The sequence below is a fragment of the Helianthus annuus genome, chromosome 2 (assembly GCF_002127325.2).
Source record: "Helianthus annuus cultivar XRQ/B chromosome 2, HanXRQr2.0-SUNRISE, whole genome shotgun sequence".
Classification (NCBI taxonomy): Eukaryota; Viridiplantae; Streptophyta; class Magnoliopsida; order Asterales; family Asteraceae; genus Helianthus; species Helianthus annuus.
The window spans coordinates 61,416,520-61,481,644 of NC_035434.2; the positions used below are offsets into that span (position 1 = coordinate 61,416,520).

General features: G+C 37.6%; 1 protein-coding gene across 1 annotated transcript; it reads left to right on the forward strand.

The window, feature by feature from the left end:
* The first annotated feature begins 48,308 nt into the window (after nt 1-48,308).
* LOC110918666 lies at nt 48,309-52,394 on the forward strand. Its single transcript, XM_022162944.2, has 3 exons — nt 48,309-48,522; nt 50,203-50,373; nt 52,016-52,394. The coding sequence occupies exons 1-3, from the start codon at nt 48,427-48,429 to the stop codon at nt 52,097-52,099; spliced, it is 351 nt and encodes a 116-aa protein (XP_022018636.1). The 5' UTR covers nt 48,309-48,426; the 3' UTR covers nt 52,100-52,394.
* The last annotated feature ends 12,731 nt before the right edge of the window (nt 52,395-65,125 follow it).

Sequence of the window (65,125 nt, forward strand, 5' to 3'; positions counted from 1 at the left end):
TTTGTTTTTCGGAAGTAAACTTCGCCATAAGTTTTGTTACAATATTTCAAAGTGTCGGAGGTGGGTTTTCGCAAATAAAAGCGGATAAATATATATTTAGAGTATATATTTTATACTAAAACGCTTGTGTGAATATGTGTTCGATTTGCGAATTAGTTATATTATTTTAGGAAAATAATATAGCTTATTAAAACCCCATCACAATTACAACTCCAAAATAATACCAAAAATCACAAGGGATGAAATATAAGTTACACATTTAACATTGTGAATTCGAACTATAAAACATAACTTATGAAATATTCCGGAAGACACCGTTACAATATATTTTCGGTAAGTACTATTTTGGAAACGAAAGAAGTGAAAATATGATTTTTGTACATATTACCAAGTATATCATATTTTCGACAAAGAGAAAATATATTATTTTTGGGGAAGTTAAAATATATTTTCTTAGCATATTAGAAGACATATGATTTTGGGAAGATATATATATTTTCTGGACGATACAGTATTTTTGGGACAAAATAAGTTATTATATATTTTCTAAAGTGGGACTTGAAAATATAAGTGTTTTGGAAAAATATATTGGGAATATATTGACGTATTTTTTTTTATTTGGAATAACACACCGGAATACAATGCCAATACATGGCAAGATATACCAATGCAAGAATACGAATATACATGTATAAATACCCCCATCCTTGGGAAGGAGATACGCATATAAATACATGAGAAGTATTACTACAAAAACATTGTTTAACAAATTATTCCAAAAGTCCAAGTTAAAATATTCATTATTTTAACAACTAATTATACAATTTGGAACAATATCGGGAACACGAGAAACGTAACTCAAAAACCTTCATACTAAGCAAAGGCACTGCCCGTTCATCTAATAGACGTTAGTACACTGTAGGTAGTCGTGTTTGCGGAGGAGACTTTGGTTACACATACTGAAGACGCAATACTGTGAGTTCATGTCCCCCTTTTCTCTTAACTGTTTTCAGTTTTATACTTCGGGGGTGAGATACATGTTACAACTATACAGACATTTTATACATGGTATGGTTAGCTTAAGGAGGGCATACTACTTAGATCATGTGAGTGGGTAGGCGGAAACTTAAGGCCATTAATCCTCGTCGTAGGACCGAGGGACATGAGTGATAGATCTATTTGGGTGTAGCGAGCCCCACTTCTGAGTCCGCTGAATGGACCATGTGGTGACTATGTCTTACAGCCGGAAGCCCGATGCGAAATCTGCTAGGTTTGAGTCTTCCTGCATAACTTTACACATATCAATGGCCTTGCAAACCATTGGTGATCTCTTTTTCCTTAATGCTACATACCAGGGACTTACATACATATTTACAATGTTTCAAAGGTTTATACATACACACAAATGAACACATGAACTCGCTCAACTTTTGTTGATTTTTCAAAACTACATGTATTTCAGGGAACTAAACGGATCTGGCAGGTGTATGCATGTGTCTACAAGCTGCGTGTCAAATAAAGGATGTCATCCGTGGTCGTAGAGTTTAAAAGATGTATCCTATTCCTGGACGGGATACATGTTTCTAAACTCAGGATTATTTAAAGTCTTTTGTTGAGTCCATGGGAACTCATTTGAACATGTTATGGTTTGTAAGTAATTGGCGTCAATGTTTTCAGGACAATGGTACTGGGTATTTTCTAAACTTTATCAGTGGATGAAAATGTTTTGGTTTTATCATATAGCATTGTTATGATTGATTGCTACGGTATTAAGAAGTCACATCAAATAACCATGCTTCCGCAAAAGTCAGGGTGTGACAGTTTGGTATTAGAGCTTCGGTCGTAGCGAACTAGGATTCCTTCTCGAGTCTAGACTACGATCAATAGGGCTCTCACGAAAATGCTTTTACAAACATGTTTTCATTGCATACACAAAACGCCCAGATCCAGGGAGTAAACATTTTTACGAACAAAGGCACAAATACACATTCCAAAATTTATGTTTATAATTCAGCCTTAGAGGCTGAAGGAGGATCAGTCTTAGAGACTGAGGGATTCAATCTTAGAGATTGAGGGAGGTTCAGCCTTAGAGGCTGAGGGAGGATCAGTCTTAGAGACTGAGGGATTCATTCTTAGAGATTGAGGGAGGTTCAGCCTTAGAGGCTGAGGGAGGATCAGTCTTAGAGACTGAGGGATTCAATCTTAGAGATTGAGGGAGGTTCAGTCTTAGAGGCTGGGGAGGTTCAGTCTTAGAGACTGAGGGGTTCAATCTTAGAGATTGCGGAGGTTCGGTCTTAGAGGCTGGGGAAAAATTTAGTCTTGGAGACTGGGAAGTTTGGTCTTAGAGACCAGGGATTTAGTCTTGGAAACTGGGGAAGTTGGTCTTAGAGACCAGGGAGTTAGTCTGAGAGACTAGGGAGTTCAGTCTAAGAGACTGGGTAGGATAGTCTGGGGAAGACTAGGATGATTACTTGCTTACAATGTTATCACATACATGCTTAATTGCTGATTATTGATAAACGTGCATATGTGGAAACTGTTTGTATACGCTAACTGATAGTGATTACTATGGAAATACATACTATGACTACCATGTACCGATACACATGTCGCCTTGATCAAAAAGCGGGTTGTCAAACCTTGATGACCCTACGGCTGCCGCCACAAATGATGAGACTGTACTTGAGCCGGAGATATTTACGTCAAACACTGAGAGTGATCCTGATATGCCGACCCAGGGCAAGGACGACTTACAACAGTCTGCGCTACCAGATTTTGAGATAATCTATCCATGCTGAAGGCTTCTCTGACAAGAATCCTCATGTCACTCTTGTTTCAGTCCATGACCACTTCATCACTGGTCATCCCGATGGTGAACACACCATGGCTCCGATCCTCGACAACGCGCCTCCTGTAGACATTCCTTCCGAAGGTTGGTTACTCAACGAATAATTGATAATGACGTTGACATATTATTAATGGTCCTTCTGATAACACCCATGATGATGGAAAGTTAGACGAGAACGTTGCTACTAATGTCACTTCTTGAGACCCCTGTTAGCAAGCTATCCCCTGATTCTAGTATGCACTCGATTTTAGACTCCTTTGAGTCTGTAACATCTGCAGCCTTACAGACGGCCAGATTACAGCTTTCTACTGCTGACGCAGACGACGACGATATGACTACTGCACTATCACCTGTTCAAGGCACCACACTGTTACACGACCCAGAGCCTGCTCCTGAGCCAGCTCCTGTTCCTTTTAGGTCAGCTGGATGTTGCACCTACTGATCCTGCACCCTTGATTGATCATGACCCTGTTTCTTTTGGGTTTACCAGACATTACACCCTTTATATCTGACCCAGTACTTGCACCTGACAATCTCCTTAATGGTTGAGACGTTTGTTTTTGCACCCGCAACCGTTGATGTAGCTCCTTCTCTCCTATGGAGACTGACGTCCATTGCACTGGCATGCCTATCGCTTTCTCTTAGGACTTACCCGCACCCCGGAAGGGTACTCCAGGTCAGCACCCGCGTGACGATCCCTATTGCTGCTTGATGTGAGTAAAATGCAACATATAAATTACATCAAATGAGGCATAAAACTAACCCTTTTTAAGTACTAATGTTGGAAAAAGTGTACTTTTGTCTTCCTTTTGTATTTTCAGGGTTAAAAGTGCTTAAATGAACAAAAGAAGCAAAAATGCAGCCAAATCCAACATAAATACAAAGAAAAGGAAGAAACGTGGCATGCCCGACTCCTCGACAGCATCTCCCAAAGCAAAAACAAGAAGAAAGCTGAGTATGGGGCTGTGCCCAGCTGAGCATGGGGCTGTGCCCAGCTGAACACGGGGCTGTGTCCAGCGGACACGGGGCGTGTCCAGCTCAACACGGGGCCGTGCTCAGCGAGCACGGGGCAGTGTCCAGGATGGTCAGCCCTGGCACAAAAGACAAAGTGGTAGAAGCTTCTATTGCCCACCACGGGGCCGTGCCCAGCGGACACGGGGGCGTGGTCAGAGTGCTGCAGGTGCATTTATTGTAATTGTGAATTACAATTAATGAAGAGAGAGAGTGTCAGACGGGCACGGGGCCGTGTCCAGCAGACACGGGGCCATGCCCAGGCTTCTGTTCAACCTATAAATAGGAGTGCTTGGCTTCATTTCAACTCATCCCTTGGCACACCACCTCTCTCACACTTCATCCACCACCCACCACCACCATAACACCATCATCCACCACCATCATCCATTGTCCATCGTAGAGTGTGTGAGTCGTCTCGGGATCCAAGATTGATCGTAAGAGTTCTTGACAATCAAGGCCATGTTTGCCTAAGTCTCTTACATCACTTGGTGAAGACAAGTGTTTAGTATAATACTTTTTATTTTTAATCTTTTACACTTTTTATTTGGTTTTGTATTAATGACTTTAATAACTAGTTGCTTATGTTGAAGGTGATCTTTCCTTATCGTTTGTCCGTGGTGTCTTGGCATTATTTTACTGTCTATATAAAATAAAAGATTTTCACCATTCATATCTCCACGGTCTATATGGAGGTATGTTGGCTACCTGGTCGGGGGTTAAGGGAACGGTTTGGTAAAGGTCTTGCCCTTGTTCAGCGTTTAGAGGTCCTGCTTGGGACCTGGGTCAAATTTAGTAGGATCTCCTTCAATGCCCATAGGTATTGGATGGCGGGGATCCAAACTCTTTGACCCCCTCATAAGTTAACTACTATTAATACTATAACCCGGCTATTTAGGACTGTATCCCTGCTGACTCAGACTACTTAGCCGAGGGTAACGTCACCGCCGAAAGCGGGGCCTACCACAATTTGCATTAATAACTTAATTCATTATCTTTCAATAATCCGACCCTTTAGGATTGTATCCTTGCTGACTCAAACTACTGGGTTGAGGGTAACGTCGCCTTCAAAAGAGGGGCCTACTACAATAACTAAGATAATCTCTTAAACAAGTGCAAAAGTGCGAAAATAATCAAAGGTTATACTAATACACGTGTCGGATCCAAGTGATTCATCTTGTCTATCTGTTTTATTTTATTTTTATTTTTCAGCATTTAGTTAGTTTTTATTTTCTTAGCTTAAAAAAACATTTTTCTCACTTTTTGATTTGATTAGACGTTGAGGATAAACCGGTATTAAAAGCTCTTGTGTCCTTGGACGACCTCGGTATCTTACCAACACTATACTACGTCCACGATGGGTGCACTTGCCCATATGTGTGTTTAGTGTTAGTAAATATCGTGTTTTATAAATTTAAAACTTGGCTAAAAGTGTAAAAGGGGCTTAAATATACATAAAAAATATAACACACTTCACGCACATCACTGCTGCAGCATTTTCTATGACCTCACAGGCCGCACCAACTACTACTTTCACCTCTGCAACACTGGATGAGCCATTTCGATGGTTCTTATCATACGCTACGCTAATATTAGACCCTTACACTATGGAGGCTACACAATATATGAGTACACCTGTCACATCAACTATAGTCTGAAGTTATAAGTCGTAGAGTTTTGGAGCTTGAGCTGACACCACGTCCTCCACCCTGTCTATTGCCAGCATACTTTGATCCTCCACATATATCAAGGATCCTTTTGCGCTCTCACCCATTGCTATTACACCTTTCCCAAGTTCCTGATGCTCATTTCTTTACTGTCAAGCGGCAGAACCGATAATTACTTCGACGTGTACACAAGCCCGAGGAGGAAGTCCACGCATGTTAACAGTTTACTTTTCTTTCCTCCTCCACCTCAGTCACCAGTATAGTTGGTTTCTGGATTATGCGGATTGCATTACATTTGGGTAAAGACACTAATGATAAGCCGGGATTGTGGAGACTTTTAAAGACCACTTCAGACTATGTGATTTTGAGGCACTGATATACATGTTGGGCAAGGGTAGGGTGACCCTGTGTCCCTCTTGATGTGATACATTTTGAAAGACGATACAATTGTGGTCGGAGAATAATGAGGGTCCAATCATCATTAAACATGCGACGATACTTTGTGGCTAATAAACAATGAAGGCTCAGTCGCTATGTCCTCGTTAAGCGCGTTGTTGATCTATATGTGTGTGCTATAATTATAACGCCACGTGCTTACTTGCTATGCTCCCATTAAACATAATTATCAAATTGCTTGGTTATGCTATGGTTATGCTATTGCTTGACTAATTGGTATGATAACCTATTATGTATGTACATATGACCACTAAACAACTAAATGCACTCCTGAACAAATAAGACTTGACCTAACCAATCTTCTTCTTAGAAGATGTCGATACAAGGGAACATCGCTACCAACAACCCTCCGCCAACAACAGCGGCAGAACTACAAGAGCGCATCTCACAGGCCATTGCACAGCTCGAAGACCTTCGCTCCGAACACAGCGAAGGTTGCACCTACAAGCAGTTCTTAGACCACAAACCCCGAGAATTCGACGGCACCGGGGGTGCCTTAGCCTTCATGATCTGGGTTGAGAAAACGGATTCTGTCTTACGATTGAGCAAATGTGCCCCAGAACATCAGGTCACGTACATAGCTGGACTATTTGTAGATGGGGCTCTGTCATGGTGGAACCTTCAGGTTCAGACAATGGGTGAGACTACTTCGTATGCTTTGACGTGGGACGAACTGAAGGAACTAATGCACAAAAGATATTGCTCTAGGGCAGAAGTCCAGAAGTTGGAAACTGAATTGTGGAACTTGAAAATGGAAGGTCCAAAGATAGCTGAGTATGTGCAGAGATTTAATGATTTATCACAAGTTGCTATGCTCCTGGTGGGACCAGAGTTTAAGAAAATTGAACGTTTCATAGGGGGATTGGCACCTCAGATTCTAAGTTTGGTAACAACATCTAAACCTTCAACGATCACCGAGGCTATCGACACAAGCGTGGCGCTCACTGAAGAAGCAGTTAGACTAGGAAAATTCTCCACTACGGATGAGAAAAAGGAGACTCATGTAGAGTGATCTGGGGATAACAAGCGAAAGCTCGCAAGTTTCAAGATGGTTACTCGGGCGAGTAGCAAAACGAAGGCCAAAAAGGGAAAAGACTACATGGGTATCCTACCTAAGTGCGACAGTTGTCTACGCTATCATGTCGGGCGATGTAAATATGGAAAATGTGATAACTATGGCAAGAGAGGGCATCCTAAGGAAACTTGTAGGCAAGATACTGAACATAGAAATGGAGGCCAAGATAGTGGCGAGAATCACAGAGGGAACGGCGACAGTGACGATTATCCAGGCAGGACAAGTGGCAGACAGAAGCGTGCTCGAGGTTGTTTTAACTGTGGAAGCAAAAAGCATTTCAGAAGGTATTGCCCTAAAAACGATCAGGCACAAGAATGAAAGCTCAACACCGGAGCTAGGGAGACATGCCAGGAATTCAAGAATGGAGATCGGTACGTCCCATATTACTCAACGTTATGCATCTATGTTGCCAGATACTGTTGCAAATTTTAAGTTTCGCATCGCTAGAGTTTAAGAGTATACTTGGTTTAGTAGCAAGTAAGTTAGATAACTCGCACTCGAGAGAACTAGCTAATGGGAAGCTAGCGGAGGCCAACGAAGTAATTGAAAACGACAAGATAGAACCCGGAGAACGTGAGTTTACGCTTAATCTACTGCCAAATGAATTGGGAAGCTTCGACAAGGTAATTGGATGGATTGGTTGTAAAATGATCAAGAGGAGATTGATATCCGCATCCCGATGCCGAACGAAGAAGCAATCACGACTCATGAAGCGGGATACGCCTCTACGGATTACTAAATGCTGGGAGGCACGAAAGTTGTTGCGTAAAGGATGTGTTGTTTTCTTGGCTCATGTCGGGGACAAGGGAGCCGAAGAACCAAAACACGAACATATTCCTGTGATAAGGAAATATCCTGAAGTTTTCCCCGAAGACTCACCAGAATCATCTCTTCAACAATTAATCGAATTGCGCATCGATTTGATTCCGGACGCCGCGCCTGCTATTAACGCACCTTGGCAACTTACACCTTCGGAGATGCAAGAATTAACAGTATAACTTCAGAAGTTGATAAAGAAGGAAGATAACAGACCAAGATTCCCTTTTGGGTAACCCCAGCTCTGCTCGTCAATAAGGAGGACGATATCTTTCGCCCAAAAATCAACTACCAGGAGCCGAACGAGCTAACCAACAAGAGTCGGTGACTCTTGCTAAGGATTAACGAATTACTTATTTGACTAACTAAGGGAATCCAACTACTACTTCACGACTGGTCAATGAACGAGTGTCCTTAGCTGTGAATTCAGGAAGAAGGTATACCGGGGAAATTATGAGACAATAACTTGTTTTAACGTACATGAGAATGGTGTTTCCTACACAATGCACAAAACAATTCTACACCAAATACGAAACTCTGAGAATCTAGAAAACATGTGCTTAGGACCATCGGGAACCCAGGTCCAAATTCACAAAGGTTGTACTTAGGAACCATATCTGTTAACCCAATCAAACACCATTAACCTGACATATATGCCATTTCAGTTAACAAAACAGAAAGTACTTAAACTTCTTTTGTTGAAACCTTCACTTTTGCTTCTAGCGAGTAGATGTTTGTATCTCTACTCCCCTTAATGGTAGTTGCATCGCAATGATTCTCTTCGCTGAGAGCGAACACACATTTGCATCGATATTTGGTCATTACCTCATACTCATTGTGTCATTACTTGAAAACTCATATGTTACGCATGCACTATTTGCTATGCATGCGGTTTCATTTCAAACGCTTCATTGAAGTTCGAATATTATGTTGCTAAATCTAATCACTGGTTTGTGATCCGAATGACCTACATTATTGTAATTATTGGCTCTGTTGTTATCAAGTCAACACACTCTCTCGAAACTCCTTTTTATTTCTAGTTACATTCATGGTTTATCTTTACAACCATGCCGAGATTCCTTTGTTGATACATACGTTTATTGTCGAGTTACGCTAAAAACAAGTTCAACTGCTTGAACTTCTTCATCTCGCATGTTCGGTTTAAGACATCATATGATGTATTGTGAGCATCATATTCAAATAATTGGCAAAGATTCTTTTGTTTCGAGTCGTAGTGGACTTGTTTGGTCTACGACTCCACTAAATCATTTGTTGGTTACGACCCCTTGTGGAGATACTTTCACAAAATTGAAGCTTGCGCTAAGTTGGTTACGCACCTCATACACGGATTTAATTGTTTATTTATTGACTTGCTCTAAATCCGTTTTGGTTATCACAATCAAAGCAGTCTCAACATAGTTATGTGTTAGGACAATGGTACATAGATTCACTTCATAACACAATGTACCTCCTAACGATTCTTTCAGTGTCTATCGAATACCTTGCGGTACTTAATACTTTTTCACCTTCGATCAAAAACAGTGGCTCTTTGATGTTCCGTATTTAACTGGAAACTTTATGACATTATGTAAATCAAATCTTCTGTCTTGTTTCGGTACATGTTCATTTAATTTCCAACACGGTGAACTTGTTCAGTCACCGCTTGTCACGGCCCCCGACCCGGTTTGACCCGTTTCAGGAGCCGCGGGACAGAAATCCCATGATATATATTTAATTGATTTTAGCAGCGGAAGTTTAATTATCAGGATCTTTTTAAGCTAAAAAATTTTCCCGATTATTTTATTTCACAATTCGGGATAAAACCCCTGTAATTTACAATAACATGATTTCACTGAGAAATCTTTATTTTTACAAAACATATTTCTTTATTTTATAATGAGCCACTTTCTTAAGCTTGAAATGCTTCCCAGCACTTTTCCTGAATTACAATAAATCACCTGAAACATGTTTGAAAAAGGTTTTGTCAGCGGGAAATACTGAGTGAATCATTCTATTTATTTAAAATGACTCGTTTATTATAATTTACAGTATTAAGAGTTTTTACATATGTTTCTGATATCTACCAATTACCCAATGTATTTGTCACTCGACCGGATCTGTGACTATGGTCATATCACCATTGGCTGCCCCAATGAATGACGTATATCACTTAATTTTAGGTTCGCCCACCTAAAGTGATAGAAACAGTAGTAATGTGCACAATACCCCACATACTGGCTGTAATTTGGTGATTACATAAACTTAATCACTGTAATTATAATTCTGAAAATAATTTGGAGTATTGTAAAACATTTGATAAAAAGAGAATAACTCACATTGCAGATTTAATACGGACAGAATATGGATTAGCCTTGTTAACCTAATTTAAATAACAATGCCCACAAAACCGGGTTAGTAATCAATACAGCATTTACGATAACTCACGAGATCAAATTCTCACAACGAACGACAAAGTGCGATACTTAAACATCCATCGAATTAACGACGAACGACAAAGTATAACCCTAATGTGGGCTGCACTTAAACATCCATTGCATATATTGATCGGTCGGAAAATGAATCGTAATAGCGATCGAGTTATTACCCTGAATTGTGGTAGCACTTCGTGATCAGTGTGTGTTTTGGGACTGTTTATGCTATAACTCAATGTACAATTCGAATTTGAACGTCGAACGAACACTCAATTGCATGAAACAGACTGTTCTATTTATACTTGAAAATGGGTTCCCCCGCGTGTCGCGGAAGATGTCCCTGGTTCTGTCGCGACTCGCCTGAGATGTCAAAGTAGACTAGGCATGCTTCGTTACCTATCTAGCCCTGATGAGTCGACGTTGCATGAAATTTCATTTTTGACAGCATTTTATGTAGATAATTATAACTAGGGTTTACCCCCCCCCCCCCTTAGTTTTAGGGGCCCTAATCCTGATTCCAAATGTTCTGAAAATTTTAGGGTTAATTCAGAATCACTTGGGTTTCTCAATTAGGGTTTCCTATTGGACAATTAAAGTAATAATTAGAACTTTTTAATGAGAGTTGTTACATTCTCCCTACCTTAATAAAAATCTCGTCCTCGAGATTTACTGGAATAAGTGAGGATATTTTCGTTTCATTTCTGATTCTAGCTCCCAAGTATATTCAGCTCCTCTCTTTGAATCCCATCTGACTTTGACTAAAACTAGTCGTTTGTGTTTGAGAAACTTGATCTTTCGATCCTCAATTTGAAGAGGTTTCTCAACAAATTTCAGCTTTTCGTTTACCTCTATATCTCGAAGAGGTACTACCAGTGATTCGTCTGATAAACATTTCTTGAGATTGGATACATGAAATACATCATGTACTCCAGCTAATTCTTCTGGTAGTTGTAAACGATAAGCAACTGGTCCTATACGTTGGATCACTGGAAATGGTCCTACGTATCTTGGACTTAGTTTTCCTTTCTTACCGAATCGTACTACTCCTTTCCAAGGAGAGACTTTCAAAAGTACTTTGTCTCCTATCTGGAATTCTAGTGGCTTGCGGCGATTGTCTACATAGCTTTTCTGGCGATCTCTGGTTGTCTTTAATCTTTCCTTGATTTGTGTTATCTTATCTGTGGTTTCTTGCACGATTTCTGGACCTGATAATTGACTTTCTCCTATTTCTGCCCAACATACGGGAGTTCTGCACTTGCGTCCATACAGTGCTTCGAATGGAGCAGCTTCGATGCTTGAGTGATAACTATTATTATAGGAGAATTCGATTAAGGGTAAGTGGTTTTCCCAATTACCACCAAAGTCAATTACACATGCTCGGAGCATGTCTTCTAGAGTTTGGATCGTCCTTTCACTTTGTCCGTCTGTTTGTGGATGATATGCAGTACTTAGATTGAGTCGGGTTCCCATTGCTTCTTGGAAGCTTGTCCAGAAACGGGAAGTGAAACAACTATCTCTATCCGATACAATGGAGAGTGGAACTCCATGTAAGGATACTATTTCATCTACGTACAACTTGGCTAACCTTTCCATGCTAAAGGTTTCCTTTATTGGTAGAAAATGAGCGGATTTGGTTAACCGATCCACAATTACCCAAATAGCATCATTACCTTTTCTGGTTTTGGGTAACTTAGTAACAAAGTCCATTGTTATGAGTTCCCATTTCCATACAGGCATTTCTAACTGTTGTAGTAGACCTGAAGGTTTCTGATGTTCGGCTTTAACTTGTGAACAGGTTAGACACTTAGATACGTATTCGGCTATATCCTTTTTCATTCCTATCCACCAGAAATTCTTTCTTAAATCTTGGTACATCTTATTGTTTCCTGGGTGTATAGTATACCTAGATTTATGAGCTTCCTCTAAAATCTTTGATCTTAAATTTCCCTGCTTAGGTACCCAAATTCTTCTTTTGTGGAATTTCCAAATTCCATCATTTCCTTGTTTCAATTCTTTGAGGTAACCTTTCATTCCTTCACTATCATCCTTGATTGCTGTTTCCTGAATTTCCTTCAATTGTTCCATTAAACCTACTTGTAGATTTATTCTAAGAGCACGGACTCGCCTTTGCTTCTCATGATACTTACGACTTAAGGCATCTGCGACTACGTTTGCCTTTCCTTCGTGATATTGAATATCACAGTCGTAATCACTCAGGATTTCCATCCATCTTCTTTGCCTCATATTTAACTCTTTTTGCCCAAATATATACCTTAAACTTTTATGATATGTATAAACAGTAAACTTACTTCCATACAGATAATGTCTCCATATCTTAAGGGCAAAAACTATAGCTCCTAAGTCTAAGTCATGAGTCGTATAGTTTTCCTCGTGCTTTTTCAATTGTCTGGAAGCATACGCAATTACCTTCTTGCGTTGCATTAACACACATCCGAATCCTAATTTTGAAGCATCACAATATACTTCAAAATCTTCTGTTCCTTCTGGTAAGGCTAAGATTGGAGCATTGGTTAATTTCTGCTTTAAGATTCTGAAGGCTTCTTCTTGTTTTGGTCCCCATTCAAACTTAATGGCTTTCCAGGTTAGCTTAGTTAATGGTATTGCTATCTTGGAAAAATCCTTAATAAACCGTCTATAATACCCGGCTAAACCTATAAAACTTCTAATTTCCATTGCGGTTTGCGGAACCTTCCAATTGGTAATTGCTTCTATCTTAGCAGGATCTACGTAAATACCTTCATGATTTACCATGTGTCCTAAGAATTGCACTTCTTGTAGCCAAAATTCACACTTCGAAAATTTGGCGTACAACTTTTCTTTTCTTAACAAAGTTAAGAGTGCATGCAAGTGCTGACAATGTTCGTCCTGACTTTTTGAATAAATAAGTACATTGTCTATGAAAACAATTACAAATTTATCCAAATATGGTTTACAGATCCTGTTCATCATGTCCATAAATGTTGCAGGTGCATTAGTTAACCCGAAGGGCATGACTGTAAACTCATAATGTCCATACCTAGTTCTAAAAGCAGTTTTAGGTATGTCTTCTTCTTGAACCTTTAATTGATGATATCCGGAGCGCAAGTCTATCTTAGAAAAGTACTTAGCGCCTTGTAATTGATCAAAAAGATCATCAATCCTAGGTAATGGGTATCGATTCTTAATTGTAACCTTATTTAGCTCTCTATAATCGATACACATTCTCATTGATCCATCTTTCTTTTTCACAAACAACACTGGTGCACCCCAAGGGGATGAACTAGGTTGTATAAATCCTTTGCTTAGTAATTCATCTAATTGCTTCTTCAATTCTAGCATTTCGGTAGGAGCTAATCGATAAGGTGCCTTGGCTATCGGTGTAGTTCCTGGAATTAGATGAATCCTAAATTCTACCTCCCTATCTGGTGGTAATCCAGGTAAATCTTCTGGGAATATATCTGGGTATTCTGAGACTACAGGAATTTCCTTAAGTTCTTTACCTTTAGTACTAATGATTACTGAAATCATATATACTATTCCTTGTTTTCGTTCATAATTAGCAACTTTCATTACTGATATGAACTTCAGTGGCTTTCGAGGTTTATCTCCTGTAATCATGATTACTTCTCCAGTAGGTGATTGAATTTCTGTAGAGTTTTTATCACAAATGATTTGAGCATGGTTGGCTATTAACCAATCCATTCCTAACACAACATCAAATTCAGCTAATTTCATAGGTAATAGGTTTGCAGCAAATTTATGACCTGAAAGTTCTATTTCTACTTTTTGCAAAACCTGATTGATTTTTACTGAATTCCCATCTGCGGTTTCGACTGTAAAAATCTGCCTAATGGTAGTTAAGGGTAACTCAAGAGCTTGGCAGAATGAAGTATTTATAAAACTTTGGTTTGCACCAGAGTCAAACAATACTTTTGCATAAACGTCGTGAACTAAAAACGTACCGGCTATGACGTCAGGAATCAGTTCAGCTTCCTGAGTAGTTAATTGAAAGGCTCTGGCATTCTTCTTAGTAGCTCCTTCGGTCGCATTAGGTTTGTTGTCTACTGGTTTGAGTAACTTAGGACATTCTGTTTTGAAATGTCCGGCTTCTCCACAATTGTAACAAATTATGGATTTCTTTCTGCAGTTTTCTTCACGATGTCCTATCGTTTTGCAAAAATTGCAAATTTTATTACATTTTCCAAAATGTTTCTTTTTGCAAGTTTTGCAGAATGGCAAAGTTGAAGATTGCCCTGCTCCTCTTTTCTTGAAACTACTATTACCCACCCTAAATCCTTGGGTAATTTTCTGAGCTAGTTCCTTCTTCCTGTCTTCATCTCTTGTGCGTATCAGTTCATCAGTTAGGGTGTTAGCTAATTCTACTGCATCGTCAATAGTGCGAGGTCTCGCAGCCTTAACGATATTGCGAATTTCGCTAATTAATCCCCAAATATAGCGAGAAATGAGTACCGGTTCTGGCGAAGCCAGTGTTGGTACCGCGCTAGCATATTCAAAGAATGTCGAAGTATAACCACGACAATCCACACCTATCATCCGATGATTTAGGAACTTATTTGCCATTTGTTCCTTTTCATACTCAGGACAGAATTTTCTTTCTACAAAATTCTTAAATTCTTCCCAAGTCATAGCATAAGCCCTATTTCTTCCTTTAGCTTGTAACACAGTGTTCCACCATTCGAGTGCTCCTTCTTTAAACAGATTTGATGCGTACATGACCTGATCATCTTTGGCACACTTACTTATTGCTATTACTGCTTCGGTTTTCTCTAACCAACGCAGTGATGCAGTTGTGTCACACCCCCAAAATCCACCTGCGGAGTATCACCGCTTGGGAGCGTGACTGACCAGGATCAAGCCACCAATCATATAGAACATTGTATAAAGTAAAGATAATTGTAATTAAACCAAACCAAATCCATATGAAAGGTGTTCTAAAACATAAGTAAGTTATCACTGTTTAGCGGAAGCGTATAATAAAAACCCAACATAATTGAGTACGAAAAGTCATAAGTGTTTAATAAGACAATCACGATCCAAGTCCACAACGACCAGCTCCTCCCGGTGCAAGCTCCATGTATCTAACGACCTGCAAGGCATGTAACAGAGGATCAACAACAAGTTGAGCGAGTTCACAGAAAGTAAGTGCGTAATAGTAAGTTCGTTGGTAACATGTGGCTCTACTAGGCTGATAGTACGTTCTATAAGTGGGGGCTTCCCATGTTGTATAACCACTAGACTATTCGTAACCATAAGTGTTCTACATATCCCGAGAACAGTAATACGTACAAGTTTACGTAGGTTTTACGTAAGTAATCCTTCACAACCGAGGATAGGGGTACGCGGGGGTTTACGTAGGTTTTACGTAAGTGCCTGACACAACCGAGGCAGTAGTGAGTATAATTTCACGTAGGTTTTACGTGAGTATCCTTCACAACCGAGGATAGCGAGTAGCATAAGTATACGTAGGCTTTACGTATGTGTCCTGCACAACCGAGGACGATGGTATGGTAGTCTAGTAACAGTGTAAGTACGATTCTATTCAATCTCATTCCTTCAATCCCAATTCCCGTGCCCTGGGAATCCCATGCCTTAGTAAAAGTGTGAACTCACCTTGGTTTGCTCGGTATGCTAAACTATGCTCACAAGTAATCAATCAAGTCCTATATCAGGCACGTATTCTCAGTCAGTACAAGTTTGTGATGTTTCGCATGCGATGTATGTCATATAGTGTACTGGATGGTTAATATCACGTAACGCGTAACAGTTAATCAAGTTTACATAATTCACGCTTCTCATAGTAGATTTCTCAGTCTACTCTAACGAGATTATTCATTATCAGTCATGGCAAGCTTAACAGTGTTAACAGCGTTAATCAGGGTTAATAGATTTAACATACACAATAAAGTTACACACTTAACGTAGTTAATATACTTAACATGGTTAACTCACTTATCACAGTAGACAGTTAACATGATTAATCATTAACAGAGTCAAACTTAACAGAGTTAACCAAGTAACAGTTTAACATACAAGATACAAAATTACAGATCACTAGGCGAAATCACTTAGTGGGCGAAAACCCCTTTGGGCCGAAAATACTAGGTGGGCCGAAAACAACATTAAGCCGAAATCCGTTGGGCCGAAAACACTTGGAGCCAAAATCACATTTGGGCCGAAAACCCCTTTGGTTTTCGTTGGCTTGGAGTATTACGAAAACACTTGAGTGTTTTCGTCCAGTTTGTGTTTTCGCCTGGTTGTTTTCGTCGAGGTGAGGAATCATCATCAAACAACAGTTACGCAACAGCAATCTAATCCTCATCATCGTCATCAACAACAGCAGGTTACGTCGCACAACAACCCTAATCCCAACTAACGGTTTCAACACCAATATCATACAATCATTCGATCATTACTCAATACAGCATATTGTTATCATCATTCAGTTGTCAACATACAAAAGAACTCTAATCTGTTAAGTGTCTAACATCCCATTATCATAATAGGTCATCAATATCACTAAGATTATAAGGACCCCTTGCATACCAAATCTATTCGATCTAAACAATACATGAAATCATATGAACTATCACATCATTATGCAATCAACATCACATACATCATCAGATCGTTCGTGGCAGCATATCAATATCACGTAACATATAGACATGTAATCAAATCAGGTTTGACTCGAATGACAGTATAACGAACCGATATAAAGGTCACTAACCGAAAAGAAAAGCTTGAAAACCGATAGTTGCCGTCACACAGAAACAAGGACTCTAGGGTTTGGCAATTCAGCTTCTACGTAGGGTGGAGAATAAGGTTTTAAAACAGATTGCTATGGGCCAAGGCCCATTTGTGGTTTTGTTGGCTGGTTAGTGGACGAAAACACTTCATGTGTTTTCGGCCATGGGGTGTTTGGCATGTGATCCATTTGTTCATTAATTACACAATACGTATTATCCATACAAAATATATACATAACATTCATGCACATATCAGGTATATCATCATTTACACAACACATGCATCAACATATAATAAAACCCACTATACACACCAAATATAACTATAGACAACCCTTAGTGAAAAATAATCAAATCGAGTAGAGACCTTGAAACTCGGGTTGTCACATTATCCCCAACTTAAAAGAAATTTCGTCCCGAAATTTAGCATGCGGTTACTGAGGAAGCTAGGTAAGTTGCATCGTTTACTGGTTTTCCTGGGGTGTCACATCATCCCCCCGTTGATTTGGAATTTCGTCCCGAAATTCTGTAGTAGTAGCTTCAACCCCAGTAGTGGTTGCATTAGTTTCGAATACCTGGGGATACTTTTCTGTCATCTGGTCTTCGCGTTCCCAGGTGTACTCTGGGCCACGACGAGAGTTCCAATGAACTCGAACAAGAGGGATTCTCTTGTTTTTAAGGACCTTAACATCCCGGTCTGTGATTTCAACTGGCTCCTCGACGAACTGCAACCGCTCATCGATAGTGAGTTCCTTAAAAGGAACTATGAGAGTCTCATCTGACAGACATTTCTTCAGATTCGACACGTGGAATACGTTGTGAACTGCACCGAGTTCAGCTGGTAAGTTTAGCTTGTAGGCCACCTTGCCTATTTTCTCAATGATCTCGAACGGTCCGACATATCGCGGATTCAGTTTGCCCCTTTTGCCAAAACGAACCACACCCTTCCAGGGTGAGACTTTTAGTAAAACCCGGTCCCTGACCTGAAATTCCAACGGTTTCTTACGCTTATCCGCGTATGCTTTCTGACGGTCGCGTGCTGCCGCCATGCGTTGTCGTATCTGTGCAATCTTTTCCGTGGCGTCCACCACAATTTCTGGACCCGTGATCTGACTATCCCCCACCTCTGCCCAACAGAGAGGTGACCGGCATTTACGCCCGTACAATGCCTCGAACGGAGCGGCTTGTATGCTAGTGTGATAACTGTTATTGTATGAGAACTCCACCAAAGGGAGATGCTTTTCCCAGCCGTTGCCGAAGTCTATAACACATGCCCGAAGCATGTCTTCAAGAGTTTGGATCGTTCGCTCAGACTGCCCATCCGTCTGAGGGTGATACGCTGTGCTCATGTCTAACCGTGAGCCGAAAGATTTATGCATCGCTTGCCATAGCTCTGACGTGAATCGTGCATCCCGATCCGAAATGATGGAGGTGGGCACCCCGTGCCTTGAAACAACTTCTTTAAGATAAACGTCTGCGAGGGTGGAGAACTTATCCGTTTCCTTTATAGCCAGGAAGTGTGCAGACTTTGTGAGTCGATCCACGATCACCCATATAGTGTCATTCCCACGCTGGGATCTGGGTAGGCCTGTAACAAAATCCATGGAAATTTCTTCCCATTTCCATTGCGGTATCTTGGGTTGTTGAAGTAGGCCTGCTGGTTTCTGATACTCCACTTTGACTTTTGCACATGTCAAACACTTGCCGACGTAAGTAGCGATGTGGGCTTTCATGCTAGGCCACCAGTATGTAGTTCTGATGTCGTGGTACATTTTATCCGAACCTGGATGTACCGAGTAGCGGGACTTGTGAGCTTCGTCTATTACCAGCTCGCGTAAACCGCCAAAAAGTGGGACCCAAATACGCCCTGTTACATAGTAGGCGCCGTCTTCCTTTTGTTCCATTCGTTGCCTTGAGCCGCGTAAGGCTTCAGCTTTGACGTTGTCGGGTTTCAATGCTTCGATCTGAGCAGTTCGTATCTGTGCAGGAAGACTGGACTGAATAGTGAGCTGCAAAGCTCGTACACGCCTAGGTAGAGTGTCTTTCCGACTGAGAGCGTCAGCCACAACATTGGCTTTGCCTGGATGATACTTAATAGCGCATTCGTAATCGTTAAGTAACTCGACCCATCGTCGTTGACGCATGTTCAATTCCTTCTGCTTGAAGATATGCTCGAGACTCCTGTGATCGGTGTAAATTGTGCACTTGGTACCGTACAGGTAGTCTCGCCATATCTTGAGCGCGAAAACAACAGCTCCCAGCTCTAAATCGTGCGTCGTGTAGTTCCGTTCATGAACCTTGAGTTGACGAGAAGCGTAGGCAATAACTTTATCCCGCTGCATCAATTCGCAACCAAGACCCTGTATCGATGCGTCACAATAGACCACAAAATCATCCGTGCCCTCTAGCAATGAGAGAATAGGTGCGCTGCATAGACTATCCTTCAGGTACTGAAAAGCAGTCTCTTGTGTATTACCCCAACGGTAGGTAACACCTTTCTGTGTCAACATAGTAAGCGGCTGTGCAATCTTGGAAAAGTCTTTGATGAATCGTCTGTAGTACCCCGCCAAACCCAAGAATTGGCGTATTTCTGTCGGTGTACGCGGTGCAGGCCAGTTCCTGGTCGAATCGACCTTGGATGGATCGACATGAATCCCATCCCTGTTCACCACATGGCCTAGGAAGTGGACTTCACGAAGCCAGAAGTCGCATTTTGAAAACTTGGCGTACGGTTGTTCCTTTCGAAGAAGTTCCAAAATCAATCGTAGGTGCTGTTCGTGCTCCTCTTGACTCTTGGAGTAAATTAGAATGTCGTCGATGAAAACGATGACGAACTTGTCTAGATAAGGTTTGCACACCCTGTTCATGAGATCTATAAATATTGCAGGCACGTTCGTTAACCCAAATGGCATGACGAGAAACTCGTAGTGACCGTAGCGAGTTCTGAAAGCGGTTTTAGAGACGTCCTCATCCCGGACTCTCAGCTGATGATACCCTGACCTCAAGTCTATCTTGGAGTAGTAGCTCGACCCTTGTAACTGGTCGAATAAGTCGTCAATACGAGGAAGAGGATAGCGGTTCTTCACTGTGACCTTGTTCAGTTCACGGTAATCGATGCACATCCTAAAAGTGCCATCCTTCTTTTTCACGAATAATACTGGAGCTCCCCAAGGCGAAGAGCTTGGGCGAATGAAGCCCTTATCTAAGAGCTCTTGTAGTTGCTTAGACAGTTCTTCCAGTTCAGTTGGAGCTAAACGGTGCGGTGCGCGAGCTATAGGTGCTGCTCCTGGAGTTAGCTCGACTTGGAATTCGACCTGACGATGAGGCGGTAGACCAGGTAAATCCTCAGGAAACACTTGAGGAAATTCACGTACAACTGGAATATCCTCTATTCTTTTCGCTTTCGTCGATGCATCGGTAACAAGTGCCAAAATGGCAGTATAACCCTTTCGTAAACATTTCTGAGCCTTCAAGAAAGAGATGATGCCAACCACCGCACCACTCTTGTCGCCTTGAACTTCGAGAGGTTCCTTTCCCGCACGAGGAATACGAATGATTTTCTCCTTGCATAGGATCTCCGCCTGCTGCTTGAATAACCAATCCATGCCGATAACGATGTCGAAACTACCCAGAACTATTGGAATAAGATCAATTGAGAAGGCCTGACCCGCTAGAACGATGTTACAACCCTTGACTACAAGTGTGGCTTCTACACTCTTACCATTTGCTAGTTCTACGACATGTTTGGTGTTTAGGGGAGTTGGTGTACGTTTTAACAATTTACTCATTTTCAAAGACATATAACTCGTATCCGCACCCGAATCAAACAAAACAGTAACGTAAATATCGTCGAGAAGAAACTTACCCATAACGACGTTGGGATCATTTCTGGCATCACCCTGCCCCAACACAAATGCACGACCCCTTGCTTCATTGCCATTGTTGTTCCCACCGTTGTTGTTGTTGTTGCCATTTCCCTGATTGTTGTTATTGTTGTTGTTGTTCTGGTTCCTGTTTAGCTGAGGGCAGTGCCTTTTGAAGTGCCCTTCTGCGCCGCAATGAAAACATCCTTTGTTGCCCTGTTGCTGATTCTGTTGTGCTTGAGGCTGCTGCTGATTCTGGTTCGTAGGCCGAGGGCTTCTACAATCTTTGGCCTCATGGCCCATCTTGAGGCATCTTTGACAGCGACCCTTGTTACACTGGCCACTGTGGTGTCTGTTGCAGTTGTTACACTTTGGGAGGTTCCCTCGATATCCACCCTGCCTGTGACTGCCTGAAGAATGCTGGCTGGGACTCTGGTAACTGTCAGTCTTCCGCTGTTGAACCTGTGACTGAACTGAAACTGACCCCTTGCTAGAATCCCCGTCCCATTTTCTCTTGTTGTCACTGGGTGTAGCAAGTGTAGCAGAAGTAGTAGCGGTAGCAGTAGCGCTGATACGTTTAGGCAGTTTGTTCTGATCCACTGCCTGATCTGTGATGCGATGAGCGAGGCGTTGAATAGCCTGGATGTTGTCAAGATTAGCCGATGTCACATGGCTCTGAATTTCTGGCGCCAAACCCTTGAGATACAACTCAATACGCTTAACTGGAGGGTCCACCATAGTTGGGCACAGCACGGCCAGCTCGTTTGACCATTTGGTATAAGCTTCAATCTCTGACCCAACCATTTTCAAATGATATAGTTCATCTTCCAGCTTATGAATGTCTTCCCGAGTGCAGTACTCCCTTTTGATCAGTTCCTTGAAATCATTCCAAGGGGTGGCGTTAGCAGCTGCCAACCCTAAGATCTGCACTTGTGCGTTCCACCAAGTTAGAGCAATCCCCTCTAAAGTACCAGTGGCATACTTGACCCTGCGAGCCTCAGGGCATTCACACATCTCGAACACAGACTCGAGCTTTTCAAACCAGTGGAGGAGTCCAACTGCTCCCTCCGTGCCACTGAATGTGCTTGGACGACAGTCCATGAAGTTCTTGAAAGTGCAGACGGGCTGCTGAGCGTGTTGACCTATTGTGTACGAATAGGACAAGGTTATACACAAGAGTTAATGTAGGATCTGAAGATCCTAGTGTGAGTCTAAACTGCAGGGTATACTACCTGCTTGAGCAGCTGCAAGTGCCGCAGCAACTTGTTCATTAACGAAAGCCGTCAACTGGGCTCGAGTCATGTTCACACGTCCAGACATGATCTTCATAGTAAAAGTAGAATAAGTGAGTTTGATTCGCGAGTAGTGCGATGACAGAAGAGTGTAAGCACATAGGTGTTCTCAAGCAATAACAAGTAATGAGCAGTGTAATCTAAGCATACTACGAGCAAAGTTCTATGCAATTCTAGCATGTAGGCAATAATCATAAACCTTATTACCTAGTATGTTGAGTCTTGCACGTGGAGCGAAGCGTCGTTGTGGATCGTTGAGAGCACTGTTCTGGTTATAGTCTGGTTTTAATAAAAACGTTTTCCCCATATTAAAACCAAGTTCTCTATAACCAATGGCTCTGATACCAATCTGTCACACCCCCAAAATCCACCTGCGGAGTATCACCGCTTGGGAGCGTGACTGACCAGGATCAAGCCACCAATCATATAGAACATTGTATAGAGTAAAGATAATTGTAATTAAACCAAACCAAATCCATATGAAAGGTGTTCTAAAACATAAGTAAGTTATCACTGTTTAGCGGAAGCGTATAATAAAAACCCAACATAATTGAGTACGAAAAGTCATAAGTGTTTAATAAGACAATCACGATCCAAGTCCACAACGACCAGCTCCTCCTGGTGCAAGCTCCATGTATCTAACGACCTGCAAGGCATGTAACAGAGGATCAACAACAAGTTGAGCGAGTTCATAGAAAGTAAGTGCGTAATAGTAAGTTCGTTGGTAACATGTGGCTCTACTGGGCCGATCGTACGTTCTATAAGTGGGGGCTTCCCATGTTGTATAACCACTAGACTATTCGTAACCATAAGTGTTCTACATATCCCGAGAACAGTAATACGTACAAGTTTACGTAGGTTTTACGTAAGTAATCCTTCACAACCGAGGATAGGGGTACGCGGGGGTTTACGTAGGTTTTACGTAAGTGCCTGACACAACCGAGGCAGTAGTGAGTATAATTTCACGTAGGTTTTACGTGAGTATCCTTCACAACCGAGGATAGCGAGTAGCATAAGTATACGTAGGCTTTACGTATGTGTCCTGTACAACCGAGGACGATGGTATGGTAGTCTAGTAACAGTGTAAGTACGATTCTATTCAATCTCATTCCTTCAATCCCAATTCCCGTGCCTGGGAATCCCATGCCTTAGTAAAAGTGTGAACTCACCTTGGTTTGCTCGGTATGCTAAACTATGCTCACAAGTAATCAATCAAGTCCTATATCAGGCACGTATTCTCAGTCAGTACAAGTTTGTGATGTTTCGCATGCGATGTATGTCATATAGTGTACTGGATGGTTAATATCACGTAACGCGTAACAGTTAAACAAGTTTACATAATTCACGCTTCTCATAGTAGATTTCTCAGTCTACTCTAACGAGATTATTCATTATCAGTCATGGCAAGCTTAACAGTGTTAACAACGTTAATCAGGGTTAATAGATTTAACATACACAATAAAGTTACACACTTAACGTAGTTAATATACTTAACATGGTTAACTCACTTATCACAGTAGACACTTAACATGATTAATCATTAACAGAGTCAAACTTAACAGAGTTAACCAAGTAACAGTTTAACATACAAGATACAAAATTACAGATCACTAGGCGAAATCACTTAGTGGGCGAAAACCCCTTTGGGCCGAAAATACTAGGTGGGCCGAAAACAACATTAAGCCGAAATCCATTGGGCCGAAAACACTTGGAGCCGAAATCACATTTGGGCCGAAAACCCCTTTGGTTTTCGTTGGCTTGGAGTATGACGAAAACACTTGAGTGTTTTCGTCCAGTTTGTGTTTTCGCCTGGTTGTTTTCGTCGAGGTGAGGAATCATCATCAAACAACAGTTACGCAACAGCAATCTAATCCTCATCATCGTCATCAACAACAGCAGGTTACGTCGCACAACAACCCTAATCCCAACTAACGGTTTCAACACCAATATCATACAATCATTCGATCATTACTCAATACAGCATATTGTTATCATCATTCAGTTGTCAACATACAAAAGAACTCTAATCTGTTAAGTGTCTAACATCCCATTATCATAATAGGTCATCAATATCACTAAGATTATAAGGACCCCTTGCATACCAAAATCTATTCGATCTAAACAATACATGAAATCATATGAACTATCACATCATTATGCAATCAACATCACATACATCATCAGATCGTTCGTGGCAGCATATCAATATCACGTAACATATAGACATGTAATCAAATCAGGTTTGACTCGAATGACAGTACAACGAACCGATATAAAGGTCACTAACCGAAAAGAAAAGCTTGAAAAACGATAGTTGCCGTCACACAGAAACAAGGACTCTAGGGTTTGGCAATTCAGCTTCTACGTATGGTGGAGAATAAGGTTTTAAAACAGATTGCTATAGGCCAAGGCCCATTTGTGGTTTTGTTGGCTGGTTAGTGGACGAAAACACTTCATGTGTTTTCGGCCATGGGGTGTTTGGCATGTGATCCATTTGTTCATTAATTACACAATACGTATTATCCATACAAAATATATACATAACATTCATGCACATATCAGGTATATCATCATTTACACAACACATGCATCAACATATAATAAAACCCACTATACACACCAAATATAACTATAGACAACCCTTAGTGAAAAATAATCAAATCGAGTAGAGACCTTGAAACTCGGGTTGTCACAAGTTGCCCCTTCATTGCCTGCAAATTCAGTGGGTTTACAAGCAAGGAATTCTTTGAAAGTGCAACCAGGTGTTGCAGCTTTCAGTTTCTTAGGGAGCGGCGTGTGCTGGGATTCATTATCATGATTAACATGATTATTGCCCCCGTTTATACTATTACTGAAGTTATCTTCAGAAGTACGTTTACTAGGAACGATATGTTGTGGTTCGATTGGACTTTTTACAGCAGCAACGAATGCTGGAATAGCATTGGCTATCCCTTGAGCAACAATATTTTCAATATCTTGTCTAGTCATATATTGATCCCCTGGATGTTGCTCCGACTGATTAACCTCATTTACCGGTTCATTACCAATATTTGCCATCTGATAATATATATAATTTTTTTTATTAGTATCTGATAAATAGCAATTATACACAAACAATCAGACAATTTACAATACACGTATAGTCAAAACTATCGATTTCTCGATTTCATTTTATATCGGTTATAGTATGCATCAATACACACCGATATTTTACAAAGTTTTATTCGTAGTTATGTTACAGACTGATTTCACTATTTCTTTTACTATTACACAACTATAGTTTTACCATCCTCCTATCTCTCGTCACTTGTCGTCTTAAAAACGAAGTTCCCTTTCATCATACTTCCAGGCAATTTGTCCCCCTATCTCCCTGATTCTATTTCCTGCACCCATCAATTCTTCACCATAATGGCGAAGTTCCGCCATATTTTCGTTACTCATTGGTGGATTAGGTAGGGGTTCTGGATCGAATTGTGGAAGAAAGGAATAAGGGTCGTTGACAATATTTTGAAATTGCCAATCATTCGTCCACCATTCGTCCATTTCTACAGGTTGAGAGTGGACTATTGGTTCTGGGATTGCTGGTTCAAGATTTATAGGGAGTTGATTTTCAAGAGGATAGGTAAAAACATTAGTATTGACAGGCTGAATAGTCTCACAGCTTGCCAATAGAAAATCTATTTCCTCCTGAAAAGTTATTCCCTGGTTTTGGTTGGAGCTCTCTCCAATTTCTATCTGAGTTGGTCTAGAACCTTGTCCTACTTCCATTTCTATTTCTTTAGAATATTCCTCAAACTGTATTTCCATTTGCCTAGAATCTTCCTTGACTTCAGTTTCCATCTCTTGCTGTTTAGAACTTTCTTTGAGTACAATTTCTTTTCCTTTTTCTAAAGGGTTGTTTATTTTAGGAAGTTTCATAGCTGGCTTTTTCCTACGTATACGACTACCCCATACATAATTCTTTCTTTTCTTTCGTTTTGGCTTTGTCAAAGGTGGAGCATTGAATTCTACAGGTTGTTCCACATCAGCAAAGTATCCAGTAAAATCTTTGGAAACTTCTACATTCACCGGGTAAAGATTGAGGTTCTGAAAGGCTTCAGATATCTCATTCATGCTGTGTAGCATATATGCAAAATGCACAAAAAGGCTAAGTTAAAACTTTGGAACAAAGTTTAACAAATAAACATTGAAGTTTTATTGCACATTATTTATACAAATAACAGGAAAGAACACATTCGGATTTATTTATTTATTTATTTACTGGGAAGTGCTATTACTAGACTTAGGGTTTTTAAAGATCTGCATGTTCTGCTACTGTGGCTAGCATATACAAATTTGCCCATTTCTCATCTAGCTTGTCTTCCCAAGGTGATTTATTGATTAATTCCTGGGTTTCCTTTTTAATCTTCTTTTCTCAGATTTGCTCTTTACTTTTCTTAATAATCATACTCCTTTTTCTAGGAGAAAGCGGTTTCTCATATTGTGTTTTTCGCACAAATATTCCTTCTTCAGGAATTGTAGGGAGTTTTGAAGATTTGGTTTGGGATGAACTTCCCTCTTTGTAGACTGACCTATCCAATTTAAGATAGATATTTTGCAGCTTTTGCTTACCCATACTGTAACTAACACATAGTCAGTTTAATAAAACACATAATCACATAATAGTAATCAGGAAAAATTAAGTATTTCTAAATACTTAATTAGCTTAACTCAGTGGCTCTGATACCACCTTATTTCTGTCACGGCCCCCGACCCGATTTGACCCGTTTCAGGAGCCGCGGGACAGAAATCCCGTGATATATATTTAATTGATTTTAGCAGCGGAAGTTTAATTATCAGGATCTTTTTAAGCTAAAAATTTTCCCGATTATTTTATTTCACAATTCGGGATAAAACCCCGGTAATTTACAATAACATGATTTCACTGAGAAATCTTTATTTTTACAAAACATATTTCTTTATTTTATAATGAGCCACTTTCTTAAGCTTGAAATGCTTCCCAGCACTTTTCCTGAATTACAATAAATCACCTGAAACATGTTTGAAAAAGGTTTTGTCAGCGGGAAATACTGAGTGAATCATTCTATTTATTTAAAATGACTCGTTTATTATAATTTACAGTATTAAGAGTTTTTACATATGTTTCTGATATCTACCAATTACCCACAGTATTTGTCACTCGACCGGATCTGTGACTATGGTCATATCACCATTGGCTGCCCCAATGAATGACGTATATCACTTAATTTTAGGTTCGCCCACCTAAAGTGATAGAAACAGTAGTAATGTGCACAATACCCCACACACTGGCTGTAATTTGGTGATTACATAAACTTAATCACTGTAATTATAATTTTGAAAATAATTTGGAGTATTGTAAAACATTTGATAAAAAGAGAATAACTCACATTGCAGATTTAATACGGACAGAATATGGATTAGCCTTGTTAACCTAATTTAAATAACAATGCCCACAAAACCGGGTTAGTAATCAATACAGCATTTACGATAACTCACGAGATCAAATTCTCACAACGAACGACAAAGTGCGATACTTAAACATCCATCGAATTAACGACGAACGACAAAGTATAACCCTAATGTGGGCGGCACTTAAACATCCATTGGATATATTGATCGGTCGGAAAATGAATCGTAATAGCGATCGAGTTATTACCCTGAATTGTGGTAGCACTTCGTGATCTGTGTGTGTTTTGGGACTGTTTATGCTATAACTCAACGTACAATTCAAATTTGAACGTCGAACGAACACTCAATTGCATGAAACAGACTGTTCTATTTATACTTGAAAATGGGTTCCCCCGCGTGTCGCGGAAGATGTCCCTGGTTCTGTCGCGACTCGCCTGAGATGTCAAAGTAGACTAGGCATGCTTCGTTACCTATCTAGCCCTGATGAGTCGACGTTGCATGAAATTTCATTTTTGACAGCATTTTATGTAGATAATTATAACTAGGGTTTACCCCCCTAGTTTTAGGGGCCCTAATCCTGATTCCAAATGTTCTGAAAATTTTAGGGTTAATTCAGAATCACTTGGGTTTCTCAATTAGGGTTTCCTATTGGACAATTAAAGTAATAATTAGAACTTTTTAATGAGAGTTGTTACACCGCTATACTTGAATTATGTCATTGCGACACCCTGTGGTGTCATTACCAACTTGTAACTTGTGTTAATCAAGGTCAACCGTTTCACACAAAACTGCATATACTTTCGTTTGACTTGTCATTTAAGCATTTCTGATGCAACTACGAATCAAGACAATGATACACCAGATTCACTTGTATTTCATTCGGTGTACTTTCGAAATTTAAGAATGTCAACACCCTAAACCTTACCATTCATTTACTCGGGAGTAGACAGATCATTTTACTATTACATCGGAGGTGTTGATTTTGAATTCATATAGCGGATGCTATGGTTTGTGGAAACTCGTTGCATATTGCGATCGATCGTTTGGGGATCTTATTAGTCAAAACTCCTCTTTTGTAGAACCCATGTCAACTCGGTTACACTAGACTATACGTCAAATAAGTCTTGCACCTTTGACATCAAATGCTAAAAGCACACACCTTTTAACCATAGGATTCAGGTTGTTATATATTCTTGGACTCACCTGATGTGAGAAATGTTTGATGCGGTTTGGTGATTACCTACCTCGGTATTATTCATATACATACACGCATGATGTAACCATAAGGAGTTAATGTAGTACAAATTTCGAGGACGAAATTTTCTTAACAGGGGGAGAATGTGACAATTGTCAAATTTGCATGTATCCGTACAATTAATTAATTTTAATTATGTGCTTAATGACTGTGCTAGATTACAACTGACAACTTAAACTGTTTTCTGATTCTTGTTACATACATACATATGCATCACATTTCATACTGTCACTCCATTTATTACACACAAACCTTAGTGACACACTTGATGCAACAAAGCACAGTTAGTACACTGAACGGATAATTCAGAAACATGCTAACATTGCCAGCACATGGACAGACAATGTTTTTGAGGCCAGTATGAGCCAGGGACAGGGTACTACACTAGTATGATGTGTAGGGAAGTGAGGACCATAAAACTGCGTCACTAGGTAATAGTTAAAGTGCCGGGAAGTGCCTAAAACACACTTTAAGTGCAGAATTCTGCATTTATTAATAAAATTCAGCATTGTAACATGCTAGTAGGATGCAAAAATATGGCAGAATGGTCCTATATGCTTTTCTAAGTGTCGGGAATTAAAAGTGTTATAAAAATATATATAAAAGACACTTTACGGAGTAATTAAACACTTAAACGGAACGGGGTATCCAACCGAACAACCGGACATTACCCGGGACACCAAATTTTTGTCAAACACATTGTTTAATTATTTCTTGGCTAGCTATAATCCCCGAACACCCTAACACCCACTAAATATCAAGTAACTAACATGTATAAGTATACACTTGGATTCTAACTTATGATTACCAATTAGTTACAAAATTTACATCCACCCCCCCTTACCCGAATTCGGTCCCAAAGGACCCACAAAATCCCCAACAACATATCCTCACCATACTCTCTAGATTTTATTCCATTATTTTATGAGATTGTTGCTTGTTGTGATTGCTAAAATATTAGAACATCTTTATAAGTATGGCCTCATGATCCAACATCATTTCAAAATCTTCACACCACTCTTTCACTCACCTCACTCTCTCCCTCTCGGCCACACCTTGACCGCCACCACCTCCACCATATCACCACCACAATCCTCCATTTTAAAGCTTCATCTAAGTGCTAGAAGGTGAATCAAAGGTGCTTGAAGTTGTAGATCAATAAGGAGCTTCATACATTGCTTTTTCACGATCATTTTCTTCATCTTTTCACTAAAGATTCATCCCTAGCCTTTGTGCTAGTAGTAAGTTCTTGTTAAACTCTTGTTCATCTTGTTTTTATAGTTAAAAGTTGTAGTATGAGAGGTATGTTTAAAACACTAAGAACAACAACACTAAAAGGGTTAAACAAGAAACATAAACATAAAAGTTTACATAAAGAAATGTTATTAGTAGGATGTGTTATGAATATGTTGTTAATTTCTTAGTGACTCTTGGTTATGTGATGTTAATCACCATATGGAGCTTGTTAAATGATGTTTAGAAGCATGATTTAACAAGACTAAGAGATGATTATGTGATACATGAAATAATCATCTTCTAGTTAAACATGAACTTGAAAGAAATGGATTTCTTGAAAAATATGTTGATGATCATGTAGATCCAAGTTTTACAAAAGGTTTTTCTAAATAAACCAAGTTAAAAATCGTTTTTTTTAAAGATTATGACTTTTACATACACTTACACATTTTTGGACATGAAATAAGTGTAAAAACCTTTTATTTACAAGAAGAGTTCAAAAGCTTTATTTTTGTAAAAATTGTTTACAAGTTGTAAACACTAAACTTGTGTAAGAAAATGATTTTTAAAGGAATAATTACGCTTTGGGAAGTAACTAAGTCCACTAAACGCATTACCAAGTTACTACGCGTTTTTGTGATATATCAAGTTCATGATTAATATGAAACGCATATGGTTTTTGCTCTGGGTAATGTAAAATTGTTTAAGGATTGATTGTTGATTGATTTTGAAAAGAAAATGATATGCTTAATAGCATGGACACCTCCGTTTTTAGGGGAAACTCTGGCGAAATTTTCTAAAAATCCCAAGACTTAGAAAATTATTTTCTAACAAGTGTTTACAAATGCGTTTAACTTTGTTTTTCGGAAGTAAACTTCGCCATAAGTTTTGTTACAATATTTCAAAGTGTCGGAGGTGGGTTTTCGCAAATAAAAGCGGATAAATATATATTTAGAGTATATATTTTATACTAAAACGCTTGTGTGAATATGTGTTCGATTTGCGAACTAGTTATATTATTTTAGGAAAATAATATAGCTTATCAAAACCCCATCACAATTACAACTCCAAAATAATACCAAAAATCACAAGGGATGAAATATAAGTTACACATTTAACATTGTGAATTCGAACTATAAAACATAACTTATGAAATATTCCGGAAGACACCGTTACAATATATTTTCGGTAAGTACTATTTTGGAAACGAAAGAAGTGAAAATATGATTTTTGTACATATTACCAAGTATATCATATTTTCGACAAAGAGAAAATATATTATTTTTGGGGAAGTTAAAATATATTTTCTTAGCATATTAGAAGACATATGATTTTGGGAAGATATATATATATATATATATATTTTCTGGACGATACAGTATTTTTGGGACAAAATAAGTTATTATATATTTTCTAAAGTGAGACTTGAAAATATAAATGTTTTGGAAAAATATATTGGGAATATATTGACGTATTTTTTTATTTGGAATAACACACCGGAATACAATGCCAATACATGGTAAGATATACCAATGCAAGAATACGAATATACATGTATAAATACCCCCATCCTTGGGAAGGAGATACGCATACAAATACATGAGAAGTATTACTACAAAAACATTGTTTAACAAATTATTCGAAAAGTCCAAGTTAAAATATTCATTATTTTAACAACTAATTATACAACTTGGAACAATATCGGGAATACGAGAAACGTAACTCAAAAACCTCCATACTAAGCAAAGGCACTGCCCGTTCGTCTAATAGACGTTAGTACACTGTAGGTAGTCGTGTTTGCGGAGGAGACTTTGGTTACACATACTGAAGACGCAATACTGTGAGTTCATGTCCCCCTTTTCTCTTAACTGTTTTCAGTTTTATACTTCAGGGGTGAGATACATGTTACAACTATACAGACATTTTATACATGGTATGGTTAGCTTAAGGAGGGCATACTACTTAGATCATGTGAGTGGGTAGGCGGAAACTTAAGGCCATTAATCCTCGTCGTAGGACCGAGGGACATGAGTGATAGATCTATTTGGGTGTAGCGAGCCCCACTCCTGAGTTCGCTGAATGGACCATGTGGTGACTATGTCTTACAGCCGGAAGCCCGGTGCGAAATCTGCTAGGTTTGAGTCTTCCTACATCACTTCACACATATCAATGGCCTTGCAAACCATTGGTGATCTCTTTTTCCTTAATGCTACATACCAGGGACTTACATACATATTTACAATGTTTCAAAGGTTTATACATACACACAAACGAACACATGAACTCGCTCACTTTTGTTGATTTTTCAAAACTATATGTATTTCAGGGAACTAAACGGATCTGGCAGGTGTATGCATGTGTCTACAAGCTGCGTGTCAAATAAAGGATGTCATCCGTGGTCGTAGAGTTTAAAAGATGTATCCTATTCCTGGACGGGATACATGTTTCTAAACTCAGGATTATTTAAAGTCTTTTGTTGAGTCCATGGGAACTCATTTGAACATGTTATGGTTTGTAAGTAATTGGCGTCAATGTTTCCAGGACAATGGTACTGGGGTATTTTCTAAACTTTATCAATGGATGAAAAACTTTTGGTTTTATCATATAGCATTGTTATGATTGATTGCTACGGTATTAAGAAGTCACACCAAATAACCACGCTTCCGCAAAAGTTAGGGTGTGACACCATGTCCTCCACAGTAGTTCTAGCTTTCCAGCCAACGGCATCTTCAATTGCTTTATATGCCATATACCAGCAGTCCCTAATGCCATCAAAATTACCTTAATGCTCATTATTTTTACAAGCTGATTCAAATACCAAATTCACTAAACAACAAAACTTACTCAATTTAGTAGGAACATCATAATTGGTAAGTCGTAATTAGAAACAATGTTGTAATGAAATATATAACTATAAATCAACATTATGAAGAAAACCCTTAATGTACTTAAATTACTCGGTAATACATCTTCAGCAATTACTTGCGTAGAACAAAACAGAAGTGATGAAATGCTTACTGCGGTTAACAACAATCAAAGAGATGGATGATGTCATCTAAGAATGAAAGGGCAAAGATAAAACACGAAACACGAACCGGCAAAGCACTTGAGCAAACATAGATCAACATACTCCGAAAAGCGCGAAAACAACACTACAGGTGAGCAGCAGAAAGAGAATACCAGCAAACAAAGCTAATACGAATTAGCATAATACGTGATGAAATTTTACCTGATTCGTCAAACAAGAATGATTGTCGTCATACCATGACCACCAGCGTCGGTTTCGCGGCCGGAATCTTAACCATCCTTGTCACCGCCAGCATCGATCTTCAAAGGTTCCACCATGGCAGGAACTTTCTCTCTAGATCTGTTGTGATTTTTTCTTGATTTATGAGAGAGAACGAGAGAGAAATACGGTAATAAAAAACTGTTGTGATTTTTTCTTGATTTATGAGAGAGAAAGAGAAATACGGTAATAAAAAACTAATTTTGTTGTGTTTGAATTTGAAATCCCCTATTTGAATTTGGAATCCCCCCATAGAAATGAGGTGTTTTTCCAGTATGCATTAGAAGTTGTAATGAATTAGGAGTTGTAATGCATGCATTAATACTTGTAAAAATATTAATTTTAAATAATTTAGGTAAATGACCATCTTTGCCTCTCGAATATGCATTATAATTTATACAGATATAGATATTATTAATTATATTATATAAATGGCTCGGTTCAGTTAATTTTGGTTTAGCGATGTTACAAAGAAAATGATAACAAGTTTTTGGTAATTCGGTTTTTGGTTAATCGGTTTTCAGTTAACTTAGAATATTTTTGTTGATTTTAGTTTGATTTGCTATCTGAACCTTTCGGTCGGTTAACGATTCATATCAATTTTTTTTAATTAAAAAACTAAAGCAATACTATACTCAGATTAAAGAGAATAAAATGTTCGTTTTTATGATATAATTTTCTTTAAAAAAGATTAATATACGAAAAAGTTATGTCCGTTTAAAAATCATGGGTAGTTAGTTTTTCATAAGGTGATAAAGTGTAACTAATAATTAACTAATCAAAATTTTGTTAAAATTGAGGAATTAAAGTGTAATAAGTTTAGGGCCTAAAAAATAAATAATGTTTAAAAGACTAAATTATCCTCATTTTAAGGGGTCTATCTATAAATAAAGGGGGGAAAGTTTTATTTTTTGGGTATTTTAAAATACCACTCCCTCATGCATTATAATATAGTATAGATATTTCTATTTACACATTGTGTACGAAAAAGATTATTTGTTGTTATTTTCTTAAATCACTGATGTGCGTGAAGTGTGTTATATTTTTAATGTATATTTAAGCCATTTTTACACTTTTAGCCAAGTTTTAAATTTATAAAACACGATATTCACTAACACTAAACACACATATGGGCAAGTGCACCCATCGTTGACGTAGTATAGTGTTGGTAAGATACCGAGGTCGTCCAAGGACACAAGAGCTTTTAATACCGGTTTATCCTCAACGTCTAATCAAATCAAAAAGTGAGAAAAATGTTTTTTAAGCTAAGAAAATAAAAACTAACTAAATGCTGAAAAATAAAAATAAAATAAAAACAGATAGACAAGATGAATCACTTAGATCCGACACGTGTATTAGTATAACCTTTGATTATTTTCGCACTTTTGCACTTGTTTAAGAGATTATCTTAGTTATTGTAGTAGGCCCCTCTTTTGAAGGCGACGTTACCCTCAACCCAGTAGTTTGAGTCAGCAAGGATACAATCCTAAAGGGTCGGATTATTGAAAGATAATGAATTAAGTTATTAATGCAAATTGTGGTAGGCCCCGCTTTCGGCGGTGACGTTACCCTCGGCTAAGTAGTCTGAGTCAGCAGGGATACAGTCCTAAATAGCCGGGTTATAGTATTAATAGTAGTTAACTTATGAGGGGGTCAAAGAGTTTGGATCCCCGCCATCCAATACCTATGGGCATTGAAGGAGATCCTACTAAATTTGACCCAGGTCCCAAGCAGGACCTCTAAACGCTGAACAAGGGCAAGACCTTTACCAAACCGTTCCCTTAACCCCCGACCAGGTAGACAACATACCTCCATATAGACCGTGGAGATATGAATGGTGAAAATCTTTTATTTTATATAGACAGTAAAATAATGCCAAGACACCACGGACAAACGATAAGGAAAGATCACCTTCAACATAAGCAACTAGTTATTAAAGTCATTAATACAAAACCAAATAAAAAGTGCAAAAGATTAAAAATAAAAAGTATTATACTAAACACTTGTCTTCACCAAGTGATGTAAGAGACTTAGTCAAACATGGCCTTGATTGTCAAGAACTCTTACGATCAATCTTGGATCCCGAGACGACTCACACACTCTACGATGGACAATGGATGATGGTGGTGGATGATGGTGTTATGGTGGTGGTGGGTGGTGGATGAAGTGTGAGAGAGGTGGTGTGCCAAGGGATGAGATGGAATGAAACCAAGCACTCCTATTTATAGGCTGAACAGAAGGCTGGGCACGGCCCCGTGTCCGCTGGACACGCCCCCGTGCCCGTCTGACATTCTCTCTCCTCATTAATTGTAATTCGCAATTACAATTAATGCGCCTGCTGTACTTTCACCACGCCCCCGTGCCCGCTGGACACGGCCCCGTGGTGGGCAATGGAAGCTTCTATAAGTTTGTCTTTTATGCTGCTTCTTGGGCACGGCCCCGTGCTAGCTGGGCACGGGGCGTGTTCAGACTTCTGCTTTCTCTTCTTTGCCTTGGAGGATGCTGTTGAGGGTCCGGGCAGTCTACTTTTATTCCTTTTCTTGTATTTATGCTAGAATTAGTTGTCTTTTTGCTTCTTTTGTGAATTTGAGCTCATTTCATCTTGAAAATACAAAAGAAAGACAAAAACACTCTTTTTCCAACATTAGTACTTAAAAAGGGTTAGTTTTATGCCTTAATTGATGTGATTTATATGTTGTATTTTACACACATCAAATACCCCCACACTTGAACTTTTGCTTGTCCTCAAGCAAAACTCTTTAAATGTGGCTTACACTCCCAAATGGAATAGGTAGAAGAGAAAGTTTTTTGGCTTGTCATAGAGTGTCGGGAATCCAAGATCTTTGTAAGTTTTATTTTTATTTATTTACAATCCTATTCGTTATGATTTATTTAGAACGTTTCACAAGATAAATTACTTATTCGGGCATAGCATGCCTTATTAAAATTCCATTCATATACAAGTTCACATACCTCACGGGAGATCACTCAACACTCGGCCGAAGGTGTAATTTTTTTTTTTTTTAGTGAATCACTCGAGAGCGGCATGGAACTTACGCCTTCCATAGGCTTGCCAAGCAATCAATCCTCCTCCTTTTTAACTTTTTACCTTTGTAAATATCAAGAGGACTTTTTGGGTGAAGGGTTAGGCTTGGGTTAAAGGTGGGTGGTCGGGTTAGTGGTTAGTAAAAGGGCGAAAATCGTAAAAAGCGTCGGTTTTCGTGACACACCTTGTTTTTAGTGACTTTTTATTTTGAAGTATTTCTCCAAACAAGCTTTTATATAGCTTTTGTTTGTTTTTGACTTCATCATTTTTTTTTTGATAAGTCACATAAAATAGCGAGCTTACGAAAAACCGAGCTTGTTACTAAAATAAAGGGTGAAAAATAAAAAAGGGTTTTTGGTGGGTAAAAAGGGTTTTAGGGTAATGAAACGAAAGGTTTAGGCTCAAAGGGGCTAACTAGGGGGATTTTGGGTAGGTGGTAAAAAAAATGAAAAATAATGGTGTAGAAAGAAAAATATGGTTAGTCCTAATGCCTCCATCACTTACTTACTTGGGTTTAAGTTGGTAAGGACCGGGAATGTATCGTCGTGGCAAGTTCTAGAGTTGTAAGAACCAAGCGGCTATTCACACAAGAAACGAAAAATGAGCATTTAGTCTAAAGATGTATATTTGTATGCTCAATAAAGGCTCAAAACTCACTTTTGTGGGAATGGGTTTTTAATGCGATCAAGTATATATAATCGAATTTTTAACTAGACTTGTTATGCCGTTTCGTAATTTTCTTATGTCGGTTCTTTGTTATCACGACGCTATCGGTTGTAAATTTGTAAAAATATAACCTTTTTAGAACTTGTTATTCCCAAATTAAACCAAGACAAGTAAAAAAAACGAAAAGTTTTTGAAAAAATTTGGGGTGTTTAGCGGTTCCAATAGAGTTTTGTGTAAGGCTTGTAATCAGGATTTGCAAAATTCAAGGTTTTAGCATCCCCCCCACACTTAAATTACACATTGTCCTCAATGTGTCCCAAAAATAAGGTTTTCGGTTGATTAGAATGTGCAAAAGTGGGTTAAAAAGCAAAGATTTATGTTACTGGCATCCTGGACACGGCCCCGTGTCCACTGGACACGGCCCCGTGGCGAACTGCCAGTAATGAAAACTTACAGAAGATGAACACGGGGGCGTGTCCACTGGACACGGCCTCGTGTCTGGCAAATAATTGCAGGTCAGTAACCAATCAGCAGGTCTGGGAGATGAACACGGGGGCGTGTCGGCTGGACACGTCCCCGTGTGGACAGTCTGTGAGCCTGAAAAACAGGTTTTGTCTCCCGGTTTCTCCATTTTGGGGCTGCAAGTGCTAAGGTTTAGCAATCTAACCCTTGCATTGTACCTGTTTAATCACTCAATACCACACCAAGCAAACATAAACCATCCTAATTTACCAACGTTAATTGTCTCCAAGCATAAAGTGAAAATAAAACGAAAATAAAAAAGAAAGTAAATTGTTCAACAAGCGGCACGCAGGCCGTAAATTGTTCGATAGAGAAGGGTACTTAAACATGTGGGCTCATCACCAACCTGCCCCTTGTTCCTTCAAACGTCCATGTCTTCACCGCTATCATCACCTCCATCCCCATGCCCCGCCATGTACTCCCGGATGCTACCGATATCATCTTGTATATCGTTGATGTTGCGCTCAATAGCTCCAACCCGGTGGTATGTGTTGTTGGCGAGGTTGTAGGTGTTCCTGGAACACATGAGGTTTTCCTGCAAAAGATCATGTAAGCTTTGAAAGTTAGGAAAACCGCCTCCTTGTGAGGAGGATTGACCCGGATCGCCATGGGGTTGGTACTGGTAGTGGGGAGGTGGTGCGTGGAGAACTAGGGCCTCTTGTGGGTTCCATGCATAGCCTTGTGTCCTTTGGAAGCTCACCGTCCCGTCTTCCGCCTCATAAAGTAAGTTCATGGCTCGGCAAATGTGGTAGTCAACTCGTCCCGACCATGGACTCCTTTCAAAGGACCTTGGATTCTCGTGAAATGCTTGAAAAGACGGTACACCCATCCCCCGAAGAAGATAGGCGTAGGAGCGTGAGCAAGGCGATTGAGGTGCATGTTTCGTAACAAGAGATATGGAACATCGAGAGGCTTCTGGTTGTGGATGCAGTGAAGGACAACCAAATCTTTCGACCCTACAACGCCACTACTGTCGTGACGCTGGTTCAGCGAGTAGGTGAGGAGCCTGTGAATGTAGCGGTAAAGCGGGTCCCTCAGTTTGGTACTCTTGGTGCTGCTAGGGTTGTAGATTCCTTCACCGATCTGAGCCCATGCGGCTTGACGTTCAGTTGCATCCAAGTCTCGTAATCCCCCGGTATTCTCCTCATTCCCCGATTCTTCTTCCCCGTACAGTCCTATTATAGTTCCAAACTGTGCCATGGAGATCGAGTACCTTGTCCCGCCACACCGAAATGCAACCCCTTCATTGTCAAACGGGTCACACCTCGAGGTGAAATTGAAAGTACTGTAGAACTCCATGGTGCATTGATGCACCGACCGAAGCCGAGTGTTCAATGCAACTGCTAGTGGCCCTGTCACGATGTTGTTGAATCGGTCAAGTTGATTCACCATGGTTAACAAGTCGGTACATGCCCGCCTAGGGTACTCCTCGGGTCTTGTTTGGAGTGTCTCATATCGTGCCCTAGCATCGAGTTCGCTTGCGTTGAACCTTGTGAACTTTGACATCTTGATGTTGTTAAACGTGGTAGTGACGTCGGAAATCTGCGGAAAATCGCCTGGAACCAGAGCGTTTTCGGCGAAACGGGGCGTGTGGAATGAGGTAACTGTTGTGAAAAGAGGGTTTTATCTCGACAGTTGCCTCGACACGGCCCCGTGTCCAGCGGACACGGCCTCGTGCCGAGCAAGGTTTTTGAAAATTTTTTTTTTTTGTGCTCGTGTGCATGCCCCTTTTTCCGAAAATGGTTAGAAGACTTACGGATTTTAAACGTACACTTACCTGTTCGTAACATGTCGGGTATGAGTTTATTCGTTAACCGTTTGAAGTGAGATCTCCTCTTCCTCATCCTCAATGGATCCTCGGTAGAGTTTTAGCCGTTGGCCATTGACTTTAAATGGTATCCCATTTCGAGTTTTAATTTCTACTGCACCGTGCGGAAAAACATGGGTGACGGAAAAAGGTCCTGACCACCTAGATTTTAGCTTGCCAGGAAATAATCGAAGTCGTGAATTAAACAATAGAACCTGATCTCCTACCCGAAATTCATTAGACTTAATATATTTATCATGTAAATTTTTCATTCTTTCCTTATAAATTTCGGAGTTAGAATATGCATAATTCCTTAGCTCGTCTAATTCATTTATTTGACAAAATCGATTTTTACCGGCAGTTTCTAAATCTAAGTTCACAGTTTTTATTGCCCAGTAGGCTTTGTGAGCTATTTCTACTGGCAAGTGACAACTTTTTCCATAGACAAGCTTATATGGGGTTGTGCCTATAGTGGTTTTATAAGCAGTTCGAAAAACCCATAAAGCATCGTCTAATTTGTCGGCCCATTCTTTTTTATTTATTCCTACGGTTTTTTCAAGTATTCGTATTAAACCTCGATTAGTCACTTCGGCTTGCCATTTGTTTGAGGGTGATATGCTGTTGAGACCCGGTGATAGACCCCATACCTTGTTAATATTTTTTCGAGTTGATGATTGCAAAAATGGGTTCCTCTATCACTTATTAAAGCCTTTGGTGTCCCGAAGCGAGAAAACAGTTTTTTCAGAAATTTTACCACTACTCTTCCATTATTTGTTGGAAGAGCCTCGGCCTCCGCCCATTTAGACAAGTAATCGACTGCCACAAGTATATATTTGTTTCCCTTTGAAGGCGGGAAAGGTCCCATGAAATCGAGCCCCCACACATCAAAGATTTCACAAACGAGAATGCCATTTTGAGGCATTTCGTGTTTGGAAGAAATATTACCTGATCTCTGGCAGGCATCACATGTCTTTACAAGGTTTTGTGCATCCTTGTAAATGGTTGGCCAGTAAAATCCTGAATCAAATACCTTTCGTGCGGTACTTGCGGCACCATGATGTCCTCCGTATGGACCTTCATGACAATGACGGAGAATTCTTCGTGCTTCATTACCATGGACACACCTTCGGATGAGTTGGTCGGCACACATTTTGAAAAGATAGGGGTCTTCCCAAAAGTAATGCTTTACATCAGCAAAGAATTTCTTTCTTTGATGATGTGGCCATCCCTTGGTGACTATACCGCTAGCTAGGAAATTAGCGTAGTCGGCATACCATGGCTCTTGTCTACTCTCCATCATTTCCAAGGATTCTGTGGGAAATTTCTCGTTGATTTGCTCGTCTCTGGTCGTTTCCAAAGCTGGGTCTTCTAAGCGTGAGAGATGATCTGCAGCAGTGTTTTCTGCTCCTCTTTTGTCCTTGATTTCGATGTCGAATTCTTGGAGGAGTAGAATCCATCTGATCAAACGGGGTTTTGCGTCTTGTTTCTTGAAGAGGTACCTGATGGCTGCATGGTCTGTATAGACTACAGTTTTAGAAAGAACAAGATAAGAACGAAATTTATCAAAAGCAAACACCACTGCTAGTAATTCTTTTTCTGTAGTTGTATAATTTTCTTGTGCATCATTAAGAGTTTTACTAGCATAATAGATTGGGTGGAAATGCTTTTCTTGTCTTTGTCCCAAGACTGCTCCAACAGCAAAGTCACTTGCATCACACATGATTTCGAAAGGAAATTTCCAATCTGGTGCTATCATGATAGGTGCATTGACTAGCATTTCCTTGAGGGTTAGAAATGCTTGATTGCATTCCTTGTCAAAGATGAAGGGTGCATCTTTTTCAAGTAATTTTGTTAGAGGCCTTGAAATTTTTGAAAAGTCCTTGATAAACCTTCTATAAAATCCGACATGCCCTAGGAAACTTCTGATTGCTCTTACGGAGGATGGAGGAGGTAATCGAGAAATAGTTTCTATTTTTGCTCGATCAACTTCCATTCCTTCGCTTGAGATTTTGTGACCGAGTACTATTCCCTCTGTTACCATGAAATGGCATTTTTCCCAGTTAAGGGCGAGGTTAGTTTCCTCACATCGGGATAGCATTCGTTCAAGATTATCGAGGCATTGGTCATATGAGTCTCCAAAGATGGAAAAGTCGTCCATGAAGACTTCCATTGTCTTTTCTATCATATCATGGAAAATGGCCACCATACAACGTTGGAATGTTGCAGGCGCATTACATAGACCGAATGGCATGCGTTGATATGCGAAAGTTTCGTAGGGATATGTGAAAGTTGTTTTCTCTTGGTCTTCTGGTGCTATCGGTATTTGAAAGTAACCTGAAAAACCATCTAAGAAACAATAAAATTTATGACCGGACAGTCGTTCTAACATTTGATCAATGAAGGGTAAAGGAAAGTGGTCTTTTCTTGTTGCTTCATTTAATCGCCTATAATCTATACAAACTCGCCATCCTGTGACAGTTCTCGTTGGTATTAATTCATTTTTCTCATTAGTTATTACCGTCATACCTCCTTTCTTCGGGACTACTTGAACGGGACTTACCCACGGACTATCGGAGATAGGGTAGATTAGTCCGGCGTCAAGCAGCTTGATGACTTCATTTTTAACCACTTCTTGAACATTGGGGTTCACTCTTCGTTGTGGTTGAATTACTGTTTTGTAGTCATCATTCATTAAAATTTTGTGCGTGCACATGGAAGGGCTTATTCCTTTAATATCTACAAGCTTCCAAGCGATCGCGTTTTTGTGTTTTTTAAGTAGGTTAATTAATTTCTCTTTTTCTACGTTACTTAATTTAGATGAAATAATTACAGGTAAATCACCATCTTTGCCTAGAAAAGCATATTCCAAACCTTTAGGAAGTTCTTTGAGCTCAATGGGTGGGTCTTTAGAAGACACCTTATTTTGTGGTTCATCTAGATTAAGAACCTTAAAGGTTTGTTCTATGGCTATCTCTTCCTCGACAAAGTGGTCTTCTTCGTTAGTTGTATCGGGTGGTTCAGCTTCATTTTCAATTAGGGGGTCATTATTGCCAAAAGGATATTTCATTGAACGCTCAAGATCTATGCTCCTTTTGAATGCCCCTAACTGAAGAAGTAGATTGTTGAATTTCCGATTTTTCAATGCTTTATGAGTTTGTACGAAAGGTTTTCCCAAGACTAGGGGGCGTCATCAAGGATGACGAAGTCGGTTGGGATTACCAATTGATTTGTGTGAACCAAAACATCTTCAACTACACCGATTGATTTTATCACTTTTTGATCGGATAGAAAAATGGGAATTTGAAGTGGAGTAAAATCACTAATACTTAATTTTTCAAAAATGTAGTTAGGCATTATGTTAACACAAAGATCTTTATCAATAGTGATATTACTAATAAATGAATTTTGAAAGAAACATGGAACCGGTGTAATGTTAATTTCAAAAGGGTCTTCTTTTATTAGCGAAGTTTGATCATTAGTTAACTTAACACTCACTAGTTCTTTGATTTTAGCACTAGTGTTTAACTCTTTTAAAAACTTGGCATGAGGGGTTATTAAACAATGATTTTCGAAAGTAGGTGACAAGAGATTAATTTCTTCAAAATTAGACTCTTCATGAATTTTAACATTATCGGACTCACCTTTTTCATTGTTTAACTCATGTGTCGGTTTTTCACTTTCTTGTTCTTCCATTTTTACATTTTCAACTATCTCTACGTTATTATTACTATTCAATTCTTCTCTTGCGCGGGATTCCTCTTCCCTTGCGCGAGATTCTTTTATGTAACGTTCGATAGTTTTAATGTGTTCTAATATCCTATTGGTCACTTCGGTGAGAGAAAAAGAATTTGGATCCTCAAAGCTTGAATCCGGTTGTTCGATCCTTGGCTCCTCATAATACTCATATGAAGTAGATGGTTCACACCATTGTTCTTCATTGTAAGTATATGATGGATAAGGGTCGAAACTTTGTTCTTCATAGTACTCATATGAGGTGGGTTGTTCACGCCATGGTTCCTCATAATAAGAGTATGAAGGTGGTGGCTCATATCTTGAGTCATCAAAGTATGAGTATGAAGGCTCATACCTTGGTTCATCAAAATATGAGTATGAGGGAGGAGGTTCATACCTCATCGACCGTTTTTTACTTATTACAGAAGAGAGAGAGCACCTTACAGAAGAGAGATAGCACATCAAAATATGAGTATGAGGGAGGAGGTTCATACCTTTGGTCTTCATAAGATGTGTATGAAGTTGATGGCTCGTACCTGGGCTCCTCATAATGGTTGTATGAATTGGATGGTTGATATGAGTTATTATATTGAACGAGCGTGCGTTACGACAATTAGTGCAATAATTACCCCTATAATCATCCTCATCATAGGTGTAGTTGTAACCTCTTGAGTATTGATCCATAAGAATCACTCAACAGACCACAACCGAGTCTCGGGACCAGAAAACAAAAATAAAATGGAAACAGAAGCTGGACACGGCCCCGTGTTGAGTGAACACGGCCCCGTGTTCAGGGTCTGTATCTGGGCGTTTAATTAAAGTTACTGGTCACTTTGGACACGGGGGCGTGTTCAGTGAGCACAGCCCCGTGTTCCGACTCTGTATCTGGGTATCTAACTAAAAATGTGCAGCACGGGGGCGTGTTCAGTGAGCACGGCCCCGTGTTCAGGCTACTGTAAATGCAAACTAAACTAAAATGCAGAAAAATGTGCGCGCGTTTTAAAAAGGTTTTGAAAAACTGATTAGGCCGTCGATCTTAAGCTTTCTTAAAATCCTTGTGTCCCCGGCAACGGCGCCAAAAACTTGATGTGCGTGAAGTGTGTTATATTTTTAATGTATATTTAAGCCCTTTTTACACTTTTAGCCAAGTTTTAAATTTATAAAACACGATATTCACTAACACTAAACACACATATGGGCAAGTGCACCCATCGTTGATGTAGTATAGTGTTGGTAAAATACCGAGGTCGTCCAAGGACACAAGAGCTTTTAATACCGGTTTATCCTCAACGTCTAATCAAATCAAAAAGTGAGAAAAATATTTTTTAAGCTAAGAAAATAAAAACTAACTAAATGCTGAAAAATAAAAATAAAATAAAAACAGATAGACAAGATGAATCACTTGGATCCGACACGTGTATTAGTATAACCTTTGATTATTTTCGCACTTAGAAACATCATAATTGGTAAGTCGTAATTAGAAACAATGTTGTAATGAAATATATAACTATAAATCAACATTATGAAGAAAACCCTTAATGTACTTAAATTACTCGGTAATACATCTTCAGCAATTACTTGCGTAGAACAAAACAGAAGTGATGAAATGCTTACTGCGGTTAACAACAATCAAAGAGATGGATGATGTCATCTAAGAATGAAAGGGCAAAGATAAAACAAGAAACACGAACCGGCAAAGCACTTGAGCAAACATAGATCAACATACTCCGAAAAGCGCGAAAACAACACTACAGGTGAGCAGCAGAAAGAGAATACCAGCAAACAAAGCTAATACGAATTAGCATAATACGTGATGAAATTTTACCTGATTCGTCAAACAAGAATGATTGTCGTCATACCATGACCACCAGCGTCGGTTTCGCGGCCGGAACCCTAACCATCCTTGTCACCTCCAGCATCGATCTTCAAAGGTTCCACCATGGCAGGAACTTTCTCTCTAGATCTGTTGTGATTTTTTCTTGATTTATGAGAGAGAACGAGAGAGAAATACGGTAATAAAAAACTGTTGTGATTTTTTCTTGATTTATGAGAGAGAAAGAGAAATACGGTAATAAAAAACTAATTTTGTTGTGTTTGAATTTGAAATCCCCTATTTGAATTTGGAATCCCCCCATAGAAATGAGGTGTTTTTCCAGTATGCATTAGAAGTTGTAATGAATTAGGAGTTGTAATGCATGCATTAATACTTGTAAAAATATTAATTTTAAATAATTTAGGTAAATGACCATCTTTGCCTCTCGAATATGCATTATAATTTATACAGATATAGATATTATTAATTATATTATATAAATGGCTCGGTTCAGTTAATTTTGGTTTAGCGATGTTACAAAGAAAATGATAACAAGTTTTTGGTAATTCGGTTTTTGGTTAATCGGTTTTCAGTTAACTTTGAATATTTTTGTTGATTTTAGTTTGATTTGCTCTCTGAACCTTTCGGTCGGTTAACGATTCATATCAATTTTTTTTAATTAAAAAACTAAAGCAATACTATACTCAGATTAAAGAGAATAAAATGTTCGTTTTTATGATATAATTTTCTTTAAAAAAGATTAATATACGAAAAAGTTATGTCCGTTTAAAAATCATGGGTAGTTAGTTTTTCATAAGGTGATAAAGTGTAACTAATAATTAACTAATCAAAATTTTGTTAAAATTGAGGAATTAAAGTGTAATAAGTTTAGGGCCAAAAAAGTAAATAATGTTTAAAAGACTAAATTATCCTCATTTTAAGGGGTCTATCTATAAATAAAGGGGGGAAAGTTTTTATTTTTTGGGTATTTTAAAATACCACTCCCTCATGCATTATAATATAGTATAGATATTCCTATTTACACATTGTGTACGAAAAAGATTATTTGTTGTTATTTTCTTAAATCACTGATGTGCGTGAAGTGTGTTATATTTTTAATGTATATTTAAGCCATTTTTACACTTTTAGCCAAGTTTTAAATTTATAAAACACGATATTCACTAACACTAAACACACATATGGGCAAGTGCACCCATCGTTGACGTAGTATAGTGTTGGTAAGATACCGAGGTCGTCCAAGGACACAAGAGCTTTTAATACCGGTTTATCCTCAACGTCTAATCAAATCAAAAAGTGAGAAAAATGTTTTTTAAGCTAAGAAAATAAAAACTAACTAAATGCTGAAAAATAAAAATAAAATAAAAACAGATAGACAAGATGAATCACTTGGATCCGACACGTGTATTAGTATAACCTTTGATTATTTTCGCACTTTTGCACTTGTTTAAGAGATTATCTTAGTTATTGTAGCAGGCCCCTCTTTTGAAGGCGACGTCACCCTCAACCCAGTAGTTTGAGTCAGCAAGGATACAATCCTAAAGGGTCGGATTATTGAAAGATAATGAATTAAGTTATTAATGCAAATTGTGGTAGGCCCCGCTTTCGGCGGTGACGTTACCCTCGGCTAAGTAGTCTGAGTCAGCAGGGATACAGTCCTAAATAGCCGGGTTATAGTATTAATAGTAGTTAACTTATGAGGGGGTCAAAGAGTTTGGATCCCCGCCATCCAATACCTATGGGCATTGAAGGAGATCCTACTAAATTTGACTCAGGTCCCAAGCAGGACCTCTAAACGCTGAACAAGGGCAAGACCTTTACCAAACCGTTCCCTTAACCCCCGACCAGGTAGCCAACATACCTCCATATAGACCGTGGAGATATGAATGGTGAAAATCTTTTATTTTATATAGACAGTAAAATAATGCCAAGACACCACGGACAAACGATAAGGAAAGATCACCTTCAACATAAGCAACTAGTTATTAAAGTCATTAATACAAAACCAAATAAAAAGTGCAAAAGATTAAAAATAAAAAGTATTATACTAAACAATTGTCTTCACCAAGTGATGTAAGAGACTTAGGCAAACATGGCCTTGATTGTCAAGAACTCTTACGATCAATCTTGGATCCCGAGACGACTCACACACTCTACGATGGACAATGGATGATGGTGGTGGATGATGGTGTTATGGTGGTGGTGGGTGGTGGATGAAGTGTGAGAGAGGTGGTGTGCCAAGGGATGAGATGGAATGAAACCAAGCACTCCTATTTATAGGCTGAACAGAAGGCTGAGCACGGCCCCGTGTCCGCTGGACACGCCCCCGTGCCCGTCTGACATTCTCTCTCCTCATTAATTGTAATTCGCAATTACAATTAATGCGCCTGCTGTACTTTCACCACGCCCCCGTGCCCGCTGGACACGGCCCCGTGGTGGGCAATGGAAGCTTCTATAAGTTTGTCTTTTATGCTGCTTCTTGGGCACGGCCCCGTGCTGGCTGGGCACGGGGCGTGTTCAGACTTCTGCTTTCTCTTCTTTGCCTTGGAGGATGCTGTTGAGGGTCCGGGCAGTCTACTTTTATTCCTTTTCTTGTATTTATGCTAGAATTAGTTGTCTTTTTGTTTCTTTTGTGAATTTGAGCTCATTTCATCCTGAAAATACAAAAGAAAGACAAAAACACTCTTTTTCCAACATTAGTACTTAAAAAGGGTTAGTTTTATGCCTTAATTGATGTGATTTATATGTTGTATTTTACACACATCAATCACTTATACATTAAAGCATTATCTACTTGTACCTTTTAATCCCTGTGTCGATATTGAACAAGACAACTACCGAAACGCCGACAAAAATGTGTAGGTCGTCATGCTATCTTTGGATTTTTTTTAAACATTATAGTTTATAAGATATGTCAAGAATCAGTAAAAAAAATATAAGTTTGTTATGGAGGGGTGAATTGTAACTATATTATCTGTAATTTTGTTAAAACCTTAGGGATTTAAGTGTAATAAATTTAGGGGCTAAAAAATAAATAGTGTTTAAAAGACTAAACTACCCTTATTTTAGGTGTTTTTCTATAAATAAAGGGGGGTTCTTATTTTTTGAGTATCTTAAAATACCCTTGCCTCATGCATCATAATAATAAGTCATTTATCATAATAAGTCATTTTGAGAAAGAATTCCAAACACCCCCTTGAACTTCATTGAATTCCTGCAAACCAAACTCTAAAAAGATTTGAACGCCTTCGTAGTTAAGAAATACAATACTAAGAAATGAGACGTGACAAGCAAGAGAAAGAAAAAAAAAACACCGGGATGAGACGAGGAAACCAATTACTTGTTCAGTTGTTTGTTAGTTAAACGGAAACCATTTTGCGAAGGTTCGATGGCGGTGAGCAAGAAGAAAGGGTACGGTTGGGCGGTTTCAGCCGGACTCAATGCCGCCTTTGCCGCTATTTCCGCCAAATTCATCACCCCTCAGGTACCATCATCATATCATTTTTATTCATTCCCCATCGGAACCCTAATCCAGAAAATTTAAAGTTAATCGACTTTTAGTTTTATTGCAAATGCCGTATTAGATAGCTAATGATCAGATCGCCTACTCACATATATTCATTACGATTTCCACTCGGAAGTTTGTTTACTTTAGTTTTTTGAACAACAGAGGTTTAGTTTAGCTCTTATATGTTTCCCCATCATCTACGCATTTCAAAACCCTAGGGACTGATCTGGCTACTAAGACCATGTGTAGTGGTTAACACCCCACCCTTGGGTGTTTTGCGTCATGTGGCAGTCTAGTGAGCAATGGGCCGTTTTCTAAAATGGGTGTAGTGGAGATGTAGGCATTGTGGGCATTGTGGGGTATTATGTGTGTAATAATATTAAGAGTAAACTGCCATTTTGGTCCCTGAGATTTGGTCACTTTTGCCACTTTAGTCCGAAACTCAAACCTTTTAAATCTGGGTCCATGTGGATTCACTTTTATTGCCATTTTGGTCCAAAAATGAAATCAACTAATATTTGACTAATAAAATCCTGTTATTTTGTCCTTTTTCTCAGGGGTAAAACGGTCAATATAACTTTATTATAACACATTATTAATTAAATTAATGAAATCAACTGATAAAGTGGCAAAAGTGACCAAACCTCAGGGACCAAAATGGCAGTTTACTCTAAAATTAAATAAAAAAACATCAAAAAAATCTGATTGGTTTTACAAAAGGAAAATAAAGGTGATTGGACACAAGAAAAGGGGCAAGGCGTGGAAAATACAACGCCAAATGCCAATTTAGGTTGAAAAACGCCCCTGGGGGCCGAGCTCGGGCGTGGATTGGGCGTTTTGGGGGTTAAAAACGCCCCATTCCGAACGATTACGCACGGTCTAACAATGAATTCTGGATATGCACTTCTGCTGTATAATATGATTTGTTGGTGTAAGCTTGGTTTAAAAAAGCGCGCGATTTTTTCGCAAAAAGATGACGCCTCTTGTATTTTCCATATTTTTGTGCAGCAGGTTGTTGTACATCATTGTTTTCAGGTTGTATGTGTATGTAATTTCCATATTAAAACATATATAAGCTTACTTGTCTCTGAATATTGGGTATATGATTCTAGAAACCTATAGTAGATGTATACAAAAGTATATAATTATCTGCGCCTCGGTTTAGATCTTGTCGCTTTTGTGCGCTTCTCTCTTTTAAAAACAAGGGTGTAAGAGGTTCATATGTTCATGGGTGCACAAATTTTTTCGGTTATTCGGTTCGCTTCCTAACCGTATACGAATTGCTTGTTTGGTTTTCACTTTTCAGTTTGGTTATCGGTTCCACAAATCTTGCTTATAAGGATAAACTGAATAAAATCCGGTTTAAGTGGATAACCAAACCAAATAAATTGGTTTAGTTGGTTAAAATCGGTTCGGTTTTTCAGATTGGTTTGGAATTTTAATATCAAATAAACAGATATCCGAATCGATGAACACCGCTATCTGTACGTTGAAACCACACAGCTACATTATAACCTAGATAAGTAGTAATTTTGTTAGTTTAGGGGTTATGGGTTTAGGGTTTGTCAGTGTCACAATGTTCGATTAAAGCAAATAATATGGTTTAAAAATGAATGTGTATGCAACTAATACACATTGTTTTTCTTCATTTAACAGCTTATTAGGTATGGTATGGTTATGTTGTTCAATGTAATGATGTGGGGATGCTATGTGAATAGCTTGAAAGCTCTCTCTTCTCTGCAAGCTACCGTAACCAACTTTGCAACCAACTTCCTTTCTTCCGGTTTGGCTGGATTTTTCCTCTTTGAGGAACCATTGTCACCCAAGGTACATATATCAACTTTGCTCTGTTGTTGACGCCATTACAACTATACGCGAATCGGATCTGATTCGTTTTCATTTCATAGTTTTGGTTGGTACGTCGCTAATTTGACTTCAGATTCTTAGTTAACATACAAAGTATGTGTCTTGGTATCAAAGTTACGCAGCCTGAATATGAAAAAGGTGAAAGGCTTGGAAGCAAATGTTTTTATCTTGGGGTGTCGAACCTAGACACTGCCTTTATTCGTGTTAAAACATCAACCCTAACCCGCACACACTTAAAATCGTGTACACGACCCATTTATCTAAACATGCCAAGCTGGTGGGTGTAACAAAATGGGTTACATGAGTCATAAATGGGTTAATGGGTCACTCCAGTCTGGTTTAACTAAACGGGCTAAACAGGTCAACTCAAGCACGCCCTGATTATTTTCATGTTGTGTTTTGGGTCATCAGAGCTGGAAATCCCTGTCTCTAACTTGTTATTCTTAAACTGATTCGTGATTTTAAGATTCAAAAACTCATAACCAAAACCACAGTCTTACTGAATTCCACCCACTTGGACCCGTAGTTATAAAACGAATGGTTCAGATAATATACACGGCCCAAACGTTAGAAAAATGACCCTGATGAACACAATCTTCTGCTTACGTTACGGGTCAACACCATTTGGACTTTGGGACATACTGATGGTATGGTATTGATTTGGTTTCACTTTCACAAGATTGTTGTATTTCCCTTAAATGAAGGGCATTTTAGATATGGTCATACATTTTACTTCTACTATATGTCAAATCAAACATTGCTATTCACATAGTTGTTAATGGCGAATAGCGACAAATAGCTATAAGGTACCTATATGCTACATAGCGAATAGCGATACACTAGAAAAAAATTTAAAATATTTTATATGTATATTATATCAAAATACCCTGGTATATATGCTATTTTACATGTATATTTAACAAAAAACCTAAAATCCAGCTATTTTATAGCTATATTTAATTGCTATTTATATTAAAAAAACATAAAAATAAAAAAATAAAAACTAAAGTGTCGCTACTCTCGCTATGCATTGCTACAGCCCTAATAGTGACACTATACCTATACGCTACGTAGCGTGCTATAGCAATCGCTATTGACAACTATGGCTATTCATGTGATGGGACAGATTCATGGTTTTAAAAAACCTTTGAGGCGTGCGCCTCAAGGCAAAACGGCCAAAAAATGAGTCAGAGCGGCTGAGGCGCTAAGAAAGCTGCGCCTCAGGGGATTTTGATAGTTGTTTTTGATGTTTTTGACTTTTTGTGTCAGTTTCAAGCATTTCATGTCTTTTTTAAGTGTGTTTTTGATGATTTTGATGAATCTGATGATGAAATTAGTTAGTATTATTATTTTTATAATATATAAATTTTATATTTATTTATTAATACTGCCTCGGCCTTACGTCTCGTTTCGCCTCGAGGCTTACGCCTCGTGAGGCGAAGGGAAAACGCCTCGAAATTCGTTTCCGTTCTTTTAAACCTTGGACAGATGAAATTGTTTCTATTTTTTTTTTTTTTTTCAAAATGACCATATCGAAGACAATCATGTCGGGCTGGCAGGTTGAATTAACTTTCAACAGATTCTAATTATTATATTTCATCAGTGGTTTGCAGGTGCCCTACTCATTGTAGTTGGTGTATTCATACTTAGTAAGTCAAGTGTAGAAGAGAAAACGAACAAGGATTGAAAGCTTCATTTTCTTTATCATTTAGCCTCAGAAGATAAATGGCAGGTTGTCAGAAAGACGTATGTCGGGCTGGCTGTTTTGCAGGTGAACCAACTGCCAACAGTTGTTCCATGCATTGTTTCAAACTGAGCCTTTGTTATTTAAGTTGAATTTGATTTCTTTAACTTATTTTTGTCAGAATGGCTCAAATCTTTTAGTTATACCCGTAGACGTGTGTGTAATTTGGGCCAGTTCACCCATTGATATACTAAAAACTTGGTCGTTTAGTTCGGGTAATTCAAGTTTGTATTTTCTACCCAACTTGCCACAAGAATTAGGATCTGGTTAGTAATGGTATAAGCCAAAGCTTTAATAGTAGTAACAATAAAATAAAAATACTATAACAATAAGGGCTGCTTGGTTTTGTAAAAGTTTCAAGGGCTCTTCAGTCGTTTTATATAAGTTCAGGGGCTGTATGTGTTCAGTCATTCCTTTTAATGTTGTTTAACACAGAATTTGGTATTGATCATTGAGTAGAATTACTTTTGTAGCTGTTAGCACTAAAATTTACTCATCCTCGTGTTTTAATTTCTGTTATTAATCATTTAATCTAAGCTAGATATATGTGTTTGATTTACGAGTTTAGAAGAAGCCAAAAAATAAAAAAAAAATGATAGTTATATTACGTGTATTCTAAGGTCGGTTGTTATGGAATAATGCCGGTAGTGTTAACAGCCAAGTCATGGCTAACGCGGATCACCTTTTTTAGCACCGGAGGCGTGAGCCCATGTTGGTGGCGTTAACGAAGGGCGTGAAAGGGTTGAAGAGGATGTGGCGCCGATGTATATGAAGGCCCAACACCAGTAGCATCCCCACTTTACATCACCTCCCAACCCGACATTTTCAACACAAGCTCAAGGCATGCCTCAACAACAAACTTCTCTTTTTTGGGGCTCAATCATGGAAAGTGCAATTTCGACCCGTGAGTATTTTATGTTATTCCAAATTTGAAATTTCATACTTCAGTTGTCACGATATATCATTTTGAGATGTGGCCTGTAATGCTTAGGTGTGTGACTCATTTTATGTATAAATTACAAATTATATTTTTTGCCACATGAAGAAGTCATCGATGACACTTTATTAGAAATCACACATTTTTTTGGACGACTAAATTTATTGTTCCACTTAGCAGTTAAGGAATAAAAAAAATACCCCCAAGTTGTAGGAAATCGCTTGAAGAGCATAAGTTGAGAAAAGATGCTTAATCCAATATTCTAATTATGCCAATGCTTAGACAGTAAAGCATCCCATTAAGTGACCTTGACTAACGGACGCCTTATGGGGGTGTTCAATGCATAATGTTTAGGGCTTAGTGGGATGCTAATTTTGATTGTATGGTATACGCATATCCTTTTAATTCACGTCATAGCCTAGGTTCCAAGAGTACAAGGGTTTTATCATCCTTAACAAACCCAAATATTAAATATTTGAATATTGATATTTGTGCAATTTTGAGTTCTTTATTCTTGAAACATAACTAATTTGTGAAAATAATCCGGCCTTTTTTCTTTCTTTGATAGTTTCAGCGCGCAAACGTCAAATCCCAAATCTCAATCTCAAGCCGCTGCTTCATTTGTAAGAAGATCATCGCTTGATTCCATGTCACCAAGGAAACGATAAGCTCTTACAATAACACAAGTACATTTAGTTTCCTATGTTCTGATTTATGTTTCAGTTTATATTGAAGTTTTATCACCTAAATTCCTGAAATTAAGTTTGAATAAGACAAACCATAGCACAAGGATTTTACCTGTATGAAAGAGATATAAACCCAAAATAACGTGCACTTATTGTAACAAAGTTTTGTGTAGTTTGAAGGTAGACCATTGGAGAGTGCAAAGTAGATGGAAGCACATGTTCAGTTTAAGAAGGGTTATTACCAAGGGACCATGAAAAAAAAGATGTAGAAGTTCAATGACATTTGTATTGTCATAGGTTTTACATGGCTACTCCTTAGTGTTATTTAACCTTCTCCATTGCAATGCGGGTTGGCTTCTATCTAGCATTTGTATACGTTACGCCTTAATTTGTAAGCCCCCGCCCGCAACGCGGCAGGGTTCCCATCTAGTTAATATTTAATTTGATGATATATACTAACAATAGTGTTGTGTTGTAGTGGTAAGGAATCCCAATAGTCTTTGTTAATACAGTGGTTCGATTCCATGAAGTTTAGTGTTTTAATTGATATTTTTTATGCTTTTTAAGTGGACATGGCTCTCTACTCCCACAAAAGTTTCTATGTTTGCTAATGTTTGGTAAGTTGAAGAAGAAATAGTTCTAAAGTCTATTGAGGTAGTGTAGGAGGGTTATGTTTGAAACCTTTTTTTAAGTTTGGAGTTCATCTTCTATATGTTTTGTTAATGTTAATTTCTTTCTATATTTTTATATCAAATCAAAACCAAAAGTATGACTTAGTCGATTAAAAATGTTACTTAAAAATGTTACTTTTTTGGAAAGGGCCCTGATTTTTATTTCATTTTGAGCCTCCAAAAAGATTGAACCAGCCATGTAAACAAGTTAGGTGCTCATGCCCCTTAGTGAATGTCATGATTTACGTTTGGATTTATCTAGCATCTATAGTATAGATGGCTTGAAATTTAGGTGCAACATATTTGAATAAAGCCTACCGCTATTTACCAACAATCATGGTGGAATTCAATATTTATCTTAGCATTTATGAACTTCGCAATAAATAATGGCTAGGCAACACAATCGTCACCTCCCTAGGGTTGCTCTTAGGGTAGTTTACACGACAACATGTTGCGGTGATTGTTTGGAGAGTTTACGGTTTGAGGAGGTGGAGTCCATCTCTTTAGGGTGTATGATTGGTAGGTGGACTAAAATGGTGGGGTCCATAGTTTTAAGGTACTTGTGGGTTGGCGTCACCAGTGTTTCGGTAGTTCTATGGTACATGAGGATGAAAATGACATGACATTGTATCATTTTCCTCCCTTAGTACTAGCCAGCTAGGCCCTCTAATGATATATAAGTGATAGTTTATTTATATCTTCATTGAGAACTTATATTTTAATTCATAGTTTTCAATCAATGAGAAAGTATACAACCCTTTCTACCAAACCATACTCTTTAACTTGCTATTTTTCTGATAAGGAACCCTACCTTTTGTTACCAAAATCTCTTGTTTAATCGACAAATAGATGGAGAGAGGGTTGTGTACCAACACAATTTGAAATTCTTAGCATGGTTAAATCGTCATAGCAATAAGCGTCTTTTTATGATATTAACTAGGTTAGAACCTCGTGTATTACACGAGTTGAATAAATATAATTTTATATATTAAATAATAAAAACTTATATCTTTATGAACCTTATATATTGTACGGGTTAAATAAATGTAATTTTATATATCAAATAATAAAAAAGTTATATCTTTAAAAATCATGTGTATTACACAGATTAAATAAATGTAATTATGTATACTAAATACTAAAAACGCCGTATCTTTTAAAAAAAACCCGTATATAATTGGGTTGAATAAATCTACCAAATAATAAAAAATTACATCCTTAAAAACCCCGTATATTACGCGTGTTGAATAGATATAAAAAAAAGTTATATCTTTAAAAACCATGTGTATTACACAGATTAAATAAATGTATTTTTGTACATTAAATACTAAAAACGTCGTATCTTTAAAAAAACTCGTGTATAGTCGGGTTGAAAAATCTAACAAATAATAAAAAATTATGTCCTAAATAAATGTAATTTTGTATATTAAATACTAAAAACGTCGTATCTTTAAAAAAACGTGTATAGTTGGGTTAAAAAATCTACCAAATAATAAAAAAAAATTATATCCTTAAAAACCCCGCGTTTTATTTGAGTTGAATAAACATAATTTTGTATACCAAATAATAAAAAAAAAGTTATGTTTTTAAATAATTAGGATAACATTTAATATTCATTTATTATTTATATATTTAATATAAGATAGGTAGATAAGAGAGGTATTTGTTTTAAAAATATATTAAATTAACAATTTAGATTTGAGGATAATATTTTATTAAAGTATGATAAAATTTAATATTAATTTATTATTTATTTATTTAGATAAATATAAATTCGAGGATACATTCAATGACACGTGTCCAAAAGTTGGTTTCTTTTATTATAGTAGTTTATTTATATCTTCATTGAGAACTTATATTTTAATTCATAGTTTTCAATCAATAAGAAAGTATACAACCCTTTCTACCAAACCATGCTCTTTAACTTACTATTTTTCTGATAAGGAACCCTACCTTTTGTTACCAAAATCTCTTATTTAATCGACAAATAGATGGAGAGAGGGTTGTGTACCAACACAATTTGAAATTCTTAGCATGGTTAAGTCATCATAGCAAAAAGCGTCTTTTTTATGATATTAACTAGGTTAGAACCCCGTGTATTATACGGGTTGAATAAATGTAATTTTATATATTAGATAATAAAAACTTATATCTTTATGAACCTTATATATTGTATGGGTTAAATAAATGTAATTTTATATATCAAATAATAAAAAAGTTATATCTTTAAAAATCATGTGTATTACACAGATTAAATAAATGTAATTTTGTATACTAAATACTAAAAACGTCGTATCTTTAAAAAAACCTGTATATAATGGGGTTGAATAAATCTATCAAATAATAAAAAATTACATCCTTAAAAACCCCGTATATTACATGTGTTGAATAGATATAAAAAAAAGTTATATCTTTAAAAACCATGTGTATTACACAGATTAAATAAATGCATTTTTGTACATTAAATACTAAAAACGTCGTATCTTTAAAAAAAACCGTGTATAGTCGGGTTGAAAAATCTAACAAATAATAAAAAAATATGTCCTAAATAAATGTAATTTTGTATATTAAATACTAAAAACGTCGTATCTTAAAAAAAACCGTGTATAGTTGGGTTGAAAAATCTACCAAATAATAAAAAAAAATTATATCCTTAAAAACCTCGTGTTTTACTCGAGTTGAATAAACATAATTTTGTATACCAAATAATAAAAAAAAAGTTATGTTTTTAAATAATTAGGATAACATTTAATATTAATTTATTATTTATATATTTAATATAAGATAAGTAGATAAGAGAGGTATTTGTTTTAAAAATATATTAAATTAACAATTTAGATTTGAGGATAATATTTTATTAAAGTATGATAAGATTTAATATTAATTTATTATTTATTTATTTATTTAGATAAATATAAATTTGAGGATACCTTCAATGACACGTGTCTAAAAGTTGGTTTCTTTTATTATAGTAGTTTATTTATATCTTCATTGAGAAGTTATATTTTAATTCATAGTTTTCAATCAATAAGAAAGTATACAACCCTTTCTACCAAACCATGCTCTTTAACTTACTATTTTTCCGATAAGGAACCCTACCTTTTGTTACCAAAATCTCTTATTTAATCGACAAATAGATGGAGAGAGGGTTGTGTACCAACACAATTTGAAATTCTTAGTATGGTTAAATCGTCATAGCAAAAAGCGTCTTTTTATGATATTAACTAGGTTAGAACCCTGTGTATTACACGTGTTGAATAAATATAATTTTATATATTAAAGAGTTAATTACACCGTTAGTCCCTGTGGTTTATAGAAAATAACAAGATTAGGTATTAATAGTTTAAAATCACACTTTGAGGTTCTAAGGCCCTGTTTGTTTGCCTCTTAATAGGCTCTTATTACCTTATGTCTGACCGGGTCAGATTTCAGATTGTTTGTTTCATCCCTCTTAATACTTACCCAGCCTCTTACTAGCCTCTGATCGGGTCATACATGGGAATGAGTCTGACCCACAGCTGAATGAAACATTAGACTTCAATACCCTTCTCCCTCAATTCTTTACAGCAACTCCATCAAACAATGCGCCGCTCCCCTTCATTCTTTTCCACAGATCAAATCAAGCAACAAACTTACCAAAAATTCAACCAAAACCAAGATAATCAAAAAGAAAAGTACTTTACATACCAGCAAAGTTTTCTCAAGAATCTCCAACTGAAAGGCAGTCTTCATCTTCCTTTTCACCCTGGGCTCACCACCCTCCGCCGGAATCTTGTTCTCCCCCTCCGAACCACCGCCGCCGCCACCATCACCGTCATTTCGGGTGAAAAAGATATAGGGGTAAAACTGATCGTGTATGATGATAGGGGAATCGGAGGCCAGTTCCAATTTAGGGGGGGTAAGGGTGTTTGGCTCTGAAAAATTTGCCGGAAAGTTACCTCCGCCGCCATACGCGGCGACGCCACAGTCGGAAAAATCCCACCGGCCACCACCGGACTCTCAGTCATCGTTGCCGGACCTTGTGTGGTTGCTTGGTGTTCAATTGCAGTGGCGACGGTGGTGTTGATGGTGGAGGGACTCTGGCTGCACATATGAAGAAATGGTTAGGTAGAGAGAGAGAAAGATGGTTTATAAAATGAAGAAAGATGGCTGCACATATGAAGAAATGGTTGGGTAAATTTTGGTTTTTTTAATTATGTTTATAAAATGATTTTTTTAATTAAAAGGGGTAAAAATGTTATTTTACACAGTCATTCAGATGTGTAACCAAACGCCACTTTACTAGTTCAGCATTTACTGGTTTAGAGCCTCTTACCCATTCAGACCTCTTATTCATTCAGCACTTATTGATTCAGATGTTGCCAAACAGCCCCTAACTTTTTATTTTGTAACAACATGAGGTATTAACACTAACTTTTGTTAACTTTTATGTTAAATTTAAGTGAAATTACGAAAATACCCTTTTACAACTACAGGGACCACTTTTGTAATTAACTTTTTATTTTACTTTAAGGACCGTTTCTGTAATTACTCTATAATTATATATTATATACACCCTGTTATATATTTAGTATACCTCATCATCCTATTTGATATATGTAATCGATAAATCTTTCAACTTGATTTCTTCCTTTTTCTTTCCTGTAAATGGAAAAACAAATCAAACTTATTTACTATTTTACTTTGATATATCAAAATTATTTACCAATCTCTGCACTTGTGGTTCAACGCCTACTTTCTCAAGTACACCTTTAAGCACATGACTCTGGTTGGGTCTAGAAGTTAATCTCACATCTTTCTATATACCTATGTGAACAAGGACATGGATGAACATACAATTACGCAGACTAATAAAACCTTTCTTTGTAGGCAAGAAGCACCGATCACATGATCAATTGCATGTCTCATTCTGTTGACTAAAGTAAAACTTGATCTGATATATAATATGTTGACCTAACACCCTGTTAAGTGTTAACCACCAGTAATTGCCATCCCCCAAATAAAAAAAAAACCTCAATCGATTAAACAATCCCGTCTACCCTAAATCGACAACCGCTGCTTCATCCAAACATCTCTTTCTTTCTAGATTTCGTTTTTTTTTATTTTTGTTAAAAACCCTTCAATCGGTTCGCTATATTTAAGGGGGCTACATCGACATTTCTCCTCGTAAACCCTAGAACCCAAATCGACATCTTGATTGTTCCCCTTTCCCTCTGGTCTGTGTTTTTACATATAAAAGAGTAAAATTAGTCCCATGGTTTACATAATGGTCCATTCACTTTATAAAAGAGTAAAATTATCCCGTAGATATAAAAAGACTGAAATACCCATGAGTTAGACAAAAAACTTAATAAAAGTTAGTGTTGATACCCAAACATGTTACAAAATGAAAAGTTGGTACCTCAAAGTGTGACTTTAAACTATTGATACCTGATCTTGTTATTTTCTATAAATCACAGGGACTAACGGTGTAATTAACTCTATATTAATAAATAAAAACTTACATCTTTATGAAACTTATATATTGTACGGGCTAAATAAATGCAATTTTATATATCAAATAATAAAAAATTATATCTTTAAAAATCATGTGTATTACACAGATTAAATAAATGTAATTTTGTATACTAAATACTAAAAACGTTGTATCTTTAAAAAAAACCCGTATCTAATCGGGTTGAATAAATCTACCAAATAATAAAAAATTACATCCTTAAAAACCTCGTATATTACACGTGTTGAATATATATAAAAAAAGTTATATCTTTAAAAACCATGTGTATTACACAGATTAAATAAATTTATTTTTGTACATTAAATACTAAAAACGTCGTATCTTTAAAAAACCCGTGTATAGTCGGGTTGAAAAATCTAACAAATAATAAAAAAAAAATATGTCCTAAATAAATGTAATTTTGTATATTAAATACTAAAAACGCCGTATCTTTAAAACAAAACCGTGTGTAGTTGGGTTGAAAAATCTACTAAATAATAAAAAAAATTATATCCTTAAAAACCTCGCGTTTTACTCGAGTTGAATAAACATAATTTTGTATACCAAATAATAAGAAAAGTTATGTTTTTAAATAATTAGGATAACATTTAATATAATTTATTATTTATATATTTAATATAAGATAAGTAGATAAGAGAGGTATTTGTTTTAAAAATGTATTAAATTAACAATTTAGATTTGAGGATAATATTTTATTAAAGTATGATAAGATTTAATATTAATTTATTATTTATTTATTTAGATAAATATAAATTTGAGGATACCTTCAATGACACGTGTCCAAAAGTTGGTTTCTTTTATTATAGTAGTTTATTTATATCTTCATTGAGAACTTATATTTTAATTCATAGTTTTCAATCAATAAGAAAGTATACAACCCTTTCTACTAAACCATGCTCTTTAACTTACTATTTTTCCGATAAGGAACCCTACCTTTTGTTACCAAAATCTCTTATTTAATCGATAAATAGATGGAGAGAGGGTTGTGTACCAACACAATTTGAAATTCTTAGCATGGTTAAATCGTCATAGCAAAAAGCGTCTTTTTATGATATTAACTAGGTTAGAACCCTGTGTATTACACGTGTTGAATAAATATAATTTTATATATTAAATAATAATTTTATATATTAAATAATAAAAACTTATATCTTTATGAACCTTATATATTGTACGGGTTAAATAAATGTAATTTTATATATCAAATAATAAAAAACTATATTTTTAAAAATCATGTGTATTACACAGATTAAATAAATGTAATTTTGTATACTAAATACTAAAAACGTCGTATCTTTAAAAAAACCCGTATGTAATCGGGTTGAATAAATCTACCAAATAATAAAAAATTACATCCTTAAAACCCCGTATATTACACGTGTTGAATAGATATAAGAAAAGTTATATTTTTAAAAACCATGTGTATTACACAGATTAAATAAATGTATTTTTATACATTAAATACTAAAAACGTCGTATCTTTAAAAAACCCGTGTATAGTCAGGTTGAAAAATCTAACAAATAATAAAAAAATTATGTCCTAAATAAATGTAATTTTGTATATTAAATACTAAAAACATCGTATCTTTAAAAAAAACCGTGTATAGTTGGGTTGAAAAATCTACTAAATAATAAAAAAAAATTATATCCTTAAAAACCTCGCGTTTTACTCGAGTTGAATAAACATAATTTTATATACCAAATAATAAAAAAAGTTATGTTTTTAAATGATTAGGATAACATTTAATATTAATTTATTATTTATATATTTAATATAAGATAAGTAGATAAGAGAAGTATTTGTTTTAAAAATATTTTAAAATAACAATTTAAATTTGAGGATAACATTTTATTAAAGTATGATAAGATTTAATATTAATTTATTATTTATTTATTTAGATAAATATAAATTTGAGGATACCTTCAATGAATGACACGTTGTGACACCTGTGTCACTATGACCGTCAAACAAATACCAAACCAATTAAATTTTGTGTTTCATACTTGGGATTTTTGAAAATATGTATATCATTTGCATATATCAATTCTTGTTCGATTTCGGGCTTTAAATCGCTTTCTGGAAGGTTATACGCGATCTGATGCGTAAATATAACCAGTTTAATGCAACAAACACTCCGGAATAGTGACATAGGCTTAACATACCTTAAATAACCTTTACATAACTTAGAAATAAGTTTTGGATGGTTTGGTATGCCGAAATCAAGTTTATTCGCTTACAGGGACTAAATTCGTCAAACTGCAAAAGTATGCCGATTTGTACTGTAACGAACAATCCGGAACTTGATCATAAGTTAAACACACCCTAAATATCTTTTACATATCTTAGAAATAGGCTTTGAGGGGTTCAGTGTGCTAAAATAAACTTTATGCTCATTCAGGGACTAAAAGCGTCAAAAAGTGCATAAGTTTGCATTTTCGCGCATATCTTACGTTCTGGATACATCCGGACATCCAAAAATTTATGTAAGCATTAAAATATTTTATATTAGTGTTTGGCATGATAAAATTTCATTCGTCGCTTAATTTGGATCGTTTTTTGCGTTCGTTACGACTTCCGTCGTAATTAACCGAACAACGCAACCGTACGACCAAACGAGCCGACATCCGAGATATTTTTGAGCATATTTTAAGTTCCGTATACTTTAACTTCATTTTAGAGCTTTGAAATGGGATTAACGGGGCTTAAACGTGTCAAAAATGCATTGAAAACCAAGTTTGGGGCTTCAGGGGCTAAATCTGTCATTTTTGAAAGTTGCTGGTCTGCAGGTCCCTTACGGTCCGTATGGACCTTTGCCTACGGTCCGTAAGCAGTGCCCAGCACATTAGAATTGCAGAAACATTGAATCTGGTCATTCCCACTTGTTCCAATGGTTTTGATCCATGGTTTTTCATGCTATGGGCTGGTTTGTGTGGAGAACAAGTCCCCCAATCATTCTCTAACACTTGTAAGGCCTAGATCATTCCCTCTTCTCCAAGAAATGATCTTAACGGTTTTGCGAAAACTATATATAGCATGGCCCTCATTCCATTTTCTACACATTTGGTCTGAGATTTCTCTAAGTGGTTGTGATTATTCACTACCCACCTGAGAATACTTGGAACCAAATCTTTTTGGACCCTTTGTAAGTCCTCTTTTGTTCTTTTATCGCTTTTCGAGTGTGAAAGTCAAACTTTGTTTGACTTTCAGCTTTGACCACGAGATGGTCAACGAGAAGTTCGTTTGAACTTCGCAACGTGAGCGTAATCACGATGGTTATGGTCCTTTGTGACTATACCTACTGATTACCACGTTGACTAGGCATAGTGACGAGTCGTAGTTTCGGTCAAAATGCGCATTTAAGCGTATTTTGCAACCAAACTACTCTTGGTATCAAAACACTTTGTTTTGATATCAAAAAACTGTTTTCTAACTTAGTTAAGCATGTTTTAACATGCTTAGCTCGTCACTTTTAGTTTAGTGCTTGTTTAGAGTCGTAAGTTAAGCGGTCTAAACCACCGCTTAGACTTTCGAACTCGACCCGTTTGGTCGATCATTAGGATCTGACCAAGCATGTTTAGTGACCATAGTTGCATAGGGAATAACCTTCCGAGGTTATACCTTAAGGTCACCTAGTTTAAGTAGTTGTATGATAGGTAGTTTATATGCCTTAGGTAAATTACCAAAATGCCCTTTTCATGCATAATTGGATCTTAAGCATATGTAACCCAAACATTTGTCACATAACTGATTATGCAACATAAATAAACATGTTTAGGCATATAATACTTGTCATAGGACTAGTTAGACGTCTCGAACGCGCGTTTGCGCGAACGACACGTTAAAGTAGCGTAAGCTACCTTAATGGATCGTAACGGGTTGAAAGCACTTAGGTTAGGTTTCATTTTAGTATGTAGGCTTTGTTAAACCATATCACATGAATTCCAACACTCATTTGGTTTACAAGACCTCATTCTATCCGATCTCCCGATTTAGGTCCGGTTATTTACATAGTTACCTATATAGGGTGCCGTTTGATTCCGTGATCTCTCTAGCTTTGCTTGGTTGTTGTTCAAGACTTCTAAGCACCCTCAAGTGAGTACATAGTCCCCTCTTTTACTGTTTTCAAACTGTTTTGGGGTGGAACACATGTGCCTACTTGTTACTTTCATGTTTTTCATGTTCTATACTTGTTATGTTCATTAGTACACTATAGTACATGATTTCATTATGTATGTTCACTTAACATGCTATCACATTGATTCCCATATACTACATTTTGTCGCATATGCTCATCCATCATATGGACACATTGTTTTACATTTTGAACCGTTGTAACCGTTGATCATGTGAACCGTTTGTGACCATTTGACTATGTGAACCGTTTGTAACCGTTGATTAGGTGAACCGTTGGACTATGTGAACCGTTTGTAACCGTTTGATTATGTGAACCGTTTGTGACTACTTGATTATGTGAACCGTTTGTGACTACTTGACCATGTGAACCGTTTGTAACCATTGATTGACATGAACCGTTTGAAATCTGTTTGAACCGTTGGGTTAGGGAAGTGATTAGGTAACGGGGCGGGTGTAATGTGTTAAAAGCATGGTGGATACGCCGCTGGTACTTCCTATATATAAGTGCTTTTAATACATTATATGTCGTTGTGTTATCTAGATCTGTCACACCCCAACCGATGGCGGAATCATCGGGGCGCGGCACTGAGCGAAACAGATTGTCCAGAAGTTTCCACAACAACTATTATATAAATTCAGTTTAAATGACACGTCCCATACCGTGTCCCAAATAAATAACAAGTTATCATAGAAAACAGTTAGGCAAGTAATTCCGTTCCGACAACTCAGATTTAATTATTACAGACGAATGTTTATTATTTCTAGACTCCCTAGCCTTGAGTTCATCACCATACACCTAAGCATCCTAGCAGCTTAAACACCTGTCACATACGTTAAAATAAAGTCAATACATATAATGTAAATGTGAGCATACAAGTTTGATAATAGCATATAGAGTTCGAATAGTTTACGCATAACCAGCACGTACACAGAGGGCAATGATGCATGTAAATTATCGACATGGACCTATCAGTACCAGTGACTGCGGGTTGACTGTCCGAGACAGTTCGCAATACATGATCACC

Coding starts and splice junctions, on each gene's coding strand:
- LOC110918666 (XM_022162944.2), top strand. CDS start 48,427: ATGGCGGTGAGCAAGAAGAAAGGGTACGGTTGGGCGGTTTCAGCCGGA. Junction 48,523..50,202: donor CCAAATTCATCACCCCTCAG/GTACCATCATCA, acceptor TTCATTTAACAG/CTTATTAGGTATGGTATGGT. Junction 50,374..52,015: donor AGGAACCATTGTCACCCAAG/GTACATATATCA, acceptor ATATTTCATCAG/TGGTTTGCAGGTGCCCTACT.